Source organism: Platalea leucorodia (genome assembly GCF_965183815.1).
Source record: "Platalea leucorodia genome assembly, chromosome: 3".
NCBI lineage: Eukaryota > Metazoa > Chordata > Aves > Pelecaniformes > Threskiornithidae > Platalea > Platalea leucorodia.
Genome location: NC_138825.1, coordinates 124435438 through 124506951, shown reverse-complemented (window position 1 = coordinate 124506951; position 71514 = coordinate 124435438). Strand labels below are relative to the sequence as shown.

The 71514-nt window shown below is 48.6% G+C and overlaps 1 protein-coding gene across 2 annotated transcripts; it reads left to right on the top strand.

The window, feature by feature from the left end:
• Positions 1–39757: 39757 nt before the first annotated feature.
• Positions 39758–66088, top strand: GATA4 (GATA binding protein 4; the record flags this gene model as incomplete). 2 transcript variants are annotated; one of them, XM_082306289.1, is made up of 6 exons in its annotated part: positions 39758–40283; positions 59251–59417; positions 62108–62233; positions 63430–63517; positions 63786–63928; positions 65906–66088. In XM_082306289.1, 6 exons carry the CDS (start codon positions 39758–39760, stop codon positions 66086–66088), a joined length of 1233 nt encoding a protein of 410 aa, XP_082162415.1. The 2 variants fall into 2 exon arrangements, with proteins under 2 accessions (XP_082162415.1, XP_082162414.1); XM_082306288.1 differs by having other exon boundaries at positions 59248–59417.
• Positions 66089–71514: the final 5426 nt, after the last annotated feature.

Genomic DNA, 71514 nt, shown 5'->3' with positions numbered 1-71514 from the left:
CCAACAAGTAGGTGCCAGGTCTCCCTCAGCAGTCCTTCCAGGTTTGCCGAAGCAAACCCAGCTGGAATCTCCATCCATCAGCTGGGTAACAAAAAAAAAAAAAAAATCTGCCCACATCCTTTTCCTAAATCCCCCTTCACTTTTCATGAATCATGGCATTCAAGGCCCCCGTGGTCTCACCTCCCATATAGCTCAACCCATTATATTTCAGCACTGTAAGTATGATATTTAGATGTAGCTCCCGCCCTTAACTCAACAGCTTGCACTTGGCTAAAGCATTGCTTCCAGAAAAGCATCTGCTCTTAATTTAAAGGTATCCAGGGATGAAGAACCTGGGTAGCCTATTGACTAATTACCCTCAGCGGTAACCACAAGCCTGGGTGGTTTGGCTCTGCTTTGCAGCCATGGGAAGGTCTTTTTTTGCTAGATTAAAGAGACCTTTTGCATCAGGCATTTTTCTCCCCAAGCAATTCTTCTCCAGTCACCTCTCCATCTCCTTTTCTGATAAGCTGACCAGAACAAGCTTTCTGAGCCTGTCATGCTAAGGCTTTCTCTTCACTCTTCAGATAATTTCTGTAGCCCTTTTTTCCATGCCCTTTCTCATTTTTCAGTATCTTCTATAAAGCAACGTGGCTTTCCCATTGTCTAGCAACAGCCTATCTCTGCATTCACAGAGGGAAGACCTCTCTGATTTAAGCTTTATGGCCTGGTTAGAAATGACAGGAAAAGAGCTAGGAGGTTTTATAAAGGTAAAGAAATTAGGATGTTTTCTTCTTTCCTTTTTGATATCCTCATTTGTTCCTTCCTGTTTACAGTGAAAAATCATAATAAAAATTTGACTACAGAATTTGTATTTGGGGAAACTCGTATGTCTGGGGGGGTGTTGCTTTTCGCCTTCATTTTCTGAGAAGACTGGGAAATTTTCGGAAATGGGAACATTTACTCCAGGTTTTTTTCTTTCCACCTAGCTATACCAGTCAAGAAAACAGGGCCAGGAACACCCATTGGCACTGGCCCACAGTCACTCACACCATTGTTAGCATAGTCTTTGCCATGGCCTTTGCCCTTGACCAACCAACAGCTGAGCTTCTCAACAAGCAGTTGAGCTTCCCAAGACCTAAGTCCTACCTGGAAGGAATGATCTGCATGAGCAGGGATTGCCTGCCCTCACCAGCATTGACCCTGGACTGCAGTGACCTCCAGCCCTTCCTCTGCCTCTGGCCCCCAAGAGAAGTTGGCTAATTAACAGCAAAGCCAAAGTGCAGTATTGCTGGGTAGTGGAGGGACGTGAAGGGGAGGGAGATGTTGCTCAGATAGGGACTGGTGGATGTATTAGGTGAGCCACAATGCCTCACAAGTGTGGCTTTCTTTTCAGGTCCTCAAGACAGCTACACCGACCAAGTCCAAGACAGACCAGGGCCACCCTCTGGCTTTAATGCACACCCCACAGAATATTGGAAGTCGGACTCGACATTGTTTTGGGACACAGCAAACATGAAAGGTCACCGCAGGCCAAGGAGTGCTGGGTTTCACGGGCAGAGCTTTATACCATCCTGTTCTGCAGCCAAAACTAAACCCATGGAGTGCATAGAAGTGGGTGTCCCGCCTCTTCTCCAGCAATGCCAATGAAATAAAACAAAACCAGGACAAGGACAGAGCAATGCTTCCCCAACACCCTCTTCCAGCCTCTAGCAAGTTACTACCATGTGACATCCTGAGCTGGATGAAGCTAATTTCATGTTTAAGGCCCTGGATAGACTTTTTTTCCTCCACCCAGCTGTCCAGTTGCTTTTCTGAACCCACATGAACCTCTGCTGGGCTGGAGTTCAGCTTGCTGGGTTTGATCCCGCGCCCTGGTGTCATGAGGCCAAGCTTCTTGCAGACGTTAGGTTTGAGGAGGCGGTGGGGGCCAGAGGAGCCCTATCAGCCTTACCCGCCGCTGAACTCCCGCTGACACCGAAAGGAGCCAGCCAGACTCCCCGGGATGCTGAGCGCAGGGGAACTGCGCAGGCCATGTCCCAAACAAACAGGAGGGAAAAGGCAGAAATTGGTCCCTGTAAAAAATGAGAGGGGGAAGTAAGGGGCAAAGTGAGAAGGGAAATGTCTGATTCATTATGCGCTTGTTTTGCTTTTGTCTTCTCCAAGGAGGAAGAGGATGGAGCGCCGTCGAAGACAGAGACAGAAGGATGTTTCCTGGCCTGGCCTGGGAGAGGATCAGATAATGGGCAGATAACAATAGAAATGATGACTGAGACGAAACCGCAGCCACTTGCCCAGCAAAGAGAACAGCCGGCCCTGCCGTGAGCAGCCAGAGGCTGAAGAGGAAGAGGCGAGAGCACAAACAGCTTTGCTGGCTGGTCCAGGTAGGAATTCTGCAAGCCGAGACCCTCCAGGGCTGCTGCACCCCATTGCATGAGCACTTCCACATTTTTATTTGGGGTCTGAGGACACAACAGCAGATTCAAATCATAGATGTGGCTGGGGATGGGCAGTAACCATTTACCATGACTCTTTCTGCACACCATAGTTCATGTTTGTACTCTTGCTTTCCCTTCATCAGCAGCTTGGACACTGCCACCTAAGCACTCTGTTTGAACCCAAGTCTGTCGAGTCCCCATCACAGCGGGACTTCCACTAATCTGATGGGTGCCATCCTGTACAAAGGAGCAATAAATCAAACTAACTCTGAAGGTCTTCTCAGAAAGAGCTGTTTTGGTTTCTCCAAGTAAAACATGGTGTGGTCTTCACACATCTCCAGGGGTCAACATGCAAATGTAGTCATCCGGGGTATGCAAACACAGATGCAAAAGTACGGGTAGGCAAATGCAAAAGTCCCAGGCTAAAGCCTGTTCTGTGTAGATGAAAAGTGCTGTTGTTCATGTCTGAATTAGTGGTAGATGGGACACACTACCATGTACGAGGTCATTTCCAACACCAGACCTCAATGGAAACTTCTGCAAGATGAGTATGCACGTACCACTCACCTTCTCCTCCGGGGAAAGCACGTTGTGTGTGAGTATTCTTGCAGCTGGAGAGCCATGTCCATCCCTAGACATGGCCCAGAGGATGATGCTCACAGGTGTGCAGAGAGTTTGCCTGGGGTTAGCTTTTGCAGTTCACGTAAGTTCCTGTTGTCTCAAGGATAAATTCCGAAGGGATGCAAATGGCTCCTGAGTAGCTTTTTGGAGCTCCACAGACTCTTCCTATGTATCACAGAAAAGCCTTGAGTCTGACCCTAGTTATTAAATGGGAGTTTAGGGGTCCGTAGCAAGACACATGATTGCTTATCCTTCCACATCAAAGAAGCCTGCTGAGCTGACACCAGAGCTGCTGAGCTGCTGGGGTGATGGATGTGCAACAGACACCTATCTAGAGCCACACAATACAGCCCTTTGCCTCGGGTGAGTCACCCAGTAGTTGAACCCAAAGTCCAAAATCAATGTTGCCCTCTGCTTGGTCACATTGTGAACCAGGTACTAGTGACACAGCCAAAGTATGAGTCATACCAGGTTCTTATTAATAATACATTAATTTTTGGACAGCTTTAACAAGTGGCTATACATACTTTATGAGGACCTATCCCAGCTGCAGCTTCTTTACCAGCCTACTGGGCTTGAGCAAAGCAAAATAGGAAATGAGCAAGTTCATTATAAGGAGTGGCAACCCAGGCTGGCACATGGATCTGCGAACATCTTCTGATCCTACCTCCATGCACAGAGCCAGGCAGAAAGGATAAGCATGAAATCCCATCAAGGAGGGAGCAGAGAGGACCTGATGTGGTCCACCCCCCTCACACCGGAGACTGCTCCAAGAAGGAATTACAGCGGGCTTGGAAATGCTGGTGCTGCTGACTTTGGCCAAAGGACGGTCGCACAGCAGGGCTGCCACGTGGGCTGGGGTAGCTGAGGGAAATCAGGCCATAGTACTCAGCAATGATGTTCAGGTATGGCTCCAGATGGCCTGTGCCCTGCGTTGATAACCTCATTGCTGCTCTTACCACTGCTGGATAGGTTAAATCTAACACGCTTAATCCTACCTGGCCATATACCTCATGTTGCTGCATTAACATAAATTCAATGTTCTTCTCTCTTCCCATGTACCAGTGGAAGTGACTCTGCTCCTGTTGCTGTAATGGAGATGGGTCCTGAGGGTTTAAACCTCAGGAAGCAAAGCCTATGAGGCCACCTTGTCATGTTATTACTTTGTGCAGGTAGCTTCATTTGTCCTTCCCATCCAACCCCAGAATTATTTTAAGCCATTGGCCACTTAAGGATGCTAAGCTGCTGGCTGTTTTTTGAAAATAAATGTCTAGAGATGTGAAAGAAAATGGGGGAAAAGCCACAGTGGGAACTCAACTAGTGTATCAGCCAGTGAAAAGCTGCCCAGGAAAGTGCTGTTAGGGATGACCCGCATGGCAGGACAAGTCTGGGCTCACCCTGCAATAGCAGCCGGGTGAGTCCAGCTGCAGAAAGCCAGGTCTGCACCTTCTGGGACTTGCAGAACGAACCAGAGGAGATATTTATCCTGACAAGCGAGCACATCAGTTAAAAATACTGTCCAAAGGTGGGGGGAGCAGAAATTATGTTCATTAAATTGCTGGCTGCAAATAGTCTGCTCAGCTCGGGCTGGTAGCCCCCCTCCACCACCCAGCCAGCCCTTCCTCCCCATTCCCTGCCGGAGAAGGGCTCCTATCTCCTGAGAATCCCGATAAACCCTCCTCTCGCGCCCTCCCCTTCCCCCCCCGAAATAAAAGTGAGCTGTCTTAGTGCTAGGATGCAGAAACCACTTCCAAGCCAGCATTACATCAACATTGCAGCTGATAAAGGGATGCACAATGGAGTGTTAGACTAATAGAAAAACACAGCTCAGATAAGGCAGGCTCCTGATAGCCTGGGCTGATGTAAAATGCCATTGTCTCCCTTTCTGTCAGCTGAGTCACAGAGCGATAGGGAATTCCAGTGGCAGCGGGCAAGTCAGGGGTCAGAAACCACAAACCCTGGGCAATGCAAATCCCCCCAGCCTGGGCACCGGTGGGTGGATGGAGCTGGGGTGGGAGGACGTGGTTGAGGGTGCAGGTGGAGGCAAATGCCCCATGGCTGCAGGGATGGGAAGCAAGGACAAAGGATGGCAAGGGTCCAGGATGCAAGACTGCACCGGGCTCTGTGTGCAAGGATATACCCAGCACAGGTCCCTCAGCACCACCAGTCCTGACGTGGATTTAATGGTTGGACTTGATGATCTTAAAGGTCTTTTCCAACCTGAACAATTCTAAGATTCTAAGATTCGATGGGACCCATCGATTTTAGCAGCTTTTCCCTGCTGCTTCACCTCCCTCCCACTATCTATCTCACTCATCTCCTGGTGATGATGGCACTGCCCTGGGTAACTGCAGTCTCCCAAGTCATCAAGATCATTTCTTCCATGGGGCTTGAACAGCAGCAGGCACAAGAGGGGACGGTTCTCATCTCAAGCTCCCATCTCGCACTAGTCTGAATGATAAGGTGGGAGAGGCATGGAGAAAGATGCCATGCCCACACCCAGCTGGATGCCCGGAGCCAGAGGAGGATGTCTGTCTCCATCCCTCCTGTGAACGGGAACTCCCAAAGCCCATTGAGGGCTGCGATTAGTCCCCTCCACCAGCGAGTGAGGGTGTTTTTCCCTCTGTGGGCTCCACTCTCATTTTCCTGTGCTGCCCTTTGATCTCCCCTCACACAGCCCCAGCCCATGAGGCTGCCCCAAAGGAGGAACTCCAGATTACGTGACAGGGTTATGTCATTTTTCCAGCGGACGTGCTGGCCTGGCTTTAAGTTGAGAGGACTTTTTTTAAGTGCCGGCGCTGCAATCATTGGCCAGACAGGTTCCAGAGAAACCCTGCGGTGAGGGTGCTACAAAGACCTTGTGCCGCAGTGAAAATCTGGGGCAGCCAGATGAGATCCAGGACAGGCTCAGGAACCAGCCCTGGTCCTTATGCTCATGTTTGCTCACACCTCCATGGCAATACAAGGGGTTCAGAGCCTGCCACAACCCAGCTGGTGCAAGACCAGCCTTGGCCAAAGCGCCAGTGTAAGGGCAGACCATGAGTTTTACACTGTGAAATGGATGCTACCTCCCATCCAAGTACTTGGAGGTGGAGCAGGGCTACAAAGATGTTGCACATTAATGGGGTAGAAAACATGGAACTCCAGTGATGGAGAATCAGATCTGGCTGAAAATCTTCATAGATTGCCCTTCCGTTTCACCAAAAGTGGAGACTTTCAGTGAAAAGTAAATAAAAAAAGAATTATATTTGTTTTCAACAAAGCTTTCTTGCATATTTTTCTTCTGAAAAAAAATTTGATTAAAATCTGTCTCTTCTCCCCAAACTAATGGGCATTCTTACAAGTCTGCACACTTGGGGACCACTTCCTCATTATCCAAAGGTAGAATCACAACCCAAAAGGTTGAAGAGTAAAAAAAAAGGAGGAGGGAGGCCCATCATCTATGTGATTGTGAAGAAGCCAAGATGGCCAGGGAAAGCTGCTGAAGGTGGAAGGTTGTGGAGGAGACCCTGTCACCTAAGGAGCTCTGACTCTTGTGTCTTGATCCTACCTATTCTCTCTTTGTTTCAATAAACTGACTCCGACCAGCTGAAGGAGCCCCCCCCATGTCAGTCCCACTGCGAGCTCTTGTGAGTGTGGAAAGACCCAGCCTGAACCTGGCTTCTGATACCAGCTAGATGGATGGAGGGTACTTTCTTGTCATAGTGCTTGGCTTTAGTACAAGGAAGGAGAGAAGGTCCTCTCCATTTGGAAGAAGAGAGGGATGGAGGCTCAAGCCTCCCTTGAACATCAGGACTGCTGGGGGGACAGTTTGTGCCCTGGTTGCATTAGTTTGTAGAGGTGTGCTTGTGAAGGATGAAGGTAATTTTCAAGAAAGTGCTCCCAAAGTGCTAAAGGCTTCTTCTGAGTCAATCAAGATGAAGTGGTATTTCAGAGGTTGACCCATGCTCCCTCAAAATTCAATGTCCTCCTGGAGCTTCCCCATCCCCTGGACGTTCCTACCTCTTGTCTATCATTGACTGAGGCAAACATGAGCCACAGTTTGCATGCATGGGCATGGATCAGGGCTTGTGGTCTGCCAGCACTGATGACCTCCAGGACAGAGCAGGAGAAGAGGTCTGGCTTTGTATGGAAACTCTAGGGAGAGGTTCACATGAGGAATTCATTATCTGCTCTGGAAAACCACCAGAGCAATGGACTAACAGCACCTCTGTTCCCATGGGGAAAGCTTTAATGACCACAGATTTTACAGGAAATTTTCCATGAAGAAAGGACCATTCCACACAATTAAAAGCATCACCCCCATCTGGAAAGAAAGGGTCCCTGGAACAGCCACTCTCTTCCAGAAGAAACCATGCTACCTTTGACTCAAGACTACTTGAAGAAGAGGGGCTCTGCAGTGCCGAACTGCAGCCCAGAAGAGGAAGGTGTTCCCTGCGACACTTTTGTGCGTTGAAACGATCAAAGCTGCCTGAGGTCTCAAACTACAGTTGAAATGACCTCAGTGCTGTGCTGTTTCCCTCCCCTGACCTCATCGGTTCTTAGATCTGGCTTTGAAAGGTAGAAGCTGTGTTGTGTTAGCTGCAGATGTGGTTGAGGCCTGGGGAACAGGTTTCAGAGATGCAAGGACAGGGGATGAGGGGTAGATTCTGGATTTCAGGAAACAGAACAGCCTGGGTCTGGTCTCAAATTCTTGCAGATGTTGAGGGCTGTGTTTTGGAAATGCTTCAGTAGGAGTAGTTACAAAACACAGGAGTCTCCAGACCAGATCCTCAAAGAACTTTTGAAGTCAATGGACTTTCCTTATCGATATGACTGTGGGGGTACTGTGCTCTCATGAAAAACCCTTTACCTTCCACAGCACAAAACCCATAAAGATATTCTTTATCTGCAGGGGAATACACAGTGTTCGTCCTCCTACAAAGCTCATGGATGGGATTCAACTGAAAGATTCAGAAACCTAAATTTAGGGCTTAAGATGGTTGTCCTCACGTAAGATGCACTAGAGCAACCAAGATGCCCACATGGGGCTGAAAGGCAAAGTAAATACAGGTAACTCATGCCCTTCTGCCCAGCAACTGAGGGTTAAGTGGGGATATCCAAAGGTTGACCTAAACCTGGTGCCTAGGGTGAGTTGATCTGCTCCTCTGCATGCATGGACTGGGTCTCCAGTGACTATTATGGGACCTCAGGCAACTGGAGCCTATGGAGTCCCCTCCAATGTATGTACCCCATGCAGGTGTCTGACCCTGCAAGCTGAATCTCTCCCTCCATCCCCTTCCACCAGCACAGGGAGGCCTCAAACTAAGCAGAAAGCAAGGTTGCTCTCGCCCATTTTAAGCATAGTATTGTTATCATGGATCTTCAATCAGCAATGGCTTGGCTTTTTCCCTTTCCTCTCATCCCTCCAGTTATACTTGAGAATAGCTGTCTCCACATCAGATCAAGGCTTGCAAGCCACCAAAGAGCTCAGAGCATCACCTACAGTGGTGACCTACTGGTCACCTACTCCCACTGCAGATCTGTTTACATGGAAAAAAAACCCACCGCTGGGTCTTGTTTTGAAGCCAGCTCCAAAACCATTTAAATCGTGCATGTGTTGGGAGAGGAGCTATGAGGATAAACCCCAGAGAGTGCAGCTGGGCCGTTGCAGATGGTTTAGATCCTGAGAGCCAGGATCCCAGCCATCAGCTCACCCTTTTTCAAGAGAGACAGAGACTGCTGAGTTTCTGCCGGGGAAGAAAAATACAGTCTGGCACTCAACCCTTGAAAGGTTTCCGGCCCCTGGATTAGATGACCTCAGTATGCCTTTTTCATATCTGCTACCACAGATATAGGCCTAACTTGAGCCCACTGGGAATTTTTGGACAAAACTACACTTTTTTTTTTAATGCAGAAGGCCAGTTTATTTAGCTGCTTTATTATTATTATTATTATCATTATTATTATTATTATTCCACTTTTCTACGGAAATGTACTTGTTTCAGTGAATGCTATAAAAATTCTCAGTGTTGGACAGAATTTCTGGTCAAAATGATCATTTTTCTCATCCTACAAATTTGAAGACCTTTACAGTCCATTTAATTCTCAGTTTCTCAGTACAGGGATCAGCTTTTACTTTTTAGACATCTCATTTTAATGTTTCTCCATGACAATCCAAGGCTAGGCACAAGGGAATATATGGCCAGAGAATGGCTTTCCCACCTGAAAATGGTCTCGGGATTTCAGAGTCCTGCACGAACCTTTTTTTTTTTGCCTGTCCTGAAATAAAATAAAATTAAAAGGAAATGCACACCCTGCCAAAAAGCAGCAGCTTGTATTAGGTCTCATCCCAACGCTCTTGATGATAGTGTTGTTTTCTCATCTTTCTTGCTTTTTTTCAAGTTAGCTGGTGGGGGCAGAAGAATCAACCGACTCCAGTCCTCCACTCGCCAACAAGACAGGTTGTGGCTTGCTGCTTATGACCAAATGTTAAAGCATCTTGGATCCCTCCCCCAAACCCCTCATAGTTCGGTGGTCCTGGCATCCTGTGCAATACCACGTCCTCTGAAGGAGCCATGGAAAGGGAGGACAGCTGTGGCTTGGAGCAAACTGTGGTGTGATCCCAGCTTCTGTCCTCAAGGATTGAAAATGATTCAGACATGAACATTTAAGACACCCTTCAGCTATGCAGTGCTATCCTCAGCTTGGTATAAGTCAGCCTCTTTTCACCTGCATCCTCTTCAGTATTCTCAGACAGCTGGTCCAGTCTCTATCAAAGTCAATGGAAAGTCTTCTACAGAGCAAAGGTATTGCAGGTGGTGCCTTTCCATGACCTCTGCCCGCATCTGTGTGAATACAGCATCCATTATGATGCTCTGTAATACTACAAGATTTCCATATTTTTTATTATGAAATCTGGAATTGCCTTCTTTATGAAAAACAGGCTGACTTAAAAAGCTGACTTCATTTTGGAAGTGATCAGCTTGGCATGCTTTAAAAACATCTTGTTGTCATACAGCACCAAATACATTCTCCTGCCCTGAGATGAAATTGTAAAGTGGCTGGAGTCAAATCTCCCCAAAGCCATTATTGAAAGTCTTGGCCCATCTTCTTTTCCTGGAGAAGACACCTTCCAGTCTGAGTACCACCACCACCAGCCTCCTGAGAGCAGCTATGGGGTTAGGAGAGATATCAGCAACCAGAAATCCATTTTTTGCCCTGGTACACCACATCAGGGCTAGCAGAAATCCTCCATGCAGCAATCATTGCTGCTAAAAATACACCCTCTTGAAAGCTGGTTTGCAAGTATGACGATGTCCTATCTGAAGGCAAGCAAGTTGAAAGGTCCAGGTTGTTTTGGTTTGTTTTGCTTTTCAGGGAAGGAATGGAGTTTTGTTTTCAATCAATATCTTTATGTCAAAGTTTGAAGTCGAAAAGACAACTTGTGGTTCGAAACACTTTGAAACTTCCCTGAGGGAAAAGGAAATATTGCAGCCAAAGAAATTTAAAATCAGGTGTGTTTGTTTTATAAATTTATTTTGAAAGAACGCAATGACTCTCAGAGTGTGTCCTTTCATGGGTGCATAAGGGCAGATGCTCTCTTTGGAGATATTGCTGCTGAATTTCCCATTTTTTGGTCTGACACGTTCCTTCCCTACTGCACCAAGACCCATGGGGGTCACGGTGGGATGGGACAGCTACAACATCAGTTTGAGTGCTGGGGGTTGTTCCCATCACCCCAACAGGAATATCATCCTCTCCTTCCCAAGCTGCCAAAGGGAAAGGGTCCCAAAGCTGGATGTCCTGGCACAGAAGGTGGCTGGGGTGAGCATATAAAAGGGAGAAAATTAGGATGGAGAGAGCAAGGGGAGAGGCAAGCTGTATCGATTGGTGTGTGAAAGGCCTCTTGGGAGCCCCGTTGCTGAGAGACAGCCCTGGGAGATGCAAGGCTGGAATTAATAACTGCTCCATTGGGGCCCTGTTTGTTCTCCTTGCCCAGAGCCAGAGGACTTTGGTCCCAGCTTATCACCCAGCCGAAAGCCCCAGGAATGCAGTCACAGGCAAATGTGCATGTTCACACGACATCTATTAATCAAATGGCTCCCCCACCCTTTAACCCTTTGCAGGTCAGGGAGGGAGGAGGAGGTGAGCATAGCTCTGCTTTGTCTAAAATCAGGGTCCTGGGAGTCTCTTTAGAGCAATCGGAGATAGGGGTAAAAGTCTCTTATGAACTTCAGTTAAGATACCATCCCCCTGCTCTGCATCCAGGGCTTTTCTAAAATTATATCCCCCACCCCCTTCAAAATGCTTAGAGAATTGATTCTGGTACCTGGCATCTGAAGACATCCCTTTTCAGTGGGAGCTAAGCATCTAACCGCCTTAAAACACCTTGAAAATCCCAGTCATTGGCCCTAAAAAATTATCACAAACTTTTCTTCTTCACACTATTTCAAATTTCAGGCGCTGTTTGCACTCACACCATGATGGTTGTTCTACAGCTTCCCCAAGAAGCCTGTGGCTACAGTTCCTCTGTTGCTGTACACATCCATAATGGGATGATTTCCACTCTGAACAGCACAGAGCTAATCAGACACACTCTTTCTCCCCAGTTCTCACCTGGGGACACAAAACATCACAGGTAAATGGCTCTGCTGCAGCCTAGAGCAGGCAGGATTTTCCCTAACTTGGTGTCTCCATGGCAAGACCAGCCACCCTCTTGCAGTACTGTTGAGTGTTTTAGTCTCAGCAGTGTGCAGCAGAGTGTGTTCCTGCCTTGACACATGAGGCTGAGGAAGGTTTTCAGGCTCTTGACTTGTTAGCAGTTATTTAACCCACTAAAAGACAGTCTCTGTAGGCTCTCCATGGTGAAGGAAGAGGCAGTGGCACCTCCCGAGGGCAATTTAGCACACCAAAGTTAGGCTTCTGCTCTGTATCATCCCCTGGAAGACCCTGATGACAGAGACCCCAGGAAAACGTCACCTGCTGAACTAAATGTTGCAAGCTGGCCAGGATGGATATTGCTTCATTGGTTACACTGAGATGTCACCTTATCCTTGCCAACACCCTGAAATCCACAGGTTGGATCAACAAGTCGATTAAACATAGACAGACACCAAATAGACCCTTCAGGAAGGCACCAGTGCTGCAAGGTACCCATAAGCCCAGGAAATGTCAGCTGGGCATTAGAAGATGGCTCCTACAGAGGAGTGAGGCTCTGGGATGGCCTCCCAGGAGGAGCAGATGGGACAAGAAGCCCACGCAACCTCCAGATGGACTCATACCAGCTTCTGGTGTGGTGACCTATAGCGGAGGCTGATGCTGCTCCTCCCTGTCCTCTGTCCCCTGTTCCTGGATAAACAGTGCCCAGTGATAAGGTGCCCATTTGTAAAAGGGGTGGGGACTGAGCAGTCTCAAGAAGTGTGGTCACTTCCCCATCACCTGAAGTTTTCCACCTGGATTGGCATCTCCTCCCCCAATGCCACCACCAGCAGTCATGGGTTTATGTTAGGTGACAGGGTGAGGCTGTGGCTTTTGCCACAGGCCAGATCAGACCGGGTGACGGGGTGGATGACTTTTAGCCTTCCTGCACCAGGAAGGAAGAAGGACAGATTTTTCTGGGTCATATCTTGAGAAGTCTTCAGCCCTGGATCCTGTCCTGTTTACCTCATGTGAAGGGGAGGAGCATGAGCTGAAGAAGGGGCTTGAACGAAGACAGAAGGCATCACCCCAGAAGTAGGATTTGGTGTATTTTTACCTGCATTTGAGTTTCTAGCCTAATTCATGAAATCTCCCATGCTTGGCTCCCAGGCTCTCACAAGCCAAAGGTGCCAGGACAACAGCCCACTTCTCATCAGAGCAGGTTTCACCTGTTAAGGACAGTGATGGAGACAAAGGACATTGTTATTAGCTGGCATTTTTAGGCATGCAAAATTTTGGGTTCTTCTAGCTGTCAAAGATTCAAGGACATCTTTTGGGGTTGAATCAGTTAATTTCTGAAGCATCACCACAGTCTGAACTCTGTTTTGAGCCCTGAAAAATTCCCCCTCAGATCAAACTGTGCCTAAAATCCTGGATTCCTTTTGAATGAAACTAACCCCAAAAATGCACTACAGCTGCTAATGCGTCTTTTTGTCTATGGGACCAGAGCAGGGCTGGGCCAGAGTAAACCACTGCTGAAATGTGTGAAGTGTGGACATCACTGTGTGCAAGACCAACCATTTGGCTACGTTGACCTACTCCTACATGGCCAGCCCACTGGCTGATGTATTGTTTCTTCTTGCTTTTCCACAACCTATTGCGTAGGACTTGACACGTGTCTGTGCAGCACCCAAAGCAAAGGGACCCAATAGGGCCCGAGCATGAAAGACAAGAACTAATAAGGACTAACCATATTACAGGATCCTGTTCCTTATTCCTGATGAATTAATGCACAGAGAGAAAGAGATATGAACAGAAAAAATGCATTATTAATGCTGCAGTCCAGCGACCTGCCAGCAAACCAGGTATTAAGAAAGGGAAGAGGAAAAAAAAACCATCAAACAATTTGACACTTCTACCTGTAAATAATTATTCATCCAAACCCTAGTGATAAGCACATGACACTGTCCATGCAGATTAGGACCCCATCAGAGAAGAAAACCCTCCTTGATTTCCCTCTTCCCATCAAAGGCCGTATTGTTCCCAAAGAGTTAACAGCAAAGCAGGTCTGCAATTACCCGGGAATAATGGGGTGTGATTGGGGCACTAAAGAGCTGGAATTGATTTTTTTTCAGGCTTTCAGCCCTAGAAGCCCCTCCCTGACTTCCTGGTAACTCATGACCAGCAGGGTCAATAGAGCAGAAATCCTTCTAAAGGGCCAATCTGTATTTGAATTATTTAAACAATGTAGTGCAGCCAAGTTAAATGGGGCTTATCAAACATTACACCTCTTAAAGCACAATTGGAGACAGAAGGATATTAACTGCTGAATGCTCCACCGCTGGCCAGAGAGAGGGGAGGCGAGGAAAAAGGGGGGCAAAAGAAGAAAAAAAAAAGGGGGGGCCGAGGCAGGCTGGTTTGTACAAGGGGAGGAGCAGGTGTCTGCTGTGTGGTCTGGCCAGAGATGGTCTCCTCCTTTTGGAGATCCTCCATGCTTATCCAAACCAGTGTTGGCTTTACCATCTTGACCCAAGGGAATTAAAAACCCAGACCTGGGGTATTTGAGTGCTTAATCTGCATCATCTCCCCCCGCCAGGATGAGAGCAGCTGGGGATACGGCGCTAGAGGATACGGGTCTTTTCTTCACCTTTCCCGAAGGAAATGCAGGCAGAGGTTGTTTCCATCTTACGACAGGCTGCGGGTTATTATCCCCATGCACAGGTCGGGATGTGCACTTTGCCCAGAAAGGGCTGAGACACGGAGCCGTCAGCAGGGCGCAGTGGGAAAAGGAACAGGAAGCTAAAAACCAAAATAACAGCAGGATTTTCCTCCAAATTTGGGAGCCAAACAAAAAACTCACTTATACTGAGAGGGGCTAAGGACAACTAGGGAAAGTCCAGCTTGCGAAGCAGCCCCGAAAGTTGGCTGTGAGTATTTTTTTCCTATAAGAGCAATGAGCTTACTCAGGTTTAGGAGCTGGGAATTTATCCAGGAAAATAGCTCTTGATTTTCTTACACAGGTGAATGCAAACAAGAATCCACCCGGACGTTTTTCTGGCCATTTATCCTGCATTACCCCAACCCTTTCACGGTGTTTCAGGTGACCGGCCGTGCATCGGGAAGCTCAGAGGGTCCCTGGTGGGATGCAGGGGGTAAATAGTTCACAGGTAATTCATGCACTGACATTTTCACATGACTTATTTGACCCGGAGAGAAAACAAATATGTTTGCAAGTAAGAAAGCATGATCTGCCAACAAACTGCAAACAGGCCCCAAAAGAGTCTGAACTCACTAGATGATGTATGTATGGGTGAGAAATAATTCAGCCACATAACCATGCAGTAAGGATATAGGGGAAAGGATATAGGGGGAAAGAGTCTGTAAATTATTCACGGACCAAAAATGTATAAATATTGGTTAACTGACCTGCAAAGGTTTTACCAGAAAGCCTTGAGTCTAAAGCCAAGAAGAAAAGAGGGAAAAATGCAAATAACAATGCTGTCTTAATGACCCATGTTCCTTCATTAATACAGCTACTGTGCTGCCTCTGAGCTAATTAAACCTGCTAATTAATGGGAATTCAAACTGTCTTCTCTATGCTATGCACACGGAGGTACCTGCTCCCCGAAAGCTGATTTTGGGGAGGGGTCTTTGCCCACCCCTGTAGCTGAGCTGCCATTCTCAGGCTGAACCCCCAGCCTGACGGCGACACGTCGGGGACGTGCAGCCAGCCAGAGCTGGCCAGGAAAACCCGGAGGGAAACATTTCCTGCTGCAAAAGGCTCTCCCATCCAAACTGGAACATTTCAGGAGACGTTGCTGATTTCACAGAGGTTGTGTATTTTTTTTAAAAAAAAAAAAAAAAGAAAAATAATGAGGGGAAGGAGAGGAAAGTTTTCCTGACTCTGTTCCATCCTTTTTATCAGAAGTTAGGAATATAAGAAGGTGCCTCACGGCTCAAATCCAGCCCAGTGCTATCTCAGTATTTGACATTATTTGTCATTTGGGGAAGAATTTCAAAATGTTTAGATTTCGTTACGGTTCAAAATGAAGCCCCAAACTCAACCCTTCCTCCCCCTCCTCACCAAGCGTTGTTGCCATCCTTGCCCAACCACGCTTTTAGGACCATCATTTGCTGCAAAACCAAACGCGTTTTTGGGCCAATGTCTGTAATCTCCAGCTCAAACAAAACCGGGAGCTGGGTTTGCTCACTCAGCCGTGACAGATCCAGCTCCAGGCACCCTCTGCCTCCCTGTACACCGGGGGGTCCTGTCCCCACCAGCTCTGAACGTCACATCTCCAGTGGGTTCTTCCACCTTGAATGCTGGACGTCTCAGCGAAGGTCACCACCACCAGCAGCCCCTGCTTTCGCATGCTGCTTTCCCACCCTGCGGCACCAGTCGACGTTGGAAGAGGACGGGATGATCACAATATTGAGAAAGCTCAACCCAAGCAAATGGAGGATTTATAAACTCCTGGCCTAGCCCGCAGGCTGCAAGGTCACCCCTTATCTGAGTTTGCAGAGGGTTTGCAAAGTGCTGGCAGCCCTCCAAATATGTTTGGGAGTTTTTACTCTAACCTAAGGCTGCCGGACTCCCACATTTGACATTTTCCAAGTGCTGTTAAATGACGAGGCAGCGACCAGGAACAATGTGTGATTATAACAGCCGGCTGGGATAGGGAAAGCCACTAGCTGAAGCTTTCCAAGAGCTGTAGCAAGTGTGAAGGCTCAGCAGCCTGGCTGCTTGTCCCGCAGGAGCCGTCTTCATCAAGGATGCTGCAGGGTGGAAGGGGAGTGACAGGCAAAGCCAGCACTCACCCCTTGAAAGCCTTTTAATCGTGACCCAAAGGTGGAATAATGAAGTTTTGCAAAGGGAAAAAGTTGGGGTACCTTTATCAGAGCTGCTCCGGGAGCATCCCTGCCTGGTTGCCTCTGCTTTGCCTGCAAATACCCTGTAGGCTGCACCGTCACGGTGCAAGACCCTGCAAGGGATCCCCAGCACTGCTCTTTCTTTACCAAAGCCATGGGGTCTGGGCTGCCACCCCCATTTCACAAAGAAACGAGACAAAAAGGAGCAATACAGATGATTCAGAGTCAGTAAAGGAGCTTGCGGGCTCGAACCCGGGTTTCTCAAGGTCTGAATTAACCCCCGCATAGACTATTCTTCCCCTTCGTGCCTTAATTAATCTATCAGTAACAAGGGCTAACCACCGTTAGCGAGCTTCATTCATTAACGGATGTGCTTGTAATTTAAATGAGCTGAGGTGCCCTAATTCTCAGCTGGGAATATTTCTGAGTTTTGGTGGAAAAAAGGGTAAGAGAGGAAACCCACGCTGAAGACAGACAAAAATATAAACAATTCACTCGTTTTATTTCCCCTTTTTCTTCCTTTTATCTGGCTGGAAAACTGACTGTGCAGGACAAGGAGTAAAAGAAAACAAAAGAAAGAGGAAGGAAAAACAAAAACCAAAAGTGCTGTTTTTCCTTCTTTCTTTCTTTCTCAAGAAAACAAGTCCAGAAAATTTCTTCCAAAATACAGTTTTTCACCCAACAGCTGCCCCCACTTAAAAAATATATTTTTGAGAAGGCAAATGATGAAAAGAGAGCAATGGCTGAGGAGAAGTGGGATGTTCTTGAATACAAATTGGACTGGAAGGGCAAAGGGGGTTGTTAGTCAGATAGGGAGGATTATTTTACATCTCGACCACCTATACAACACGCGTGCGACCGCCTAAATGAAATGTTGGCTTAATCATCCTGGTCAAAGTCCTCTGGCTACAAGCAAGGCTTGTTGTACTGTGGATTAACAGGGGGGAAAAAAATAAGGGATTCTATATACACAGTTTTTCTGGCTTTGGTTGGAAACCCCAGGGTCAGAGCAAAGCTCTGATTTCAAACAACTGTATTTTGAGTGATCCTGTTTATTCCAAGTGTCTACTGAGGCTTTGACTCTGAGCTATTAATACAAAATAAATAATTTTCACATGACCTATTTTTGCCTCCGTTGCCAGAAAAATAAAACAAGACGGCCACAGAAGCGACACGTGCGAACAGCAGAGAGCGAGCGAGAGGGGACCGTGGGCTGCTGTGATTTTCTCAGCTGCTGAATGACACATGGAGCGCCGCTGGCAAAGGATGCAGAGCAAAACCGCCTCAGCCAGCACGATGAAGGATGCTTTTGCGACACATACGGGGTGGTGGGAGACTCCCAGGGTGTGTTAGACCATGGGTTTTATGGCATCTAAATCCACTGTTGTTTCAGAGGGTGTGTGACCTGCAATAAAGGCAGCTTAGCCCCTGGGAGCGGTAGCTTCGAAAGCTGCCTGTCGCAGATCCCGCTGGGCAGATGTGAGACCAGATGATGCAGATGTGCTGGCATAAGATGCTGCAGTGGGTGCAGGCACAACCAAAGGACTGCACTTCTGTGGGGCTGGAAGTAAATATGTTTTTTGGGAAGCAGCATCCCACCACAGTGCTCCCAAGTAGGGATCCAAGGGATCCCTCGAGGAATCTCATTCCTTGTGGTGTGGGATCCATCCAGGCTGGATGGGAATGCAGTTGGTCCCACATCATTTGGATCCCCAGGGCAAGGGAGCAAGAGGTCAAGAGATAAAGGCAGCAGGTCCCTGCTCAGCTGTGTTCCCAGCAGATGCCAGGGACGAGCTGTATTTGCACACCTGCAGCCAAGCCCCCTCCCACGCCGGTCGTTGTACACTCACAGCCCACTCACCTTCTCCACCAGCTGCTTTCCTCGTCCCCTTTTTGCAGGTTGATGTCTTGAGCTCACCAAGTCTCTGCATGTGGGAACCGGATTTCACATCTAGTGATGGAGTGAAATGGGAGGGAGGTTCAAATGGTAGCATGCACACCAGCAAATGAGGGCCTCAGTGATGGGAAATAATTCTGGAAAGCCTTTGCAGATGCCACCTGGCCTCTTTCTCTGGGGTACCTGAAGGACAGCCCTGCTATTTGTCTCCAAGAACCACTTTAAAATCTCCATTTGCTTGTTTTGCGCCCTGTAATAAAGGAGCTTCACTGGGGTCCAGAAATGATGGCAGCCTCGGAGGGCATCAGCAAGCCAAGGAGAAGGCAGCTAGTGAAAGTGCAAAGTGATTGCCCCGCAAAAATCACAGCCCTTAATCTATATCCATGTCAGGCACTCAAGGCTGCTTGGGGAAACAGAGGTCTGTGCTCTCTGCTAACACCACGGCCCCTACGTCGAAATAAGCACCAGCTGGACCAGGAAAGGCTCTCCCACCTCATGCCTCTGCTGGATACGAATCATGGGGTGATGCAGCCTGACCCTGAGGTGTTTTGCATGCTCAGACTCACACAGGCACAAGGAAGGACCTTCAAAGTTGCTGGACAAAGGATCTGGTGTTGGAGGCAGCGGGGGAATTGATTGCTGCGGAAATGTGGGAGGCATTCGCTGGAGTCTGCGAGTCTCCAGGGAGAGCACACGGCTGGAAAACTCTACCTACCGTTCACATCTGGGTCCTGCAGATTTGGTGCTGGATTTGAAGGATCTATTAATCTATGTATTGATCGATCTAGCTAGCTAGCTTAACTTACCAGGTTATAAAAAGACATACATTCATTTAAGCTGTAAGGTCTCCAAGATGGGACTGTGTCCTACAGAAGGCGAGTATTGCAGTGAGGTGTAACATCCCTGTTAAACTACTGCGATGTAAAAGAAGCAGATAAGGCTTTAGATACACAGGCATTTCTTGGAGACAAAAAAATCAGATGAGGATATAAACACAATTATATCAATTTTGGTTCTGGACATCCATCACCTGCAATTTTCTAGAGGCAGAGGGACAATACCAGGAGAAAATCACTACAAGCTCACCTTGTTCTCATCTTTTTTCCACAGATATCTCCTAACAGCCACTATTTTCAAGTTAGAGGAAGGAGGTATAAACACAGTCCATCACTGTGACAAATTATACATTTTAGTTTTCCATGTTTGGGAAAATCGGGGCTCATATGCCCCTAGTGCAAAACACCAGCTTGATTTTACCATCCCACTTAGAGACCCCAGGTGGCATGTTAATAAGGTCTTGATCTCAAATAGATCACTTGTACACCCCATAATATGGCTAAATACCAATAAAATCGTATGTGTCCTGCTCATCGTTCCCAATAGGGCTCATCAAAATCTAACCCAAATCTGAGGTCCTGCCGGGACGGAGGCAGGAGAGCAGAGGGGGCCAGCTGGCTTTCCCGAGCTGTAGGCATCTATTAACAATTAGCTTTTTGGCTGCACTAAGTGCACTCAGTCTGACTTGGTTTTATTAGCATCACCCATCTCCCAGTAAAGGTGATAAGAGAGTCTGATTAGCCGTGGCATTCAGACCGGGCTCTGAGCTAGTCTCCGGCACGGCTGTCTGAAGGCTACTTACCACATGTGCTTTCCACGCCACGCTTCCAGGCCCAGAAGGGTCTAATGAAGATTGTCCCTGGACCTCATTGTTTACTTTTAGGCAAGCATCAGAATTAAGACCAATTTAGCTGCCCCTTCTTTTCCTTTTCTTTTTTTTCACCGGGCTCAGTCTAAACATGCATCTCAAGAAAGAGACTTTTTTATTGCCAAGACAACGCGTGATAAGGAAAGATCATCTGTCTGAGAGAAAATTGCTTCTGTGGGGTTCAGAAAGTGGTCCCAAGGGTCTGATTCCAGCACAGGCACAGCCCCTGGAGAACATTAAAGAATTATAACCCCCATGATAAGGCACTTTCTTTTACAGTTTTTTATTTCATAGCAATAGTCACAGCTTAAAGATAAGAACAACATACATTTTGTTTAACTAGGCTCTTGTTCCTTGGTGTGGGGCTCACTGTGAACTGGCATCCATCAAAATCTTTTGTGATTTATATGAATACCTGATTCTTCTGATAAGGGAAAGTGTAAGTCAACACAGTCCTGTTGTAATTGGGTGTTACCTGTTTAGATACTGAACTGCTATCTCAGCATCAGTTCACAGGCAAGCTCGACTTTACCTTTTCTTGCTAGGTGCAGAGAGAATGTCTCTTGGGTTTGCATTGGCCCCCAGGTGTTGCAACAAGCTGCTTGGAAGCATCTTTTCTCTTCAGTCTAGTGGAGGACATTGCAGATGCTGAAAGTCAATGTGCATTCAAACAATAATGGCAAAAAATTACCGAAGAAAAATCCCCAGTTAAACGCAAAGTCCCCGCTTCAGGTTTAGTATAATCCTTGGCCGCAGACTGGTGGAGACTGCGTGGTCTAGCAAAGAGGTATTACCATATCCTTATTTTGCTGATATAATTGCTTATCTTAGTGAGCATCATTTCATGCTTATAGTATAAAAAAATATTACTGATGTGTGTATGATAGCAGCAATCTCTGGCCCTCAGCATACCAAGACTTCTTTGCACTAGATGATAGAGGTACTAAGACAATTCAAAGGCTGATAAGTTTGCAACCTAAAAACAAACCAGAAAAGGAGCCCAGTAAAGGATTTGATGGCTGCCATGAAGGTCTTTTATTAGGCCAAATTTTCCTCTTGTTGTGAACCCACATGATTTCAGTGAAGATGCAGCCATGCTTGCCATGAAAGGGCTGTTCATGGCAGATCTCCCCAAACCACAGTGATATCCCACGTGCTAATTCTACGCCACTGCCCAGATGGGAGGAACATTGCTTCCTGCCAGCAAACAGGTCTCAATAAATAAGAGGAGTAGCAGGGTAGATACGGCCTTCTTCCCAGAAGTGGGATCCAAGACTTCAAAAAGCCAACACTTGGGCTCCAGGGTGCAGCAGGTCATGCACCACCTGAAACATCAACTTGAGCATGCTTGGCCAAGGGCCTTCTCTGTGGAGCTAGCTGTGGGTTGGGTGGGCACCTCTTGGCAAGCGGAGATCGTGGCTCTGTTGGCCTCAGGTGTCCTCACAGGCTAGGAATATTTGATATTGGGAGAGACCTGAAAAAAACACTCCAGCCTATGTAGTTGAAAAGGCAGTGTTGTATTGGCTTGTTTTTATGAGTTTAAAAGAATTTCTTGGCCACCACACTGTTAGAAGACGGGGATTTTATGGTGGTATAGAGAAAGAGAGATTATATAGATAGGTATATATATAAAAGGCTAAATATACTTTTAGCATGGGAGAGCTGAGGTTTAAGAGGCTATTTCCTGGCTTAGTCTAATTCTCTCACTAGACTTTTTCCTTCACACTAAGTGAAATTCTGGCTGAATTAAAGAACCTCTTTTCCTCTTATCTGCTGTTCCTGTTATCTAACTCCAAGGCAAAGGCTGGGAGCTGAGAGACAGACAGGGCATACCGTTTTACAGCTCGCCTTCCCACCGTTCCCCCGGGCTTGCATGGAAATGCCAGGAAGATTTGTTAAAAAACAGCCTGTCACTCTCAACTCAACCATACAGGGGGAACAGCAACAGGAAAGCCACAAAATAGGTTGCTTTGCTGGATATCTTGATTTTTTTTTCGGGTGGAGGCTCCCAAAATCTCCTACAGACCCCAGTGAAGTGGTTGCACTATGACTTCTGTGGAGCAGAGACCATCCTTTCCATTAAAAGGTCCAGGTCCATTCACATGTGCAAGCCTCCAAAGGCATCATGAAAAGGGAAGCAATAAAAAGCACCGATGCCATTCCTTATTTACTGTCACTACTTGTTTCTGGCTCCTGAGCCAGGTTGATGCAACCAGCAAGAGCCAAGAGACCTCAGCTCCCTCCCTGACTCCACCACTGACTTACTGCTTAGTCCTGGGCAAGTCCCTCTGTGTATTTGCACGTCTTTCTCCCCTGTCATCACAGTCTCTAACTTGTTTATAGAAGTTGCCAGTTTTGGGGGAGCAGGATGTGTTTGTCCAGCACCAAACACAACCGAGGCTCCTACTTCAAACTGGTCCTCTTCATGCCTTGGTGAGAACAATACTCATGCCTAATTAGGGTAGCCCTTAACTAAGAAACCTCTTTTATCCTTGGATTTTTCATTAGTGTCTTGTCCCAGAGTTATTCACATACCTTTCTCCAGGTTCCCTCCAAGTCCTCCCTTGTCTCAAGGTATCATCAGCCTCTTCCACACTTCGTGTTTGTGTGTCCCAGACTTCACAACTGAGTTAGCTGTGCCAAGAGCTGCACTTCTCACTCAAGCCAGGTTTATTAGGTTTGCGTTGTCACTGTCTTATGTGTCTGTTCCCTAAATTAAGAACACAGGCACAGAGGTGTTTAGAGCCCTTGAAACCAAATTAGCTACCATGCTTTTTGCTCACATGCAGGTTCTTTGGCTATAGGCTTAATTCAGGCTACTTGCAACCCACCCCCTTGCAGCATCCTCCTGTCTCTGGCAACATCAAGCAAAAAAAAAACCCAACACAGACAAGGTCCTTCCTTGCAGGACCCAGACATCCTTCCAAGAAGGTCCCTGCTCCACAGTCAGCTGGGAATTGCAGCAGTCTCAGTTTCAAAGGCAGTATGGATGTTCAACACTGAGTCTCAGGTTATTTCCAATGTTTTCCAGAAACGGACAGGGCAGCATATGTTCAGGCCTATGGTAGACTGCATGAGCTGCAGATAGGCCACTGTGAAGTTCTGCTTATAAAGTGTCAAAATAGGTATTGCCATACGTGAAACATGGTTGTGGTTGGACATCCACTGGGGGACAGCTGTGGGGGGCTGAGGTGGTGCTGAGTGCCCAGGTGTTTGTTGCTACTCCTTCCTCCTTTTCTCACCATCCTCTTGTACAGCCAACGTTCACCTGTAGACCAGGAGGCCAATAAATCTCAGGAAGTGAAAATTGGCAGATCCATCTCTGAGGGAGCCAAGAGGTCTTGTTTTGAAGCTTTATCTCATGCCCAGAGCAACGAAGAGGCACAGAGTCCTGCTTGTCCTCCCAGCTCTCTCCCTCGCCTGCTGGGGAACTTTAGGGAAGTCTCCTGCTTTGATTTCCCCTCCTGTAAACCAGGAGTGAAATCTGCTTCCTCTGACACTGGCTAGCGAAAAGGGATGTAGAGCATCATAAAATGATGGTGATTAGAATGACATGCCTCTTCCCATTTGAAACAGATACAGATACAGATCTGGCCCAAAAATCTCGGTCTGAATATCTTTAATACACTGATCTGATTCAAAAAGAAACAGAAACCTGGAGTTAAAAAGCAGGTGGGTTTTATCACCTCTTTTATTATTTAGCTTGGTTGGAATGTCTTTCCTTTAAGATGAATGAACCTTCTGCTGACAGCAACTCCCTTACTTTTTGCTTTCAAACCAAAATTGACGGGATTTTAGGGGATTTTCTGTTAAAAAAACCCCACCTTCCTCACAGTAGAAAGAGTGTTTGGCTGCTGTCATGAAAAACTCTGGCTAAAACCACAATATCTTTCTGGGGAAGTCACACCACGCAGAACAGTTGCAGCCCAGAACATTTCTGGTCTCTCCTGCTCCAACAGATTTGGATGCTCAGCCCTTTAGACATCCATAAAAATTTGGGCTATGGTAAGGACTACTTTAGGGTGCCTGTGACCAGGTCAGCATCCCTACACCTACTTGCCACAATGCACTAATCAGGAACTGAAGGCTTGGACCTTTTTAAAGTTATGGTGAATCAGATGCTGTGCACCTTGGCCAGTGCCACCCAAGTGTGGTTTGCCACCCAAGCTCCAGGAAACTCTGCCTCTAAGACAAACAAAACTTGGTACAAGAAACCTTGCCGTGGTATATATCTTCCTAAGACTGAGCACTTGCTCGCACACTACCAGAAGACGAGTATATAACTGGTGATGCCTCCCAAACAACAGGCTCAGCCCCATCAACCTTCACTCTCTCAAGTCCTCCCATGTGAATCTGTGGGGCTACTCGCTTGGATAAGACAAGTTAGCTGTAAATTCAGCTCAAAGCTGACCCTCACGGAGGTGTGTGCAGTATGGCCCTCACAGATACGTAGCACAGAGCTCATGTTATTGCTGTCCACCTTCCAAAGAGTTTACATAGCCAGGAAAACATCAGGGCTTACTTGGTTTAGATGAAGACATAAATAAATGACCATTGGCAAAAAATTACCTCAGCGACAGCTCAGCAGGGCTAAATGTGTGGATGCCCAGTATTTGCTAGTAAAATTCTTTCTAAGCAGGAAGGGTATGGCTTTACCTCCAGACAAATACCCTCCCGAGCGTCAGTGTGAGAGCTGAAAGCCCTGCATCTAGCAGAGCACAAGCTGGAGACCTCTGAAACCTTCCTGAGCAACCTTAGGTCATCCTGTAAAAAAAATGATACAGTCACTTCTCCATATTTCTTCTAACTCTGCATGAGCTTGTCCAACTGGCCCTTGTCAATGCCTTTATCTCTCTCCTCTTGCCCTTGGGGGATGCCACTGCTTGGCCCAGCAGAGAAGGACCTTAACTGACCCAGGAATCCTCTAAAACAGAGCAGCAACCTGCCAACCTGAACAGAAAATAGAGCAAGCAGCTAAATATTTTCTTTAGACAAGGCATATCAGGGATACTTGGAGCACGCACTTTGCTTCACTTTGTGTGGATTATGAAGGTGTTTTCTTGCTGCAGCAATAGCCCGTGCTCACTAGAAGTAACCTCTGCATCTTTATGTGCATAATTCGTGGGCTCTGCCAAGTGGACAGGAAATTAATGAAGTTTAAATGAAGAGCTGCTCCCTTTTCTAGCTGTCTGATTATTTCTTCTGATTTAGTATAATCCTGGCAGCGTGCTCCTGATGTAATCACAGGAGCTTGCACTTCGTGATCCAATTACTGCCAAGTTTCTGGACGTTCATTTTGCTTTGATGGGAACATTTAAATGTGTGAACTTCGCAGGGGCTGGCTGATAGCTCTCAGCTCTTGGATCTCATTTTAATTATAGGCCCAGTGGAAACTGGTGTGAATTGGTTGTCTTAAAACACCACTTTGAGAAAGCAGGTTTCTTTTCATGGGAAAGCTAGAATCCTTTCATTTGAGAGGAAAAAAAAGAAACAATGTGATTTTCCACAGACCAGAACATCTACTTCACCTTTAGCCAGTCTTGCAGCCTGTCCGACATGCAAACTGCTCCTGGCTCAGCATTGCTTCTAGCCAGAGTCTATGGCTCCTGATACCCGCTACCTATTCCTACTCTTACCTACACGTATCCACTCCTCTGACAAATCTGGCTTGAGCTAATCAGTAAATTTAAATGCTATCTGGACAAACGTGCAGCCAGCACACTCACATGGCTTCATTTTTAAAAAGGAAGCTACACACATGGAGATAACACCGAGCCTGTTTTCCAACGGCCTTCCCCAGTCCAAAGTTGCAAAAAGTTGGGCTGAGAACTGATGATTTCAGTGCACTTGGTGAGACAGTCCAAGACATCTGCTTTGCACACTGATTTTCCAACGCTGTCGCCCAAACACCATCACATTGTACCCTCAGTCTTTCGTGATTTAAGGTTGCCGCCGTTGCCAATCCCCTCCCAACACCGCCTGGCAGAGAAAGCAGCTCCCGGGGTCTGCCTTGCAAGATAGCATCACCCCGCCGGCTCCCAAAGCCTTCCTTGTGATGCCGCTGCCCAGTGTTTGCTCATGTCCTCGCATTGTCCCCAACACTGATAACTCCTCTGGTCAACGTTATCGTCTTATCGCCACAGCGGCACTGCCGAGCCATCAGCTCTCCACGTTTCGCAGGGAGGGCACCAAGCTCTAGTCACTGATAGACCTATCTATAAGCCCATTCAGGATTGTTTTGATCAATGGCTTAATCTCTGTTTGTATGGTCAAATCCCTCCCTCCCTTGTCTGCAAGCTGGATGTTGGGATGAACGTCCCCTCGACTCGTGCCATCTCAGAGCCCGGCTACGTGGAGAGCACGTCGCAGTCAAAGATTCACCGCTTGCACCCCATGGGGCTTTATTACCCCTATTTTAGCAGAGGGGCAACTCAGGTCCCAAGAGAGGTGTGGTGGCCTCTCCAAGGTCTCAGGACGATTGAGAATTGAGCTAGGGTTTCCCAAGCCTTAAGGACATCTTTCTCCTCCAACAGTGCTGTAAAGGACCGGACAAGTCAGGGGATTATTGTGCTGACAGGCGAACACAGGAACCACAGCCAGAGACACCTTTCCAGCTAAAGTCCTGATATCTTTTGAAGACGTGACCATTTGCTTAGCTTTATTTACCTAGCAACCCTCTTCCAGTCAATGGAGCAGAGATAAGCATGATCTTGATGACATCAGGATTCATCTGACAGGATGAGAATAGGGTGGTGGAGAAGAAAGACAAAAAGTAAAAGTAAAAGCTCATTGATGATCCAGGCGCCAAAACAGGCCAAATCTGAAGAGCAGAGTTCTCCCTCAAATACTTCTCCTTTTTTATTCAAAAATAGCAATGCAAGGCATTTGGCCTCCAGCATTGAACCAGCAGCAGAGAGAAAAAAATGAGAGCAGGGGAAAGAGAAACCAGGAAAAATGGATAAAAATGGGGAAAAGCTCTATATATTTTCACCTCCTTTTTTTTTTTTTCTCCAAACGTGAAAAATGTGAAATTGGCCAAGACTTCTGAAAAAACAAAAATCCATCACCAACAGAAGATGTCCTCACCCTCTGCCATGTGTTTAACATTGGTGGCCAACTTTATACAAGGGAAGGAAACAAAGCCCGTTTCACAGGAGGACCTGGCCTGGAGGCTCAGCTGGACCCTCTTCAGATGCTTCCCAGTGGTGTCTAAATGATTGTCAGTAACCAATGGAGAGGGACAGTTCCTCCACCTGAGAAGCACCCACCTCTCTGGAATGACTGCAGAGGGACACTGAGCCTACACAATTTTCCCAGAGGCTCCCGGGCAGCTTGCAGCAGAGCTAAGGGAATTGGCCACAACATCCTCAGCTCCATCAAGTAAATTATAAGAGAGCCAGGCTTTTTGACCAGGTGACCACATCCATCCTATTAAACTCCATCTCTCAACTCAGAGTGGCAACAGCCAAGCCACCTCGTGGGACTGGTCCTGGCACGTTCCCACAAAGAGTTTGGGATACGTCTGTTTGGTTGTCCCTGTGGCTGATCTCCATCCCGCTTGCTCCAGTGTGGCCAAATCTACTAGGAGACATCCTGCCTCAGAATCTGGCAGGAGACCCTTAGCAGAAAGATTTTCCTCCTGGTGAACAGCAGAGCAAAGTGGACGCGCTGCTACTAGCTGCCACCATCTCCTGATCTCCACATTTGATGGGACTCCATTGGCTTCCATCTATGGGCCCCTGGAGAAAAGGAAGGGGCCAACCCTGGAATATAAGGGGTCTGACTCTGGCCTTGTTTTCACCACCTGCACCTCAGCCATGGTCCATGCCTGCAGTAGATGTGGTATGTGCGTGGCTTGATTTAATCCTGTTCAGCTGAGGACAAAAGTGGGACATCCATTTTGCAATTCACAGGAGGTATCTGGACAGCAGAGGAAAGGAGCAGATCAGAGAGATTTCCGTGATTACAAATAACCCCTGAATTTTGCCCACAGTCTTGAACGTCTGAAGAAAGTAGATATGGTGGGAGCAATTCTCCAGGCATCTCCTCTGTAGCCACAGCGCCCAGGCTCCCTCAGACGTGAACAGCTCTGCATCGCATATTAATTCGTATCACCTCTGATTTGGGGCTGAAATCCCAAGGACAGACAAAAGGAAGAAAACAAGACAGCTGCAGCTAAGGCTCAAAGATGCTCTTCATGCAACCCATCACTGGAAAATGAAAGATTTTAGGGTGCCCTCAAAAAAAACCTGTGATTTGTTCCAAATGGGATATGAAGATGTGCAGAACAAAGAGCAAAACCTCTGTTCCTAAGTGTGTCTCACCTAAAACCTCGAGGCCACGGCTGATGTGACCCAGCTACGATGCTGAGATTTGCTCAAAGAGCAGGTGAGTACAAGAAACATCTGCAAGGGGTGATGATAGAAATGTGCGTCCTATGCCAACAAGTCAGGAAAAAAACATTGGAAACGTCTCTATTATCCTGGTGTTTGTGGCGGAGAGCTGTGGCTCTCTTATATTTTTAATAACATTTTCCATGGAAGCTGAAAAGCCAGGAAATAAATAGTTAAACAAGGACCCTGTTGGGTTTTTTTGTTTGTGTGTTTGTTTTTTGCCTGCAACAACACAAAATGTAACATCTTTTGCTCATTCGGTGTTTTTCCCACTGCATGCTGTTAACAGCCAAGGCTTTTGCAGGCATACAATAAGAAGACAGAATTTTTAAAATGTTTATTCTCCATATGAACCCCCAAAAAAGACTCTTGAAGAAGGAATACATTTTTATTACAAGCTAAGGAAAATATTTCAAATTTTTTTCAGCTAAAATTAGTAAAGCCCATCTGAATTCATGCTCCCGTTATATTGTCCTTTCAAGAACAAAAACCTCAACCCTAAATGTTACTGAAAATCATTAAAAATGTTTAAACTTCTTGCTTATAGCAGTTCAAGCCTAGCTTTTCTTTTTGTTGAGTTTAAACAGCAATTCATCCAGAAATGTCTTCAAATCTTCTTAAAACAAGCAAACCAACCAAAACCAAACCAAAAACCCAAATGTGAAAGTGAAATTCCATTAAATTTAAAAAAAAAAAAAAATTAACTAAACTATTACACTTTGGAGCTTTGTTCAGCCAGAAACAAAAAACATTGAACCTTCCAGTTTGCTGATGTTGTATTCCTGCCTCTTCCAGACGAAACACAAAGGACATTTGTCTGGATTTTGGGAGGATTTTCCACTGAACCAAGAAATGCATTTCCTAATCAGTTCTCCTTCTGATACGTGTGTTTCTCTGGAGCGAACATTAGATGTAGAGCTCTACCGCAGTCTGTATGGAAAGGTGCTAAAAATTGTCCTTTTTGCATGTCAGAAGAAGATAGTAAATCACAAGTATATATTTTGCAGAGGAGCCCTCCGTGGGTGCACGCAGCCATTTCTCCATGATGGTTTGCGTATCTTTGGGTGTTAACAACTGGAATATGCTCCGATGCCTCCGATCTTCCACTGGCATTACAGTGAGACTTCGCAGCTGTTCTGCCAAAAAGACATAATCCTGCGTTAAGGCACGGGACTAAGTGCTCTGTGAGCGACGGGTCCTGTCCCGGACCTGCTATCCCCAAGCCTTTTAATCATCCTTTCCCTTGTCTTCCTAGATAATAAGATCTACCTACCCCGCAGTGTTGTTGTGAGGCTTAACTTGGTAATCTTTATAAAGTGCCCGGGGAGGCTTTGTAGAAGAGAAAAGAAAAAGAAAAAAGACAAATATATGACCCAGCCTGATTTTGCTCTCTTATAGCCAAGGAGCGACTCCCAGGGAGCTACAGCTGGTCGACAGAAGCAAGCCCAAGATCAACTGTCTCTCTTGGAAGTATCATTGCAGAACACCAGACCCATCCTTCATTTAACCTCTTGGGTACCAGCAAGGGTGACACCGCAGTGACACACGTTCTTCCAGCCCGTCTGAAGACCGGTGCTTTTGCGATGTCTTTGCCGTTACGTACTAAACCGAGATCTGCTTTGCCCCCCTTGCTTGAAATGCTGGCAGCACATCTTCTCCCCAGCTCAATATTCGCATTGCCTAACAGATAGTACTGTTTATTAATAATATCAACACTGTATTAATGATCTAAGAATGAGGGCTAGTTAGATATAGATTTGCCAACATACCTGACTATTCTTTCCACAGTGTGCTGCACTGGAGTTTTGCCTAACGATAACAATATCATTTCGTGATAAAATGAACTTTCCCGTTACGGTACCTTTTATGATTACAGTGTGCTGTGGATTTTCTTGCTTTTCCCCACCGTTGACAAAATGCCACCTTCACCCAAGATTTTCCATCCTGGACAGCACTCCTAGGGGGGTGTGAAGCTGCATGCTGGGTCTGAAAGCCAAAGCCAGGCTGGGTTTCAGCAGATTCAAGGGGTCATCAGCTCTGCTGCTCTCCAGCGCATCAGCAATATTAACACCAGTGATACTTTTCTTTACAGTACAAACCCAAAAGAGGAGAAGCAGGAGAGCGAGGAGGCTCTTCCCAATGGTAAAGGGATGTTGGAAGCTTTATTTGTGCAGCCATCGGAATCTCAGCGGCATAGTCGGAATTCCTGCTGCCGGGAGAAAAGCTGGGGAAGGTTGCAATGTTGGCTTGGCCAGAGAATAGCAGCACAAGGGGTGCTCTGATTGTTTTTTTGGTGGGATATTTCTGGAAAGTTGGATGGACTCGTAATTAGGAAAGAAGAAAATACCCGTGATGTCACCTCAACTCCAGAAATTGTTGTGTAGATCACATGGAAATTAGATATAAACCAAAGGAGCTCTGGCAGCACTTGGAGATTAATGACGAACTATTTATTAGCACCAGCTCTGCTTATCCAGCCTCTGATCCTAAACATCCCCAGCTCTGAAGGAGCTGAGTCCTTCCCACGTCCAGTTACCCTAACACCTCTGAGGACGTCTGAGGCTTTTATGTCCCCAATCCCTGCAGGAATTTGGAGTTTGGGTCCTCCTTTCCCTGCAAAGCTGAGGTCGGGGGATTTGGGGGAAGCTGTCTGAGCATCTGCTGGATCCCAGCCCAGTGTCCCAAGCTCAGGGAATTCGTCTGTGACAGATCCAGGTGAAGAGAGGAAGATTCCCAGAAAGTTCCCAGCTGCCTCCAGTGTCCCTTGCTGGAGGAGGCTGCCAACCTCAGATCACACACACCCTGCACCAGGGTTTTGTTTCCTTGTTGAAAAAGACTGGACATTTTCATGCCTTTTTTTCAAGTTTCCCATTTTTTAAATTGTCAATATTTTGTGTTTTTTGCCTGGAAATCTAGTCCAAGGTCAAACCAAGCCCCTGCATTACCGCTCAGCCCTGCCAGCACTTGCCTGCACGTGAAACCCTGCTTGTCCTTTGCTGGTCTGAGCATTTCACCTGGATTTGGCACTTGGAGGTTCAGTGCTTGCAGCACTGAGCATCAGTATGAAAAACTACTGTTTGGCTTTGTGGTTTCACTTTTGTTTCTCTTTTTTTTTTTTTTCCCTCTCCGGAATAGGTGGATTAATTCAAACCCATGCAACGCCCTGCATCAGTGCAGAGAGAGAAATGTTTTTTTCAGACCAGAAGGAAACCGGTGATGAAGCCACCATCCTGACACCACATCTGCCATCCAGGGCTGGAGGATTTGGGTCAGGATTGGTCCTTTCTCATCATAACCAACCCCAGCTCCCCACCGCTGCAGTTCCCACAGCCCAGTGCCCGGTGCGTGATGCTCGGAGGAGGAGCAGGGGCATCCCCTCTGGGTCCAGCCCTTCCCTTCCCGGCGGCGGCGGGGCTGGCCGGGGCGCTGACCCCAGCGCCGGGGAGTCTGGAGCGGAGCTGGCGGCCGCCGCTCCCCGCCGTCAGCCCACACCTCATCAATAGGGGTTGACAGCCGAGGCCTCGCCGCCCCGACGGCACCGCTGACGGCACGGCACGGTCAAGAGCCGGGGATGCGAGCGGGCAGCTCCCCAAGTCAGGGTTGCAGGCAGACCTGAGGGTCCAAGGTGCAGGCAGCCTCATCAGTAGGGAGACCAATGGTTTTGGGATACAGGCAGCTACATGGGGTGGAGCGCAGGCAGGGCTGGGGGTCTGGGTGCAGGCAGCGCCGTGGGTCTGGGGTGCAGGCAGCACCGTGGAGCCAGGTGGAGGCAGTCCCAGTGGGTCCGGGGTACAGGCAGCCCTGTGAGTCAGGGTGCAGGCAGCCTTGTGGGTCAGGTTGCAGGCAGCCCCATTGATCTGGGGTGCGGGCAGCCCCGTGGGTCAGGGGTGCAGGGACCCCCACGGGCCTGGGGGCACAGACAGCCCCGTAGTTGAGGGGGTACCGACAGCCCTGTGGGGCAGGGCTCAAGGGACAGAGCCATAACAGGCATCCACAGGCAGGGGCACACCCGGGCAGCTGCACACCAAGACACAGTGACAGGTAAGGACATAGAGTTACTGGGTACAGGCAGACAGACACATAAGCGAGAGAGACATGGACACGCGGATAGATACGTAGAGATAAATAAACAGGTGTTTTGGCAAGTAGATAGGCACAAATAGGCAAGTAGACATAGTAATAACGAAGTTTCATAGTTATATGGATATATGTCTAGATGAATAGATGGGTATATGGAATGGATATAAGGATATATAGATATACGGATAAACGGGTAGATTGATATATGGATAAATGGATAAATGGGTAGATGGATAGATGGGTAGATAGATGGATATATGGATAAATGGGTAGATGGATAGATGGATAGATGGACAAATGGGTAGCTAGGTGGATAGGAAGATAGATGGATATATGGATATATGGATATATGGATAAATGGATAAATGGGTAGATGGATAGATGGGTAGATGGATAGATGGATAGATGGGTAGATGGATAGATGGATAGATGGGTAGACGGATAGATGGATAGATGGATAAATGGATAGATGGATAAATGGGTAGATGGGTGGTGATACTGACTGAGGCTCCGCTCTGCCAGGGCTCCAGTCCACACATTTCCAGGCAGTTCAGCCTTCTGCCTGATGCAGGAGGCTTTTCCAGCCTCTCCAACATGGGAAGGGGCTTTCCATCACCACTGCCATTGCTGCCGGCCATGAGTGGCTGCACCCAGGCCTGAGCCACCAGCCGGCACCCAAGAAGACGATTTCACAGCAGTGTGGTGACAGCATACTGCAAGCGCCCTCCACACACTGCAGTGCTTTGACGTAATGACAATAAAACCACGTGTGTGGATAGCGGTACAAGTGGGCGACGGGAACCCCGGCGTGCCCCCGTTCACCCCCGGCGGGCTTCCCCTGTCCCTGGAGGCGATGCTCACCCATTCATCCCCGCACCGGCGGCCCCGGGGGATCCCCCCACCCACCAGTGACGTGCGCCGCAGGTTCCCACGCACCCATTCATTCATCACCCCGTGGGTGACAGCGGCGCAGCCCCTTTCCCACAGGGAAAGCCCCCCTCTGTGTCAGTTGTGAGGGTCCTGGGTTAGGAAATGTGGATTTTAGGCTCAATTCACGTGATTTTGGCAGTAAAGCTGAGCAGAAGCATAGCACGCCAATCTGTACTGTATTTTCAGTGCCCTCCCGGGGACACCTCTGTCCCCTGCAGCAGGCATCCACCACGCACACGTGGTGGCACAGACACGCGTGGCATCACGCAAAGCGTGATCCAAGCACACACGTTCACATCCTGCGGCCCCCCTTTCCCTAAAGATCCCAGTTCCAGGTGGGTTTCGGATCCTGACTCTCCCCAAATCACCCCGGCACTGCCGCTCGCTGCTCAGCCACTCTCCTCTCAGGCTGCATCGCTGCATCCCATGGCTTTGTCCTTGAGGAAGTCATTTGTGTTTATTTCCATTAGGGGGGAAAAAAAAAGGAGAAAACAAGGAAAAAAAAGAAAAAAGAAGAAATAAAACAAAGAAAAAAGAAAAAAAGAAAAAAGAAAGAAGAAACAAGGAAAAAGAAAAAAGGAAAAAGAAAAAAGAAAAAAGAAAAAAGAAAAAAGAAAAAAGAAAAAAGAAAAAAGGAAAAATAAAAAAAAGAAAAAAGAAAAAAGAAAAAAAAAGAAAAAAGGAAAAAGAAAAAGCAGTAACATAACATTTGGGGGCGGAGAAGGCAGTCACAAAGGGTTTTAAAATGCCCCTGGAGCATCGCTGAGCCATGGTGCTCTTTGGACCCCCTTCTCCCCGGCGGTACCTGGCCGTGGGGTGGGGGGGTGGAGGGGGTGGTGGCATTTTAGGACCGCTGTCACCCTGTAAATAGATGTGACGTTTGTTTAGGAAAGTGCCCCTGACGGTGCGACAAGAGGCTTTGATAAGTCTGGGGGGGTGGCAGCCAAAACCAGAGCCCTCTCCAGCTCGGACGCCTTCCTCCCCACACTCCCCCTCGGCTGAGGGTGGGGGTGTCCCGCGGGTCCCCCCCGTCACTCCAGCGGGGTCTGATGCTCGGGGGTCACCCCCTTGCTCCGTGCCCCCCAGGGAGGGCAGGAGCGGGCAGGGAGGGGGGCAGCAGCATCACCCCCCCCTCCATCCCCAAACCCCCCAAAAGGCGGCGGGGGAGGCGGTGCCGCCCCGGGACATCTCCGGGCTCGCAGGGCTCCTCGCCCCCCCCTCCCCGGCCTGATCCTGCCCCTCTGCCCCCCAAAAAACAGCAGGACCCCCCCCCCTCCACCTCCCACATTGCACCGGCTGCTCTCATACAAACCAGCGCCGTGCAAACCCCGCCGGCTGCACCTCCATCCCCCCTGTACCTATAGATACCTACCTACAGACATACCTATAGATACATACCTACAGATATACCTATAGATACCTACCTACAGCTATACCTATAGACACCTACCTACAGATATACCTATAGATACATACCTACAGATATACCTATAGATACATACCGCCCGCAGATGCCACCCAGCCGAGGGCACCGGTGTTTCGGAGCCCGGCTGGCCGGGGGTGGCTCGTCCCCTCCCGCAGCCGGTAGCCCCCCGCAGCCCCTTCCCGGCTGGCAGCCAAGGCACGGAATAATTAAAACGGTTTAAAAAAACCGTTCAAAAATCCCCGTGCAGCCTTGGCACAGCCGCTGCCGGCTGCGCTTATCCCTTTTGCTCTGCTAAAACCACACTTTTTTTACTCCCCCTCACCATTTTTTTTAAAAAAAATCAATTTTCAGCACAGTCCCGCGGAGAAATTTTTAAATCAACTTTTCCCCCTCTTTTCCCCCTCATTCCCAATTCCTAATGCGTTTTTTTTTTTGTTTGGCTTTTAGTTTTTTTTGTTCACTCGCGGGTGCATCTCTCAACACCCGGAGCTTTAACTCTAAAACCGCCGCGGAATTAACTTTGATGCGGGGGAGAGAAAAAAAAAAAAACAAAAACCCAAACGGCATCGTGTCGATTTATTCCCCCCCTGGGGGAGAAGAAGGGGCTGGAAAGGAGAGTGGAAAGTCCGAGATTTGTTCCGCAGGGTTATTTTCAGCCAGATTTCGTTAACTGCACTCTGGAACGGCAGGAAAAAAACCTCCTCCGAGTGCAGAGCAGAGATTTTTTTTCCTTCCCGCTGCACTCCGCTGGATCCCATCCTCTGCTTTTTCGGGATAAAAAAGTATCCGAAAGCCATCCTCACCCTCCCGGCTGTTGGTTTGCCCCAGGCTGGGGTTCGGCTCGGCTCCTCAATACATTGCTTTTTCGGGATGCTCGGCGCTAAGGACCGGTATTTCGCCGCTGAAAGAGGCTGGATCCGGCCACGCACACGCAAAACCGACGGCGGGATTTTTTTTTTTTTGTGTGTGTGTGTGTATGTTTTGGTTTTTTTTTCCCTGGAAGAGGCAAAACCAAGGCAGGTCCTTGAAGTCGTTTCTGCTCCTCGTATTGCTGCTCGGGAGGTTTGTAATCGGTTTTAATTGGATTTTTGCTTGTTTTTTAAAGAAAGCGCTGATATCCAGTAAGAATTCAACGAAGTTTCAGCTGCTTTGATACAGAAAAATCGCCAGAGATTTTGCAAGGCGCGGAGAGGGAGATGCGTGTCCGAAACCCAGCACATCTGGATACGCAGCTGCTTTGGGAGAAGACAAAAAAAAAAGACATCGATATATTTATTTCTCCTTTCTTTCTCTGCATGCCGATAGCCCTGTGTTCATGAGCATATTTTTATATATATACACACGCACGCAGCGTGGTATAAATTACACTGTATCTTTAGGTACGGGAGTATATACATGCTTATATGTAACACACGTTCCTGTGTCTAATACGCATTAAGTCTCATCTAGATGCAATGTTTGTATCGGTATGTATTTAACTACGTACTTATTATTACACACATATTTCCCCCATCGTGTACTTAAAGTACAAATACCTGCAACGCGCACACTGGCACCGTTGCCCAGATTTCTCCTTGCTGTATTTATGCGCCTGTAATTTTATTTCTATACGTGCTTATAACCATCTTCATGCCCGTATTTGTGTATTTGCCCGGATTCAGCTCTAGTTGCATTTTTAACCTCTGCCGGTGCCCACCCGCATCCCCGCTGGGCTGGAGCCCCCTCTTTGGGGTCCCTGTGCCGCCCCCACGGCTGCCCCGGACCCCCAAATTTCCAAGGGGAACCCCAGAGCCGGGCTGTAGGAAATATTATGGGTGTGAGCGTTATTCCCGGGGAGAATATTCCTGTGGGAACCCCCCCGGCGGCTCTCACGGAGGAGAAGCTGGAGCCACACCACGGGGAAATGTTCCCCCAGGAGTGGGGGGGCCGTGGAGGGCTGAGCCCCCCACCCGTGGGCTCGGTGGCCCGTGGGACCCCGCGTCGCAGCGGGGTGCAGCGGCCCTGGGCTCTCCCCGGGCTCCACCATTAACCTTTAGACCCGGCGGCCTCTGCAGCGCGCGGGGAGGCGGGGGGGGGGCAAAGGATGGGTGTTCAGTTTGGGGGGGGGAACCCCAAAACAGGCTGGGGTGAAGGGGAGAGCGCCTGCGACCTCTTCACTCTGCTCGGACGGTGAAGGATTTGGGGGCAGGAGCTTGGAGAAATCCCCCCTGCGCAATATCCCCATGGAAAGGGGTTGCCTCCAAAGGGACTGGGGAGCTGGGGGGGGGAGTCCCCGTCCCCCCAAAATGCCCCTTGTGATTTCTGCGAGCTGGGCACACGTGTCCCTGTGGGTGCGTGGGGAGGTGCGGAGCAGGGCTGCCCGGCTGGACTTTGCCTGCAGCGTGGGGCCGGCCGTGTGGCCATGCCTGGGGTGGTGGTTTGATTTTATTATTTTATTCCTTTTTTTTTTTTTCTTTCCCTTCTCCTTGCACAGCAATGAAACCTGGCGCCCGGCTGATGGTGCAACAGATACCAACCCCCCCCCCCCCCCTTACCCCCCCACCCCCCCACTTCTTTCCTTCCATCGCCGCCCACTTCCACGTGACGTGGGCAAACCAGTCAGCGAGTGGAACTGGGGTGTCTGGCCGTACTGGGGAGCCAACGGAGGCGGGGGGCAGAGAGACCCCCCTGCCCCTAACCCCCCCTGCAAAGCAGGAGCAGGCAGGAGCCAGGCATCTCTTAGCCCTCTGCCTTCCCCACAGCGAAGGGGGGTCCTGCCCCACGACCTCGCCCCCCTCCGCCCCTTGCCCCCCCCAGCACCGAAGGTGGGTAGCGCTTCTCTGTCCCCTCGCTCCTCTTCCTCGCTGTCACACCGGGACCCCGGCGAGCCCCTTCCCATGGGCCTCCCCTGAAACCTTCCTCCTATTGTCTCCTCGGGCTTGAAAATGGACTCGATTTTGCTTTTTTGGGGGCTTGATTTTTATTTTTATTATCATCATTACTATTTTTAAGGCAGAAGGGGAATTCACTTCTTTTTCCCCACCTGTGGATCCTGCTCCTCTTTGGAGAGTCCCATGGAAACGCTCCATCCTAGGCCGGTTACACACACAGGACCCAACCGCTCCTCCGTCCCTGGGGTTTCGGGGGGACACGGAGCTCCCTCAAACCCCCTTCTTCCCGGCTCGCTTCCATCCTTACCCCTTCCCGACGCTGCCTCCGGCTTCTCCCCCTTTCCTCGGCCGCCTGCCGGTCTCCCGCTCTCCTCCCGGGTATCAGTCCTTATCTCCCGGTTATCTCTTCTGCTGCTAAATTCAGCCCAGCGGAGGGGTTCAGCCTGGGGAATCTGCTAGTTAAATCTAAATCAGTCCCAAGAGTTATTTCTCCGGCCATAATTCCCCCCCATCCAGCCATTCTCCGGGTGTGAGATGGTTTTCTAGGATCCCTCCATGATCTGCAGAGAAAATAAGCGTCTCAGATCGTTCCGCCCCGCTCCCGGACCCTCCTTGGGAAGGGTATTTCACCCTGACCCCCCTCCGCAAGTGGTTTTTGGGGGGTCTCTCCATCGCAAGCCACATGCAAGGCCCCGACGGCATCCTACGGCCTGCGCCGTGCCCGAAAACCAGCCCCTTCACCCCAACCCCCCCACCCAAAGGACCCCAAATTGGAAACCAGGTCGACATGGCCAAAAGCACCCGTCGTGCCCACCCTGCCCCGTGGCAGACCCACGGCATCCCCGGTCCCCAGTGGGTCAGCCCTCCGTGCTTCCAGCTTCTCCTAGGGGAGGCGGGGAAGGATTAACAAGCCCCGGGTGGGGGATTTTTGTGGGTCTGCTCCCCCCATGCTGTCACTTGTAGGTGGGGAGCAGCATTGAGAGGGGGGTGCAGGATTTAATGCCCCTCCCTCCCCCTTTTAAGCACCCTTCCACGCGTGGCTGGGCTTTGGGGGGGTGCGGACACGCGTGGGGCGGGCGCGGGGTGGGAGGGTCGAGCCAGCCTTCCTCCTCCTCCTCCTCCTCCTCCTCCTCCTCCTCCCTCCTCCTCCCCCCCTTTTTCCCCACCGTCTGCCTAATTTAATTCCCCCCCCCCAGCCCTCCGCAGCTTCAGCCTCCGGGTCGCCTCCCCGCCGCCAGCCCCACATCAAACGCCGGCCTCGGGGGCCATTAACAACTTAAAGCACCGATCGTACCTGCGGGACAAAGGTTTTTGCTCCAGGTTTTAAGAGAAAGCATCGCTGTCTCTCACCTTCCCGGCTGTGTAACCCCCTCCTCTTTCATCCCCCCCCCCACCCCGGGGCTGCTCTAACCTCCTTATCTCCTCCGCCCCGAGGGGGGGTCCGGTCCCGGCCGCATCCCCCCGCCTCCCCCCGGGGGTGTTGTTGGACGGGGCGGGGGGGGGAGGGGGGGTGGAAAGAAGAAGGAAAAAAAGACGGGGAGGAGACTGACCGAGGGTTTTAAGCAGCCCAGCCCCATCGCGGAGGGGGTGGGGGGGGCGGGAGGTGATGGATGGAGCCCGGTGGGAGAAGCTAAATCCAGGCGGGAGCTAAATCTCCCCTCCGGAGGGACGTGGGCTTCTTGGTTGGGGTCTGGAAGAGGCGGCCGGACCTGTTGAAGGTGGGGAAGGTGGGCGGTGGGGAAGGTGGGGGTGGAGGAGAATTGCATCGCTGGTGGTGTTTTGGTTTTGGCTGGAAGGCTATACCCACGCGAGACCGCTCCAGCCACCGCTCACTGCAGGGGAAAGTGGAACCTGAGGTTTTTCACCCGCTTCCCATCGCTCTGGATTGTGACCGGGGACCTGGCTGGGGTTTGGGGGGGCCCATCGCGAGATGTACCAGAGTTTAGCCATGGCAGCTAACCCCGGCCCTCCGGCGTACGAGGGGGCAGGTGGCTTCATGCACGGCGCAGCCGCAGCATCCCCCGTCTATGTGCCCACCACGAGGGTCACCTCCATGCTCCCCAGCCTGCCGTACCTCCAGAGCAGCGGCTCTTCCCAGCAAGGCAGCCCCGTCTCCAGCCACTCCATCTGGACTCAACCCGGAGCCGAAAGCGCCGCTTACAACCCCGGATCTTCTCACCCTCCCGTGTCACCTCGGTTCTCCTTCTCCACCAGCACCCCCATCCCTGCCACCTCTTCCCGAGAAGCCGCGGCGGCTTACAGCAGCTCCTTGAACCTTTCTGCTAACGGGAGGGAGCAGTACAGCAGGGGTTTCGGCAGCTCCTATTCCAGCCCTTACCCAGCTTATATGAGCCCCGAAATGGCCACCACTTGGACTTCTTCACCCTTCGACAGCCCCATGCTGCACAACCTGCAGAGCCGAGGGACGCCCGCAGCCGCCCGGCACGCCAACATAGGTGAGCACAGCCAGGGCTGGGATGGGAGAGGGAGGGTTTCACCCCACCACCACCCCCAAATTTTTGTGCACGTACCCCTCTCTGGGTAGGGCGAGGAGGCGCGAAGGGCAGGAGGGAGAAATTCGGTGTATTCGGGATGTCGCTGCCGGAGCCGCCTCTCGGGCTGCAAAACATGGGGATCCCCGCAGTGCCGTGGTTGCCCCCCTGCATACGTACTTCTTCTGCAAAACCACCGTTTCAAAATATCCTCAAGGGCCACAATTTCAAAAAAATAAATATAATTTAGGGTAGGCCTGGAGCGGTAAGAAATGATGTGCCGAGCTTCCGTGCAAGGGCCTGCTGGCTGCACAAACAGCTCCGCCGGGATTTAGGGGCTGCGGTGGGGATGACCGCGGCGTGCAGGACCACGATGCTCTGTGGGCGTGCCGGCAGCCCCTTCCCGGGCTTGGTTTAGGTGTAAAATGGGAAAATTTGTTTGGAAACTGAAGAAAATCAAAATTTGACCCATGAATCCCAGATCTTCCCTTTAGGCTGTTTTATGTTACGTCCTTTTTTTAATTTTTGGGAAGGTCGGTTAGGCTAGAAAAAGGGAAAGCAAAGAGAAATTTGGCACCGATGGGGGAGAGACCTAGAAAAGGAGAAAAAGGAATGCATCCACATTTATTATCATGCTTTTTGGGGGGCTCACAGGCACATCTGGACGACTAGCCCTGTATTTCAGCGTCTCCTTGCCCCCAAAAAATCTCAGCCCTGATCTCTTGTGCCGATCCCGATCTCAGAGTCTTTCATTTCATTAAGCGCCCGTGGGTCCTACGACCAGAAATCGGCCCGAAAAACTTAAAATATTGCTTTTAGATTTTGTATGGCAGAAGAGGGAGAAAGGGGGAGAGAAAGGTGGGGCACATCTCTGTATCGCCGTTTCATAAACCCTTTTTTCCTCCCCGCCTTCTCTCCATGAAGGTATTTCTGTCGGCTTCGGGGTTGGGGTTAACAAAGAAGATGACTCAAATTTGTCTGCAGATACGTTTTAAGATTGCGTTCTTTAGCCTAAATTTTGGTGGGTAATTTTTCCATCGTGTTTAGCAAGATTTGCTTTATCTTTAGCATTCTTTGAAGACATTAAAGAAAGGAAAGTTGGGCATCGGTGAGGGCTTGGCCTTGCCAATGCCTTTTGCTTTTCTTTGGCCGTTATGAAATTGCTGAAAATGAGGAACAGATTATCTTTAAGGATAAAGTTTTGGCCAAGCAAGCAATGTTTTTGGGAAGCCCTGAGAAGGTAGAAAGTATAGAAAAAAAGTAGAATGAATCAAATAATCAAATTATAATTGAATATTATCAACAAGGACATATGCGCAATCGTATTTGATGACTGTGCCGTCTCTTCCTTGGGAAAAAAATATCACCTTTTTGCAGTGGTCTCAAAAGGGCTCTTAGTAATAAAAATAACTTAAAACCAAACTAATGCAAATGAAGAATTGCAGTTGCAGAAATACCCGGCAGCTTTTAAGGTGCCAGAGATTGAGCGCAGTGATTTGGGGGTTTCAAGCCCTACGTTAAGCAGCAGTTTGCGTTGCAGATCTCACAGCCTGCATTTTGGTGGCAAAAAGCGTTTTTTATCCGGGATCTTAAATAGCACTGGGAAGATGGGATGCATTGAGCCAGTGCAAAAAACATTAGTGGTCACTAACGAAGGAGGAAGGAGCCGGGACCCCTTTCCATCGCCAGGTCCTGATTCGGGTGCTGGATTCACGGCATCGCCTCCGGCATCGCAGAAGAAACCGGGGGATTTATTAGCGTGGGTCTAATTACGTCCCTGCCTTGAATGTGGAAAAAACACTTGGGTTTTAAACAAAAAGTGGTTGGGTTTTGGTAAAAAAAAAACCAAACAGAAACTTCCTGAAACCTAGTGAGTTTTAAATTGAGGATTAAAATGGATTTTTTGGGCGGCAGCTCCCCCGGCAAGTAGTGTAAGGTCCAGACCTGCCCCTTTCCCTCTTCTCCCCGAGCCAGGATGCGGCCGCTGCCGGGCTGCTGCCAGCCGGGTCCCTTCTCGACGCCGGGGCGATGCTTTGCAGAGGCTGCGGGTATCGAGGGGCTTGTGCGAAGCTTGTAAAGGCTGGCTGGTGGTTTCTGAGAAGGGAGAAAGGCTGTTTTGTTTTTTTTTTAATGAGCAAGGCTGAAAAGCCCTGATGGGCTCAAAAATTGAAGGCACTGAAAGATTTAATGGGAGGGAAACACCATCATGGATTGCACCCATCACAGACCCACTTTAATAACACATCCGAGCCTGGCTCAGCATCTGAGCAGTCCCTGGCACGGTGGAGCCCAGACTCCTTCCTTTGCCTTTCCTTAGGACTAAAGATATTTTTATTCTCTGTGCAATGAGGAATCTCAGGGTGGAAGCAAAATCCTTCATGCAAGGCTGTATTAAATCAAGTGATTTTTGCAGCGCTCTCATTTCTCTCCAGTGATTTTGCTTCCTGGAAAACCATCACCTTTGGATAGCACTAATTGCAGAGCACCCCTGGGATCATTAGAATATTAATTATTATAATTTTTTAATAATGAAGATCAAGTCTGTGCAGGTGCAGCTGGACACGCAGACATAGATATGCAGACTATGCAATTGGGCATGGCATTTTTTCCCGGCTGTAAAGCAATGCACTGGGGAAAGAAGTTCAGTGAAAATGTATTCAAATAAAATGATATTGAAAGAAATAAAGATCATCTTGTTTTTCCCTGATAAGAGGAATTTTGGCCTGGGTTAAAACGTGCCAATGCAGCTCTGTGGTATAAAGTGCTGGGAAGGATGGGTGCATAAATCACACGGGCCTATTTGAAAAACTTTCCCCGGTGTGAGTTCAAAATGCCAAATTTGGGCTTTTCAGGCAAATGATTTCATTACCCTGAAGGGCAGGATCAGACCCTGCGGCCGAGGCCGTGAACTTGCTCCAGGCATTGCCTGGGATGGGGTTACAGTGAATTCCCGACTTAATGAGGCATGAAAAGGATCCGCTGCAAAATCCCCTTTCAGGAGACTTCCCTGCCAGAGCCAAAAACCACTTGAAGTCTGTCCCAAAATTAGCAGTTTGTCCCTTCCCCCTTCGCCAGGCAGAGGGGAGCGGGGATCGAGGGCAGCACGGGAGCCCCAGCGCATCCAGCCCGCTGCCGCTTGCTCCCTCCTGGGTGTTTCCAGGCTGGGGATGGACGGCCAGATCCTGGTTTGCCATCCTCACCCCCTGCAATTTTGCTTTTCGCAAAAACGCTAGCGGGGTTTTTCTTTTTGCTGTGGCGTCGAGGAGGTTGATGTGGTTGGGAGTAAATCAGGCGAGGGGCTGCGGGCATTTCTGGTGGGTGCTTTGCATTTTGTTTGGACTAAGTCGAAACCAGGGTTCCTCAGACAGGCACCGTTTTGAACCCAGCAGCAGCATCTGGGAAGATCAAAGCCTAGAGCAGACGCTGGGGTTGGAAAATGTCTTCTCTACTGCTGGTGGGGGAGAGATTGTGAACCAGATCTTAAGCTTTCCCATAGGGATGCTAAGAGATTTGCCCTGTAGCATCCCTGGGCCGGCATTTCCAGTGACTCATCGGCATTTGTTACAATCCTCTACCCTACAAGCAGCCCCTGACCTTCCCTGCGCACCTAAGGACAAGGTGGCTGCTCCCCATGGGGCAGAGGGCGATGGGGGGAACCCAGCATCTCTGCTGTCCCTGCCCTGGACGGGGACGTAGGACGGATGGATGGGACTGTAGGACGGACAGATGGGACTGTAGGACAGAGGGATGGGCCATAGGACGTGTCTGCATTTTGCACGAGACCCTACATCCCCCGTTTTGCAAGCGGTTGCATTTCTCACCTCGGCTCCGCCGGCGGGGAAGGTTGGCCCAGGGCTTTGTTCCCCCCCGCCGTGGGTTTCAAGCCGCTTTCTGCTCTCCCGCCTAATTTAATTGACACCAGTCAGTCTGGGATTTGGGATGAAACCCACAGAATTTGGGAATACAAGCTTGAGCTCAAACACACAACTGTTTTTTACCCCTCAAGTCCCCAGACAGTATATTTTAAATTGTAAATAAAGCCAAAATAATAATAAAAATATCACCATCACAGGCATTATATCACCCTTATTAATAATACCGTTCCTTCATTGAAAACTGCACTTTATTACCCAATACAAATGCGTATGTTGCATAGAAGAGCCATGGTGTAGTATATAATACATTATAAATGCTTGCAAATTTTTGTAAAGCAGTAAAACTTAAGGCAGTGGACAGTGGCCCTGAATCTAAGACTTTATTAAGCCAGGACTAATTATTTTTCTCCTCCACACATGCACTCCCGTGCGCGTCTTTGTCCCTGTAACAATAACAGCAATTTTTTTTTTTAAGACCCAGCCTATATTTTGCTCTTTCTTTATTTCCATCAGTTTGGGGGAAAAGAGGTGAAATCCTTGGAAACAGATGAGGGTTTATCTGGTGTTTCCCAAAGGAAATTGGACCCGATCCTGCTGCCTCCCTGCTCCTCTGATGATGGAGAAACCTTGGCTCGGCAGGCAGAGAGGGGCTCCCCAAAGCTGGTTATCCCAAACACAGCTGGGTATTTTGAATGGGCAAACCATCTTGCTCCTGGATAGCTGTAAAATTAAGGATGCCTCAAAAAAAAACCCAACAAACCCACCAACAAAGCACCAACCAGCAAATGAAATCCCAAACTGGGTGAAAAAGCAGCAGCGCAGCGAGATGAGCAAGTTTTTGCGCCCGAAGGTCAGCAGCCTGTTGCTGCTGGGGAGGGTGCGTGTGCAGGGGCTGTTAAAATAACGGTGGAGAAATGCAATATTAAGGAAAATGCAATTAAAAAAACCCCTCCATAGTGTAGCCCCAAAACCTGCGGAGACCTTGTTTCTCATCGGCACAGGGCTCTGGGCTGAAACTTTTCCTCCTTGAGCCCCGCAGAGCTTTGCACGCATAGGAAAAAGGGGTGCAAATATAATATATCTCCTTTGGGAGGTTTTGTTCCCAAATTCCCTGTCCCGCACGCCAACCTGGTGTGTCCTTTCCTCCCTACAATTTCCTTACTGAAAAGGAGGTGCAGAAATGGGATATTCGGGGATCCCCCCCTGCTCGGCAATGCTCCTGGGGGGCACAAGGCGGAGGAACGTGGGGGGATGCAGCTGAACATCTCGGGTCCTTCAAGGCTTTTGCAACCCTATTATAAAAAGACTTAACGAAGCGTCTGCCTCCCATTTGGGGCTCACCGCTGCCTGCGAAACCAGGCAGGGATCTGTGTCGAGAGCTCAGATCATGGGCTTAAAGCGGCCGGTTTTGCTCATGCTGGGAGGGCAGAGGCAGAAATGCAGATTTTTTGCTGGGACGGCCATGCCGGCCCCATGTTACAGGGACGTGTGATCCCCGAATAATGCCATTATTCTGCCAAACCCCCTCATCGTAATGGGAAGGTTATGGGTACGGCTTGCTTTGGAGGAGGGATGTGTGTAATTATGCCTGGAAGATTGTAGAAAAGGAGATTGGAAATGCAAAATATTCACCTTGTCGGTGGATCCCGAATTCACGCTGCTGTCTGGCAGGAAGGTGTAAATATGCCTTTGGTGGGCGAGTGTGAAACACTGCTTAAATAACCAAGGAAATAAGTGACAACATGCTCTTACCTCCAAAATTAACCCAAATTATACATGCAAATTTCATTATAAGTTTGGATTGAGGGTTTTTTTTATTTTGGGGGGGAAGAAAAAAAACTTGTGGGTCCCCTTTGTGGGGCAAAAACCTTGCACTGGCTATGATAACATCCAGCATTACGGCAAAATATTAAAAACTCTCTGGCCTTTACAAGTCTTCCCCACATCAGCGGTCACGGTGACCAGTCCAAGCTGTAAATACATCTGTAATGACAAATTAAACCCAATTATCTGCCATGCCTGAGCAGTGAGGTCTTTATACACGGGTGCTTACACGTGCGTGACAGCGCTTGAAAATAATTCGATCATCATCGCCTTCGCAGCGGCTGGTACAAGCGGTATTAAAGGCTCTATTGAAAAACCCCCATGCTTCTGCCGCGCCGAGCGATGCCGTTGTAAGGTCTCGCCCGGCAGAAATGTTTTTTATTTTCCCTCGTAGTTTTTCGGAAGATCTCTTGCTGCAGGGTACGCTTGAGTTTGCAGCATTCCCCGTGCTATGGCACCCTTTTAAACACTCGGTGCCGATTTCTTTTTCAGTATGATAAGCTGGAGCTGGATTTTCTCATTCCAAAAAAAGCACGGGCGGGCGGGCGGGTGCTGGGTCTGCTAGGAAAGAAGATTCTGGGCAGAGATTTTCGAAGCTGGACATAGATCTGACCCCACCATCAGCGCTGAAACATTTCAGCTTTTGGGTTGTGGCAAGGGCTGGATTTTAAAGCCAAGTTTGGGGCAGAGTCAACTGGAAGCGAAAATAATTGTTTTCTTTTCCAAGAAGTGCCTGGTGATTATTTTTTTTTTCTCAGTTATTTGCTGGTACAGAGGTTTTTTGCTTAATTAGGTGGACACCTAAATGTAGGATGCGCCCTTTGCCTGGGCGTTGGGTCTTTCCCGTGTCTTTCTGCTGTTTTCCCTGCCTTTCTGAGGCCAATCCTGCTGTTTCGCCCAGGCGAGGCTTGCAGGATCAGGCCCTCCCCATACACCAGACTGAGTATGGGCTGTGAAAAAAAAAAAAAACAACCAAAGAAAAAACCCACCTTGCCTGCGCAGAGCTGAAACCATCCCTATTTTAAAGCAAAGGGAGGTTTGCCAGGAGCCAGTGCAGGATCAGGCCCATGCAAGAAGCTTCCATAGGGAAGAAACGCGGCCCCCTGCCAACTATTTGGAGACCTACAGGTTTTCTTGGGGAGGTAAAGCCCATCGCACAGGAAAGCTCCCCAAAAGCCAGTGGGACCTTTCTTTTTTCTTTCTAGAAGGTGGCCGCTTGGTTTCTATGTTGCAGCACGAAGGAATTTGTGCTTTTTTAAAAATTATTTTTAGTGACCTGTGAAGCTGGTGAGCCTTTTATCGGAGCCAGCTGGGCTCGAACAGCTCACGCCAGCCTTGGGAGAGACTCGGAAATTCATTTTATTTGTGAAAGAGGAAAAAAATAATTCATAGAAAGTCAAGGAAAAGTAAGTTTCCCACCAGAGGTGGGGTGAGCGCAGCTGGATGAGCGATGCAGCGGGGCTGATCTCCCGTCTCCACCGGGGGCTGGTACTGGATGCTTCTGAATCTGGGATAACAAAATCGCTGCCTGGAAATGTTTCCTCCTAATCCCTGGTAATTAGGTCGGTGTCTGCCGGGGAAGCATTTCAGGAGAGGTCCCGCGGTGGGACGCCGCTGCCTGCTCTGGTTCCTCTTTCCAAAGCTCAGCCGTTTTCCTCCGGTCGATGCTTCCAGCTGCAGCGCGGTGTATTTATGGGGTGCCAGGATAGGACTGGGTGCCTGTTGCCTTCAGGCTCTCCTAAAATGTTAAAACCCGAGCCTAAGGAGAGCTTGGGGGCAGACATGGAGCAGGGGGGGAGAAGGAGACTATGCTGCTCCCTCAGAGCAAGATTTTGCCAATTCTTGCTTTTTTTTTTCACAGCTCCTGCTTGCACGGTGCTCTCTGGCTGTGTCTATAATATTTAAGCAAGTTCCAGGTTGTCCTCTGGCCTCGAAGGCCGGGGGAGTGGGCTGTCTCCTTTGGCTTTGCAAACATCTCCGAACAGTCTGGGAGACATCTCCCTCTTGTCTGCTTCCCAGCTGCCTGCCTGCTTGTTGCCAGCCGTTGTGCCTCTGTGCACCTCGGTTTTCCTTCAAGCTCCAGCTTCTGGAGTCATGTTATCATATGTCAGGCTCTGGTTTTGCAGGAAGGGAAGGAGCAGGTTTTCTGGATAAGAGAAAAGCTGGGAAACCCTGATTCCTTCATGCTGAATCTCTAGAAGAGACAAAAAAATAACCTAATATTTATTATTTAAACTCCTATGAGTTTCCAAGCCAGGCTCTTGGGCTTGCAAGCCAGGGAGCCACCATTATTTAATATTCAGGGCTTGCAGCGCTGGAGCTGTAAAAACTCAGTGAGGGGGTGAGCCCCAGACATCAGGACTCCTCCAAATGACATGTTTGGCCCCAGATGCCTGAGATTATTTTGGGAAGGGAGTGCTGGCCCCAGGGGCTGGCTGCTCGGGGGACTGGCTGCCGGGAAGGACGCTGAGTTGGGACATGCCTTGGTGATGTGGAGCATAAGAGAGGCAGCTGGCTTGCGGGGTTTCTCCTCCTCACGCTCCCCTGGGCTGGGAGGATGCCCTGGATCCTGGGTACGACCGAGATTTTTCTCCAGGGGCTTCCCGCCTTCGGTCCTTTATTGTTTCAACGGGGCAGATCATCGATGTTGTGATTTACCCTGATCTGGCCTCAAGGGTTTTCCCAGATCCCAGCATAAGCAGGACAACAAGCAGGAGGGTGAGATCCCCCTTGTACCCCCTTCCCTTTGCCCCCAGCCGGGGACGGGTCTCACCCCGGCAGGGCTACCTGCCTGCCCCACTGCCTGCCCCACTGCCTGCCCTCCCCAGCCATTTCTATTCCTAAACCAACATCCCAGTCAGACTCTGTCACCTCCCTTTGTGCAAAATCAATAACAACGGGTGAGCAGGTTAATTATAATCACAGAATAAACGCCGCGGTCTCAAAGTTCACTCAACTTCAGCAGCGTTTCAAAACGAGCGGACGACGCCAAGAAACTTTCATTGATTCCTCCGGAGCAGGTGTGGGAGTTTGAACCTGTCCCCAAGCTGATCTTGATTCAAGACCTACTCGATTTTCTTCCTTATCTCGACTTTCGCCTATCTTATAATGCCTGTTATTTTAGATAAAAAGTCCAATCAATTGAGTTAGAAAAACTGCAAGTTATATGTTGCCTTGATAAGTTTGGTACCTGGCATTTTATTGGCCTGGGCTGCAGTTTCTGTGCGAACTGACCTTTGCAGATGTTTTATCGGCGGCTGGGAGAATCGCTCCATCCTCCCGCCCTGCTCGGGGGCTGAGTTGACTTAACGTTCAGAATAACTAATAAAAGAGGAAAAGAGAAGGGCTAGGGGTTAGACAAACTGACTGTCCCCTGTAACGTGATGAACCATAGTAAACACCTTTTTGTTTGTCCCTGGCTGGTGTCCCGCAGGGAGGCCAGGATCTGGCCTAACTTATTTTGGTGTAACTCCTCTGAGTGGTTTTTATCAGTGTCACAGCTCCGAACTGGAGTCAGAGCCTATGTCCAAATTAGTGAGCTAAAGAAAACTGGGGTGGGGGGTTGGATACGCACACGATTCTGTGATTTTATGATTCTGTGATTGTCAATATTGGTTAGTGCTGTCACGCTCAGAGAGGGCTTAGACATGTGGAGCAGTATATACCCTACATATTTCATATATTCCTACACGTAGAATCATAGAATCATTTCGTTTGGAAAAGCCCTTTAAGATCATCGAGTCCAATTGTAAACCTAACACTGCCAAGTCCACCACTAAACCATGTCCCTAAGGGCCACATCTACACGTATACATGGCATACATATGTTTTATATATATAAAGTGTGTGGGCTTTTCATATACGTGTGTGTGTGTCTGTGTTATATTTGTGTATGTATATATAAAATTATATATATGTACATGGTTCTATACAGTTATGTTCTATATAGCCATAGAATAATAATTCTAATAGCAAAAGCAAAGAGAGTGGATTAGAGACAACTCCTAGCTTGCTAAAACGGAATTCTTAAGGACGTGGTATATGTGTATATATACAAATACATACATTTACATGTATGTACATATATACATACACATGTGTAATACACATACACATATGATAACAATAATACAATTAATTGTGTTCCTACAAGCAGGATTTTGCCCATTTGACTTGGATAAATCTCTTTCCTTCTGATCTGCACCAGTCTGGGGAAAAAAGAAACCAAAACCTGTGAGTTTCTGGAGTTGCAGGATTGCAGAAATGCAGCCTCCTGCTTGTAGCAGGACAACCACCAGCAGCGGCTGAGGTCAGCTGTGGCTTTACCTGGATGAGGCTTGGAAATGCCCAGGGATGGAAATTCCCCCACCTCCTAATGCAAAGGCTGTTCCTAATGCCCAGCCTGTGGTTCGTGCTGTGTCCCCTTGTGCCTTCTCCCACTCTTGAGAAGAGTTTGGCTCTGTTGTCTGCATACATCTGGCTAGCTGATGTCCTTGTAATGATCCCAAACAGCACCGATTTCCCCGGCCCAGAGCCGGCCCTGGCTTTGGTCCACCTGGGTGCTGGTAGTCACCTCTACAGACAGACAGAGGGTCACCATCAGACAGACAGATGCTGCACTAGGATGTACGACCACAAACCATTGGGTTCTCGTGGTTTAAGGAGCTTCAGCTCATCAGCCGCTCTGTAGGAGTCCAAACGGGCACGTGAAGGCTGTGTCATGCTTGATGATGAACTCGTGCCAGATGCCAGCCATGGGAACCCAACCGACCATGCTCTTCAATCGTCAGCATGGCCCCTGGCATGGCCCAAGCACAGACCATCTCAGCCTGACCTCATCTCCTGGTGCAGGTCCTGGGAAGCAGTTTGGATGTAACCACTGTAGACTGGGGTCTGAGAGGATCTGAACATGGCCAGACTCTGCTAGCTGGGCTTAGGGTCAGGGTTCACCAGTTACCCAGTAGCCATAAGGCCAGTTCCCATGGCTCTGCTGTGGAGCAGCAGCTTGGCATGCCTCCACAGCACACCTGCTTGTGGTCCCCTGTGAGTACATCAGACACGGCTGCGCATGTCGGAGGTGATCCATTGCCTGTGCCCAACTCAGAAAGAGCTGCCCAGGTGGGATCATGGCATTGCAAATCCCAGGCCTTCCTAATCCTCTACATTTTTTCCCCCACTGTGGACTAGGTGATCTGGGGGTTGGACTAGATGATCTTCAAAGGTCCCTACCTACCCAAACCATTCTGTGATTCTGTGAGCCTTCCCTTGCAGTCATTAAAGATGAGCCTCTACTAGGGCACATCCATTTGGAGATGGGACATATTTCAAGGAGGATAACGCCGTAGCTGTTTTTCCTTTGTCGAAAGAGAGAAAGACCATTTCCAGGTGCCTCCTGCCAAGCAGACCCCAGGCTATGGATGGCCCCATCCTGGCCATTCCCGGGGCTCTCCATGCTAATCTAAGATTTGTTAAAAAATATTTGGACAGTCGATAAGCAGAGGAATCTTCTGTTTATCAAAAGAGCCTCAGATATTTACAAGTGTGAGAATTGTAAGTAGGAGCAAGAAAGGGGAGGTCACCTTGGTGGGTGGGATCAGGCGTGCATCCCAGCAAAAGAAAGCAGACCTTGGAGTTCAGCCACGCACAACTTGACAGTCAGCAGAAGTTGCTGCAGGACACCAGCTTGCTATCAAAGGGGTGGCCAGCAAGTGCTCTGACCAAAAGCACCCCTATGTCTTAGGGACATGGTTTAGTGGTGAACTCGGCAGTGCTACGTTAACAGTTCGACTTGATCTTAAAGGTCTTTTCCGACCTTGACAATTCTATGATTCTACATCCTCAGGGGTGTTTGCATGCCTGTCTCCTGTATAGCAGACTGCGTACCTTTTGGATGTGGGACACAGTACTTCAGTGTGTGGGTCAACAGACTCTCCACTCAGTTCTGGTACAACCATTGGGCTTCATGGTTTGGGGTCTGGTGGTTCTGGTGTGCTGGAGAGCTGTCAATGCTTTCGCAAGCAACCAGGTTGGCCAGTCCTCCAGGACCATCTCCTGCCCCTTCCCAAACCAGGCAGTTTGAATTTGCTTTAGAGTAATCCAGCCCATTTCCACCCACCCTTCTTCCATCCACTGCTTGTCTCCACATCAATGACTGTGGCCTTTGAAAGTTGTCCTGTTGTCCCGCTCCAGTGAGGCAGGGAAGAGGCTTTGCTCCTTCTCATGGGGGAAGAACAGTGTTGCAAGGAGATGAAAAGCCTAGCTCAAGGGAAGCCTACTGCAGAGCCAAGACTGAACTCAAATCCAGGCCCAAGATTTGACCAACCTTCCCGTCGTGTCCCTCTTTCACATGATCTCAGCTGGTCCCTTGGCTGCTTCTACATCCACTGTCCTTCAAACCGGGGAAAACATACCCATGAAGGAAAGGAGTATTCTTGGCTGTTGGCAATGGTGTGTGCCATAGACCTTGGCTTGCCGCAGGCAGAGGAGGGAGCTTTGCAGGGGAGGGACACAATGTTCCCTTTGCCTTGACGTGAAACATTTGGCCTGGGAAGGGTTGCACAGGAACAGCCTCGCTGTGGTGTTTCCCAAAGCAAGGAAAAAACAGATTTCTTTGCCTTTTTCAAAGCAGCATGTGGCTCAGCCAGTGTTTCCTAAGCAATACGTAGGGTCTTTAGGTTTGCAGGGGGAAAGCTGTTTGGTCTAGGCAGCCAACTGAGTAACGAACCATTTTCTCCACCATAGACATGTCAGATAAACCCCAAAACATTCTGGGACAGTATCAAGCCATTTCTGTGAAGCTGCACAATGATGCATTTTGCTTGAAACTGTGTTTCTGGCTAAGTGTAGGGAATTTACCTGCTTCTCCATTTCCTGCAGATCAGCAGTCACCCAGGTGATGTCTTCTGTTAATCCAGATCAGAAGAGAGTAGGGAGCCACATTCCCACCAGCAACCAACACAGTGATGGGCACTAATCCAACTGTCCTGCTCTCCCCACGTCTAGGTCCCATCAGTGTCTAAAATAGTGGGGCCCTGGATGAATTTCCCCCAAATTCTGTCAGAGGGGAAACAAGCAGAGAAGAGGGAGGGGGAAAAAAGCCAATGGGCAGAACCCATTTTTACAGAAGCATCCTCAGCTCCTTTAGCTGAAGGGTAGGGTAATTACATGGGCTTTCTGATCCCAGTCTGTGTCAAGCTGATGATGTCTCCATCAAAAAAGGAAAGGCTCACTGACAGCTTTCTTTTGGGTACAGATGTCTTCTGTGCATAAATTTGGGCTCTTTTATTTACAGCCGCTCCCTGCCCCTTCTACTTTTGTCTCTCCTTGGGTTTTGCTGCTGTCTTCCTTTCCAGTTCAGCCCTGCTCTGCCATAGTACTGGACCAACCAGCATTTTTAACTGCTGTGATCTGACCAGAAACCTTTTGGTGGGTTTTTCCCCTTGAAACTTCAGCTTCTAGAGTCATGCAATTCATGGGAGCATCTCAACCCGTTCAAAAGAAATAGAAGATGTGACTTTCAGCTCCAGTAGCTGCAGCAAAACGCTTATTAAAAGGTCCCCTAAAGGCTTGAACTGGAGGAATAATTTCCACACTGTCACTTTTTAATGGAAACAATCTTGGGATTTGGGACAAACCATCCTGAGCAGCTGGGAATGGCAAATCCTGTGTCCCCCTGCCATGCTGTCATGGCTATCCCTTGAAGCAGAAGGTGAGGGTGTCTTGGGTGGGATCCTAGGGTGTCCATGTGTCCGAGTGGCCAATGTCCTTTGCCTCAGCTGCAAGTGCCCCTGAGAGTCCATTTGGGATTCGTGTATATAGAGGAACATGGCTTTAACCTCTTATCATAACAAATTGTTTCAGGAAACTGTGGGGAAAACTGCTCTCAGGGTCTGTTTAGAGCCTGTAAGTGCCTGGCTGTGTTTGAAGGACTGTTTCTCCTTTGCTGAGTTGCTTCATTGGGTGGAGAAGACACTTCTGCATGGGGAAATGTTGATATTAAATATCCCTCCAGCTGTAAACAAAACTCCAGTGCTATATTAATGGAAGTCTCTTTCCATTTCTCTTCACCCAGAGGAGGTGAAGGCAGGAGAGGACTGGAGGGCAGAGGAAGGTAGACAACCTCGTTGCTGTTTCTCATGCAGCAACAACAGGGACTGACTCAATCCAGTGGGTTTGTCCCCTTCTAGAGGCTGGTTTGGGAACAGAAACTTATAAACTGGTTGTTGGCTCTGAACTGAAGGATTCGAAATCTCTCTGTCGGAGGTGCTTTTACTGTTATTATTCTTTCGGGTCCTGATCCATCAGGTTTATGTGTTCAAGATGATCTCTCCAAGGTGAACATATTGAGGGTTGCTAAAGAAAAGCCCAAACAAACCCAAAAGGTCTCGACCTAGGAATGGGCATGCTGTCAGGCTGGAAGAGTTGGGGTTTGCAGAGATGGTGGAAAGACTCAGAGAAGGCAGTCCACTCTTCAGACTCAAGCCCTGGGCAACCTCCCTCTGATCTCCAGCTGACTTGGTTGCGAGAGGGTATCTGATTCTCCTGGTTGGGAAGGCAAAAGTACTCCGACTTTGGGTGGGCCATGGCCTTGGTCAGAGATGCTGTCATGTCCTAGCCATCCTGGAAAAAGTGCCTGTAGGTGTTGGCTGGCTGGTGGTGCTCAGATCTGCTTTCTTGTTGAGCCCTGCATTGTCCATACCAGTTGATCTCTGTGGACCTGGCGGTCAATGTGAAGGACCACTCCCAATGACTAAGAGCCATGAAGGGCCATATCCAAGAATGTTTTTTTCCTACCAGACCCCAGTGCCCCACTTAGGAGTTGCTCCTGGCTCCCTGGGGACTGAATGTCCCATTGTGGAAAGTATTTCTGACATTAGCATGCTCAAGGCCTCACCCAAGATTAGGAGACGGTTGTGCAACACACAAGTGACATTTCCTGCCCTGGGGACCTTGCAGTCCTCATAAACTATAGGTGTGAGGGGAACAAGATCTCCTTTTACATGGCAAACTGATGACCAGGACCGGGACAAGACCCAGTCCATCCTCTCCGCTGGCTGGGTCACTCAGCAAGATTTCATGATCTGCTTTCATGACTGATCCCAAGACTGATATTATCCAAGATAAGGGCTGGGCAAAGGCACTTGGGGGAGCTGTATGTTCAAAGAGGAAGATGAGGCCATTCAGCCCACATGAGGCTACTCCAGTCATGGGCCGGTGTCCTCAGCCTGACCATGCAAACATTACCCTTGCCTCAACCCTGTCCCAGTGCTGGCCATACCTGGCTTTGGGAGAGGGAGTAAATCTTTCCAGCAGAAAGGCTATTACAGAGGTCACCGGACGGACTCATAAATCTCCATTATCAGGCAGCGGCTCCTGTGCCACAAAACGGAAATTATTACCCTGAGTGCGACTGGGGGAGCCTTTCCTTCCCCCCGCATTGTTCAGGGCCCTCCGGGAGCCGCTCGGGCAATTTGCTGTCTGAATAAACGTTTCCTTTCCCGGCTGCTAAGTACAAGGAATAAGTGTCAAGGGATCTCATAATGCCAGGATTTAGATCTCCAGCCCTGAGACGGAAGCCAAGAAAACACTTTGCTGCTTTTTCCTGGGGAACCTCCTTAATCCCCATTATTAATAACAATGGCAAATTAAACAATCAGTGCACTTGAAGCCCAGTGACCTCCATGCCCAATATAGCTCAGTCTGCTGGTGGATCACAGTTCCTGTGGGCTCTGAGCCCTGGGAACATTTGGGTTTCCTAGGTCTTGGACACCCACCCACGTCAGACTGCATGGGTTGCAGCTCTTCAGGTGATACTTTCTCATTTTTTTGTAGACCCTCAGGTTTTCAAGAACAGCTGGGATGTCTCAGCTGTGTGGCCAGGTCAGCTCAGAAGGCTCCCCTTGGTAACTTCATCCCTGAGTTTAGTGATGCTGTGAAATCATAGCACCTCTTTTAGAAAGAAATCCAGTCCCTTGTCTTCCACTTCTCCATTGGGGCCCAAATGCCCTTCGTTCGCTAAAGAGCATGCACTAAGCCTATGTCTTCTTCTCTGAGCCAGTATCCAGTAGTTTCCAAGACACATCCTTTGCCATCATCAAGCATATTTTGAAGCATGAGAGGATATTTCTCCTCCAGGTGAGATCTCTTGAGGTCAAGGAGCTCCCTCTGCTCTGACTGGGCTCCAGGAATGGTTTTAATGAGGTTGCACTCTGCAGATGTCATCTTCTGACTCAGCACTGGGTGGTGCACGCAAGGGACGCACCCATCTGATATTGCCCCATGAGGGCTACAATTAGGGAGAGTCACCCATTGCGTGGAGCCTTAATGTGCCCTGGGAACAAAGTCTGTTCCTTCCCCGTCTCAAACACCAGCGATTCCTGTTTATTAACGTTCACAAGGATCACCTTTGTCTGCAGCTGAGAGGGGAAAATCACATAAATGCAATTACTATGGAAGCTGAAGAGGACTTTTGGAAACTTAAACCAGTGAAAGTTCCTCAAGAGAGAAGCTCCAGTCCAAATCCCATGGAAACCGAAAAAAAAAACAAACCACCAAACAAGTAGTGAAGAATATAGCTCAGACAAATACGGATGAAAAAGGAGAGCAGGTCTCAAGACTGCTTTGTACTGGTGTTTTGGATGTCTGATTACAAATCAAGAATGAAAATAATGTGGACAGCGGAGCTGGATGTCACACAAATGCTTAGGAAGTAACACTCAATATTCAGTACCAAATTTGATTATTGTCAGAAAATAAGAGACTGACTGACACTTCTCCTGGTTTCAAATCCACATCCTCTGTTTTTTTCTAAAAACAGAAGTATACCCGTACTTGACATTTCTTCTTATCATACCCATTTTGAGGGACCTTCTTATTCAACTCCATCTAGTACAACTCTTAACATTTCTGAGGGACTGTTAGGAATTTTATCCTTTTTCTTTGATTAAAAACTTTCAGATTTGGGTTTTCTGGTGGAAATATCTCCAGGAAAGATGATATTTTGTAATTAGTCACAGACACAACTCAAATCAGCCAAGAGTTTTAACTGTTACCTTTGGACTACCTCTGCTCTGCTAAATTCTCCCTGGATTACGTTAACAACTTTGTACTGAATTATTTTTAAAGAAGAAGGGATTTTCTCACAGGACAAAAATTACTGTGATATTAATTTGGCTTTTTCTTTGGAAAATGATAATCAAAAACCTCAACAACTTCTAAGATGAAAAAAATAGTGAAATGTTTTCCTTTCTTGAGATTTTTCAAGGAAATTAGTTCTTTCCTGACCAGCTGCTCCAATCCCTTCTCCTTTCAAGGAAGTTTATTTGATCTAGATTTTGGCTGTGATTCAATGTTGATTTTAAAGGGGAAAGTAGGGCATTATGGTTACAGTATCACTGAATCCACGTGTACAAAAATCACCTGGAGGGATTCCCATTTTTCCTAAACCACTAGAATTGCTCAAAGGTAATGAGATTTTCCTAGGCTGCTGAGAAGATACTGGATTCCTTCTTTTCTGGCTCCAGAGCCCCTTGCGTACACTCATTTACTGTTTTCTAGTATTTCCCCACGGCCACACAGTGTAATCTCTTGCCATTTTTAGCCTGGTTTTCTAGGGAGAATTAGGCTCACGTGAATCTTTTTCTGTGTCTCTGTTTGCTGGCGCCACTTTAGTAATTTTTTAATCCTTTGGCTGTTTCATGGTTATGTAGTTTCCTCCAGATTTTCCAAAAATAGTCCGAAGAAAAGAGAAAATAAGGATGATGTTTGAATGTAACCCTTATTAGATCTCGGATAATGCACATGGGATTGAGACACAGATCGGCGAGAAGCCAAATTTTGTTGGTTTGCTGTTTGGGGAGCTGTTATCTTCCAGCAGAAAGCTGAGATACTCGTATAACAAGCAGGTGGACAAGCACAAGATATAGCAAGATGCACAATAACATTTTAAGGGTTAATGTTATGCTGGTCTATAATGGCTGAAGGTCCTGATGCAAAGCTCTTGCCGTCCTCCAAACGTCTCCTGTGCACTGCAGTTTGTCGGGAATTATTTCAGCAGCCTGGTTTATTCCCAGCCTATGCTAAGTAATGGAGCCCTTTGCTGTCGTTTGTAGTTTTCTTCTTTTTCCCAATTATTTTACCATCTAGTGTTCCCTTTCTGGTGCCCACAACAGAACGTGTTATGTGAAGGTTTTGTAGCAGAAGAAATACGTCCCCAAGTTCTTGGCTTCTCGAGGGCATTGTATCCAAGGGTGAGCTGACCTGTGTCTTTCCAAATGATGATGCAGTCGAGGTGCGTTGTGCTGACCTCTGCACCGCCTTGCAGATGATATGGATCTGCCATAGCCAGAGGGATTGGACTGGCCCAGCCCAGGGCAGTTGTCCTCACATCACAGCTGCAGCTGGGTCCTGGTGGAGGGTGAAGCAGGAACATGGTGGGTGAATGTGCCAGGCCCTGGAGGGTGACATCAAGCAGGATGGAGATATGCATCACAAGCTGAGTCTCTGACACCTGTGAATGCCCAATGATGTCTGTTAGCTGACAGCCTGAGATGGGGTTGTACATGTGGATTGTTGCAGTTCAGGAGATGCTTCTCGTGCAAAGAATAGGGCGAAGGCACGTGAACGTCTCTCCCTCTTGGCACTCTGCAGCCATTCCCCTCTGCAGAGGGGCTGGGTGGGAGCTGGCAGGGGCTGGGTGAGGAGCAGTCCTGTGGGGCAGCAGGGTGCATGGCATGGCTTTCCCTCCCAACACTTGCTTGAGCCCCGTTGAGAGATGCTTGGGGAGCTGTCTGATCTCTGGGCAGTTCTGCTTCGTGGGTCCAGGCTTGTGTTTGTCCGTGGTTGCAGGCAATTTGTCTTGATTGTAAACACGGCTGATCGCCTGTCCCAATCTGTTTGCCCTGGCTATGTCCAATCTTGAAAATTGGATAACGTCAGAGCAGAAGGGAAGGTTTCTATTTCTGTCTCCTTGTATCTGTGTCCCAGCACATCCCTGCTGCCACAGAAGTCCTGCAGCCAACACTCTATGGCAGGGAAAGGGGTTTCTTTTCCCAATAATCCCAGGGCCTTCCTTGAGAAAGGAAGAGCTGTTTCTTGCACCCTATAAAATCAGAATGTTTGTGATTTCTTGAAATGTCACTTCTGGGCTCAAATATTGAGAACCAGACCAGAAATTAAATGTACGGCCACCTAATTAACCAAGTCTTTTCCCTTCTCTCCCATCATGGCAGCAGAATTTTTTGATGATTATTCAGAGGGGCGAGAATGTGTCAACTGCGGGGCCATGTCCACCCCGCTCTGGAGGAGAGACGGCACGGGGCACTACCTCTGCAACGCCTGCGGGCTCTACCACAAGATGAACGGCATCAACCGGCCCTTGTTCAAACCTCAGAGGAGGCTGGTAAGTCAAGATCACACAACGCATGTGGGGCAAGGCTGCGTGCAAGGATAAGGCAAAAAGACCTCGGCTAGGTGGAGATGCCAGGGGTGTTTCAGTTCCTTGGGTCCCCATATGCCCAACCTAGGTGGTTTTGATCCAGATTTCCAATATAAGCCAGATATTACCTTGTGCTTGGCATGCTCCCAGACCTTGTACTGTTCAGACCAGTTCTGCAAAGACACCCAGGCCAGGCAGTGGAAGGGGCTGCAGGACACAGGGGCAGTACCATGGTGTTGGTTTAGCAAAAGCCAGTCTTTGCTTTAGTACCCCCGCAGGCACATTAGGACAAATGGAAACCCTTTCCAGCGCCGCCATACCACCAGTCCATCTTCTTTTACCTTCAGGGTCCTTATTCCCCAGTCACTTCATGGTGACCAGCCACCTTTTCTGGATACCCTACTCCCTGCTCCCTTGGGTGAGCTGAAGCAGAGCTTGTGGGGCAGATCAGGGCATCCCAAAACCTGTGGGGACAGGACGGGCTATGCATAGGGAACCTGGAGGAAGGAAACATCTTGGTGTTGATATCCTGCCTGTTTCAGCCTGTTTTGTGAGGGGTTCGGGGAAGGTCTCTGTAGTCTGTGCCCCAGGGACACGGCTCCATCATGATGCCAGGCAGCAAGGAGCCAGCAAGCCATCCCTCAGGGTGATATTTCTCCACTCCTTGTCCTCCATGAGGCTCCATCGCCAACCTGCCCTGCCCTTCGCATCGCCCAGACCTGTCTGTGCTCAAACCCAGCCGTCCCCTACAAATGTCAAAAACGACACTGGCAGCCTGAGTGCTGCTACCAGCCACAGCCACCCAGCGCCCTCTTGCGAAAAGCCTTTCTTAGACATTGCTCTGACTGAGCCAGGCAGTTTCTGCACCCTGGCACCCAGGCCCTTGTCCTGTTTCATTTACCGGTCTACATGTTATCCTCGGCCACATCTGCGTAGTCAGGAATGGCCCGTTGGGTACCAGGCTTGGTCCTTTGGAGCAAGCAGCAATGCATGCTTTTGACTCTGCATTGCCTTGGGGTAAGGCTTGGAAAAAAACATGAGAAATACAAATGCATGAGCAGTGCAGGTCTGTACATGTGTTCCTGCGACTTGGTTGGGCAGATAGCAATCTGGAAATCTTACAAAAATGGCCAAATTCCTGCTTTTTCTTCTGGAAGAGAATTTCCATGAAGAAAAGGAGGATACCTCTAGGGATGCAATGTAGAGGTGTGGTTAAAGTAACAACAATTGGTCTACCCGAATAAATATATTCAGTATAAGTGATGGGATTTAACCTGTCACCATGTAATGCCTTTTTTTGGAGACTGAGATATGCCAGAGAGCCCTGCAAGGGAGATCTTTGCCTCTGCTGCAAGATCTGTTTTAAGTTCTCAGTCCACTTATAAAGGCCGATGACGGAAGGTAATGCACGTTGAGGTTACAACTAAAGCAGTGTTTGGTTTCTCTGCACCAAAGGTGTTTCCAGCTTTCAAAGTCTTAAGAATACTTGAATTTCACTTTTTATTGTCCTGCTGCTGCAGATTAACTGATGCTGTTTTATAATGAGGGAGAAGACACAGAGAGAAAGCTGTGGCAAAGATCACAGAGGAAATCCCTCGTAGCTTCCAGGTCCTCATCTCCCAGGCTTTCACCCCATTACACAGCTGCCAGCTATGCTGTTCAGGTCTGCAGAGCCGGGTAAATGTCCAAGACCACCAGATTTCCTCCCTATAGGCTCCTCGTCAGGCACAGCGAGAACAGGCGTCTTCACACAGCTCTAGCACTTCGTTCAGTCCCCAGTTTATCAGCAAGCAAAGAGGGAATTTGACCCCAGCCCATCCAGACTTTATCCTCAGCCTCTTAAGACCTGAGCTTTGAAGGATGCTGGGAAGAGTCAGGCAGGTGTGGAGGATGTGGCTTTTTCTTCCCCAACTTCCCACTCTGCTTCCAAGCTCAAAACTGGTATTTTATATGGTTTCAAGTCCATTGTATTCCTCCTGTGGCCTTTTGCGCCTGGCTAAACCAGTTGACCCAGAAAGGGAACCTCAAAAGGCCTGTTCCCTGTACTGCTTCATTAGTGTGGTTTCCTATTAATTATCCCTCTTTATCTTTAGGAAGACGATGCTGCTGGAAGCACTCTTTTTCTTATCTCCCCCTCAAGCCACATGAGCAACATCACGCAAAGCCAGCAAGGAGTATGTAACATTCATGGCATTAATAATGTCTTCTTGGGATATGCCATGATGCTTGGAAGGTGAAGGGCTTGGGAGCCTGAAAGGGCAGGACGGTCTGAGATCCAGACACCTTACCGTAGGCGTGTGCACGTGCGGTGGGTCTCTGAGCTGCTACTAGAGCCGCTGGAGATCTGGGGCTCTGCTCAGGTGATGTCTCTGGCACCACCTAAGATGCCCCAGGACAGCTGAGACGTCTGCGCAGCGCTGGCAGGCAGGAGGCAGTGAAAAGGCAGTGGAGGAGAAGCTGAAAGGCAAGAGGGGAAGAAAAAGGCAACCGTGTTATCCACTGCACCGAGGTGAGAAGAGAAAAAGGCAGAGAAATGAGTGGCAAGAGGCGAGGAAAAGCTGAGGCGTGCTGGAGCGAGCTTGTTGGGATCCAAGATGCTGCCAGTGGCAGCGGTGGAGAGCTGATGTGTTTTCTCCCTCTGCATTTTCTTGCAGTCGGCTTCCCGCCGCGTCGGCCTCTCTTGTGCCAACTGCCACACGACGACAACCACGCTCTGGCGCAGAAATGCCGAGGGAGAGCCCGTCTGTAACGCCTGCGGACTCTACATGAAGCTCCATGGGGTAACGCCTTCATTGATCTTTGCTCTTTATGGGGAGGGTATCGATAGCACCAAGCTGGGGATTGGGTTCATTGCACAACTCGGTGCTCTCCTGGAGCTGTTTTTCTTGCTGTCCCTCGGGGCTTTCATCCTCCTCAACATTACATCGTGTTTGTACTGGCAAGGGGTGATGCGTGCAGGGCATTTCTCACATACTAATTAGCTACCCTTTGCATCCAAGTCTTAAAACCCAATAAAAGTAGGCGCAGATTCTTCCCACCTAAATTCATGCACTTTAGTGAAAAATCTGAGTCAGAAGCACAAAGAAGGGCTTTCCCCTGACACACGGGGTGTCAGGTCCCAGCTAAGACTTGGTTGTAGATTTGTCATGGGAGCGATCGATGCCTTTTCTTGCACGGGTGTCCAGATAGTCTCTTCTTGTCAGTGGGGGCTTCATATACATGTGTTATGTCTGATATATCTAGAAGAGTCCCATTGGAGTCCAAGGCATAGCAGGACTTTAAGATGCAAATCTCCAGTCCTTCTCCTACCAGTCAGTGGCAACAGGGCCACCCCTCATGGCAAAGACAGAGGCCTTCACCACCCTGGCGATTGCTTAGTAGCAAATCCCCATTCTGCTTCTCATCATTGCTACTCCTAGGTTTTTTTACACACATCCATGCTCTCAAGGATTTCCAGTACTTCAGGGCAGATGGAAGAGCGTTCATGAGAGACAGGTCAAAGCTGGAGGACGAGGTGGATGAGGGGAAGCCTTACCTAACCTAAGAAATTATTCCTAGAAATCTCAGCATGTTTCTGACCATGAGGGTGACTACCTCAGTGGGATCAGTTCCTAAGGGAAGGCTCCCCACACAGGCTTGGTACCTTTCCAGAAAGCAGGCATTAGCCAGAAAGACCTTTTCTGCTCTGAGTTAAACAGGAAAGTAAATCAGATGAGCTGTTGTTCCCTTCAAGCCTTAAAACCCTCTATATCTATGGTGTGAAAACCCTATCTATTCCCATTTGGATGCACAACTTGTAGCTTTGGCATATCTCTTCACACAGCAGTGCTCACCAGTGAATTTGGGTTCCATCTTGTTGCTTTCAATTAAATCAGCTGGTTTTCATGAAGGCTACGAGGTAGAGCTGGAATCATGTTCTCCTAAATGAGCTTATGGACATACAGAAACCAATGGGCTTTTATATTTGGGTCCGTAGGTTCCAAGGCCTTTAGCAATGAGAAAAGAGGGCATTCAGACGAGGAAGCGCAAGCCAAAGAACCTTAACAAAACAAAGACATCAGCAGGTAACAGTTGAACGCGGGAGTTTATGGTATGTGTATACGTGTGTGCACTTGTGTTTCTGACCATCGTGTCCTGTGAGTCAGACACCCAACCACAAAATGGGCTGATTCTTCAAAAATGGGGGATGTCTGAATGCCTTTCAGAAGTAACAAAGCCCTTCCGACTATTTATTTTTTTTATTTTTACCTACACTAACTTTGTGTGGGTGGGTCCAGCTCTGTACTGAAAGGTCTTTGAGAAGAGCCTGGTTTACCGTCTGCTTTTTCACAGGTCCATCCAGCAGCGAGAGTCTTACCCCGACCACCAGCTCCACCAGCAGCAGCAGCAGCGCCACGACCACTGAAGAAATGCGCCCCATAAAAACAGAACCTGGGCTCTCATCTCATTACGGGCACCCCAGCCCAATTTCTCAGGTACAGAGGGGAGATGCTGGCAGTGGGACAAAGATGGGAACTAGGATGGTAGACATGGTGAGAAGAACATCCTCAAAACCTCTGTGGAAAAAGGCTGCCTCTTTTCAACCCAGGGGTCTAGGAGTTCGCAGTAAGAGATCTATCCTCTGGGATGGGGCAAAACCCCACATTCTTGTCACCATGTCTACAGCAAATATAGCTTTTTAAGGATGTGTGGCAGTTCTGAATGGACAACAAGAAGTAGCAGCTTTGTTGAAAACATGACATTCCTTCTAGCTGGGCAGCTATATGGGTCCCATAGCAAGAAAATCCCTGTTCCCTTTGTATGATTTGATTTGTCTTGAGCAAGGAAGAACTTGGAAACATTACCCTACTTCCTCTGCACTGGCTGGCTGTGTGTTGGGTGATATGAAAAATGCAGTGTGAAGAGAATAAACTCACACTGCCCAAATCTAACGGAGTTGAGTCCCTGCAGAGGTAAAGCAAGCCAGCGTGATGGCAGACAGCTGCAGGGTGAAGTGGTGTGCTCTGTATCATATCCACCACTAGATGTCTTGGGACCAGCATTGCATCCATGCAAGGTGCTTATCCTGCTGAGCAACACACAGATCTGGAAGCTGATCTGCGCGAATGTCTGCAGGTTCAAAAACTGTACCTTGGTTAAGGATCATAGAATCATAGAATCACAGAATGGTTTGGGTTGGAAGGGACCTTTAAAGGCCATCTAGTCCATCCCCCCTGCAATGGGCAGGGACATCTTCAACCAGATCAGGTTGCTCAGAGCCCCGTCCAGCCTGGCCTTGAATGTTTCCAGGGATGGGGCATCTCCCACCTCTCTGGGCAACCCCTTCCAGTGTTTCACCACCCTCATTGTAAAAAATTTTTTCCTTGTGTTCAGTCTAAATCTCCCCTCTTTTAGTTTAAAACCATTCCCCCTTGTCTTATCGCTACAGGCCCTGCTAAAAAGTCTGTCCCCATCTTTCTTATAAGCCCCCTTTAAGCACTGAAAGGCTGCAATCGGGTCTCCCCGCAGCCTCCTCTTCTCCAGGCTGAGCACCCCCAGCTCTCAGCCTTTCTCCACAGCAGAGCTGCTCCAGCCTCTGACCATTTTGGTGGCCTCCCCTGGCCCCGCTCCCACAGCTCCATGTCCTTCCCGTGCTGAGGACCCCCGAGCTGGACGCAGGGCTCCAGGGGGTCTCCCCAGAGCGGGGCAGAGGGGCAGAATCCCCTCCCTCGCCCCGCTGCCCACGCTGCGGGGGATGCAGCCCGGGAGACGCTGGGCTTTCTGGGCTGCAAGAGCACGTTGCCGGCTCATGTCCAGCTTTTCATCCCCCAGCACCCCCAAGTCCTTCTCCTCAGGGCTGCTCTCAACCCCTTCATCCCCCAGCCTGTACTGATACTGGGGGTTGCCCCGACCCAGGTGCAGGACCTTGCACTTGTCCTTGTTGAACCTCATGAGGTTCACACAGGCCCATTTCTCCAGCTTAAAATCCCCACAGCACAGCACGATTCAGAGGGAGAGGTATACGATAGTTGCTCTCCTTTTGGGTTCATACAGGGAACTCCAGTGTTTTAACAAAATGATCCCTGAAGAAAAAAAATATGTGGCTGAGTGTTGTGCTGGACTGATCCTGTACCTGCAGCACTTTGCAGCACTGTTGCGTGTCCTGCAGTCCACAGGAGGCTATTTGTAAGCTAGGAGAGCCCAAGGCCAATGAAATCTCAAGCCTTGGGAGGTAAAATGATCTTTTCTGACATTTAGAAGAGAATAAGATGCCCCGTATGCAGTAATAGGAAAGAACAGGGTCTGGAACAAGAAGTAAAGAGCCTGTCCAAAGTAGCATGCATAAGCTGCCATCTGCAGCCCTACAGCAAATCCACAGACATGCTATTACAATAGCACCAGCCCCCATAAAGGGATTCGTAGGGTCCTCTATGGTTTGAAGCTTTGTTCACAGGGTTTTCCTTTTTCCATAGGCATTCTCAGTCTCTGCCATGTCTGGACATGGATCATCTATCCACCCTGCGATCTCAGCTCTGAAGCATTCCCCGCAGGCTTATCAGTCAGCTATCAGCCAGTCTCCACAAACCAGCTCCAAACAGGACTCCTGGAACAGCCTGGTGTTAGCTGAAAACCATGGGGACATCATAACTGCATAAGCTGGTCTTCCACCCACGGACTTCAGGCTCATCCGCTGGAGAGATGAAGAAGATGCCACGTAATCATCAAGTCAATGTTGTTTCCCACCTCCCCTGCTCTCCTGCCTTCTCTCCTCTTGTGAGATGTTCCAGCAAAGAGGTAAAGAGGACTTTTCTGAGGTGTAGGAGAGCTCTTACACAACGAACAGAGAAGACTCAAATCTCAAATTAACTAATGGATTTGAAGCCTTTTTTCCCACTTTAAATGAGCCTCTCTATTTGATTGTCACCACCTCCTATGAAACAGCCAGAAGCACAAAGATGGACACAGTTCTTGAGTTTTGTTTATTTAAAAATATCTGGCATTTAAGACTTGGACAATGGTGGAGCAGAGACACTTTTTTTCTTCTGTCACCATCCGTTCTTTTCCTGACCAGAAGAAAATGCCACCATCTTCTCATTACCCAAATTCAGTGATCTTCCACCAAATGGAGCCAGTTCCAGAACAGTTTGTTGAACAGACTTCACTAGACACGCTGCGGTGGCTTCAGTGCATTTGATGTGATCTAGGGCAGAGAAAAAAGAGACCCTCTCCTACCCACACCCTCAGCTCACACATCCAGAGCATTGTCTTCATTTTCCTAGATGGTCTGAAAAGCTAATGAATGTCCATATTTAATAGTAACTCCTTTCCTATTTATCATTACGAAATCATGGGACTGTGTTTCCGAAAGGTTGTTAGCTGAGCCTGGAGAAGGTCTGTCCAAAGTCAAAGGGGGATTTTAGAAGGAGGAACCTTCTGGAAGCAGGCAGAGGAGACCCACATTGGTCATCAAATCCTGGAGGAAATTGCTGGGCTCTTCCCTTATGGATAGCTACAAGCCAGGCTTAGAGATTATTCAAGAGCACAGCAAATGAAAGATGCTGTTCTAACGCTGATGTGCCGTTGCTTTTGAGACCGTTAATTTAATTATTTTGCATACTTTTATGTTGGTTTTGATGTCATTGATGAAATCTGATTGTCATTTATTTTTGGCTGTACTGTGAGTGCCCACTTTCCCCCTGGCTCATGACCATTTCACACATCTAACCCTTTAGGATTTCTCCTTTTGCAACAAGTAAAGGCTTCAGCCTCTAATGGAGGTAGTCAGGGGCTGTTTTCTTTACCAAGCATGTGCATAGACTTGCTTGCCTGCGAGAGAAGCATAACTCCATTCACGCATGAGTATTAAACAAGACTCGTGTTTTTTCTTGCCCATCAGGCTCTCGGCAACCAGGCAATCCTAGCAAATGGTGCTGGAAGAGATGCTGAGAGCTCACTGACTCATTCCCTTTTCCCAAAGGGATCAATTCTAACTAATCTAGCCCTGACTGCTCTTTCTCTAGCATGTGCTTAACAAACTCCAGCATCGCAGATGCCACAGCTCCCCTGTGCAGTCTAAGTGCTTCACCAGATGCTTGCCATGACGTTTTCACCAACGTTTCTGAGGAGGGACCTGTCCCTCAGGCAGGGAATTTCTGGGAGACCTCATCCTACAAGATTCTCCACTCTTGTTTCTGTCCACTCCCAAACTCTGATACTCTTCTTGCCTTCCCAGCTCCTCTCTTTCCTGCCTGCATCCAGAACTCGAGTACAGAACTACCAAGTGAAAATCTAGAAGAGGGATTGTGCATCCCTCCCAAATGTGCCATCCTCTGTCTCCCACTGTTTAACATTCCCACAAAGAGTGTTTCCACCCAAACACCAACATACATGGCTTGGAGAAGAGGAAAGCCACATACACGTTTGAAGCAAAAGAACGGCATTCTATCGTCTTTGTTTGAACTCCCCATTTTCCTCCTGATGGTAGAAAAGCTTCTTTAAGGAGAAGGATTCAACTGGACTGGTCATGATAAAGACTGGGACTGGAGTCACAGTAGAGACCTGGACCCTTCCACGTTCCCTGTGCTCTACGTAACTCAGATCTGCAGGGTTTTGGAGGGGTGGCAGAGCCTCTGCACTCCCCAGAGAAAAATACCATGGCAGTGATGCCATGGGAATGGCTGGATGGTGCTGGCACCAGAGCTTCCACTCTGTCTTGCTGAGGTAATGCAGGGTCTAGCCTCATTAATGTTAATTACAGACAAGGAGAAGACATTCATGAAACATGAATAAAAATAAATGAAATTCTGTGATTTTGCTCAGGCCCGGTAGGCTGCAGAGAAGAGGCCAGAAATAGCACCTGAAAGTATGAATTTGGGGTGAAAACATAAAGGCATTTCTGCCCGGGCATGCAAGTCTTTAGCCAGCCTCCTCCTTGAACAATATTCCTTTGCAAATGGCAACTGAGCTCTCTTGGGATCTGGCTGTGAACTCCTGTCCGTAACAGAGAAGCATGCACCACAAAGATGCCACTTGGCTAACGCACACATTTGAGATACCTAGAACTACCCTGGACAACCTGAAAGGGAGGGGAGCAGGTGGCCTCCTCGAGAGGAGCCGAACTCCAGATCAACCACACGCCCCATTTCTCTTTCCATACGGATGCTCCCAGAAGCTCTGTCCACCTTGCCTTATTACTGCGCTCCTCCTACTGCCCTCAGAGCTAAACTCCCTGGCTGAATTTTTCTCCTGCCCTTAAAACACACTCTGAGATGCCACCAAGGAGTCTGATTGCAATGCAAGATGGGAAAACCCCTGCAGGACACGAGCCTGCTTTATGCTCCCTCAAGTTATCTAAATGACCATGGTAGAAATTTGTTAACTGGTTCTCAGCTTTCCTCAAAGCCTTAAAAATAATTCTTGAAACACAGTGAGGAGCATTTCCGAGGACCCTGATAACAGAACAAGACGTCTGCTTTCAAAAGGTGAGGCTCTGGGGGCTGTGAGGACAACTTGGCTCTCTTCTGTGGTAGAAATTAGTTCTTTTGTCCCCTCTTTTCCACTACAAGCAGTAGCAGTCCAGATATGCCTGGTTCTGCTGTTCTTTTCAATCACCCAAAACTGTTGTAGAACTATTGTTGGTCCAGGAGCATTTGCCATATTCTGGCCAACACTGATATGAAGATGATGAGAGGCTGACCTCAGATGGAACACCATCACGCTAGGTGTTGTACAAACACACTGTAATAGATGGGTCCTGTTCTACGGAGCTTGTAACAATAGAATTACAGAGTAATTTAAATCTAGATCAGGTTTCTCAGGGCCCTGTTCAGCCAAGCGTTGAATATCTCCAAAGATGGAAATCCTACAGCCTCTCTGGGCTCCTGTTCCACTGTTTGACCACCCTCATGCTGGAAGCGTTTTTCCAAATAAACTTTAGATTCTAATGAGAGGCAAAATCATTGGTAAATTAATTGCTCAGACTTGAGGACTCCCAAGCCATGAGTCACTGCAGGAAACTGGACTTTGTCTCCGAGCCCAGAAGTCACACAGAGCCCCTTCTTGTAGGTAGGAGCTGGGATGGTCAACGCACGATGGCCAACACCAGAAGTGACGGATGAAGGGATACTCACAGGTCGAGAGGATAAAAGTGCCAGCAGTTTCAGGAGACTCAGCTCATTCTAGCAAGAGGGACAACTTACAAAATTCTGGGTTCCATCTGAACTCTGCCTTCAAAGATGGCATTTACAGCCTGCTTTGCTAATGAAATTAGACATGATTATTAGAGACTCATAAAGCCAAGATAATTATTGCTATTACTGCAATAATTTATTTCATTGCAGCATGGCTGGAGAACCTACTGAGGACCATAGCAGGCCAGGTCCTACACAAATGCAGGACCAAGAACTATCCCTGCCCTGAGGAGTGAGAGGGAAGGGCCCAGTCCTGCAAAACATTTAAGCACATATATAAATGCGTTTGTGGGACTTGTTCCCTTAGAGATCACCATTAATCAGACATGCGAATTCTGATGTCGAAGGGTTTGCAGCACAAGGTTTGGTTGTGCCAAACCAGACCTTTGCAATGGCTCAGTGGTCACCAGAGTGAGATGGGCAGATGAGAACCAGGACAGGGAGCCAGAGGGGTAGAAAGGTCATTTAACAATTTCTAAATGTCTTTCCTCTCTGTGGAAATGCAATATCTTGAATCACTTCAATTATTCCTTTGTAAATTGATCAGAAGAGATCCATGTTTCACTTGCAATCTTATGAGTTGGCTGGAGAGGGGGCAATCAGGAGGAGCTCAGGAATATTGTAAAGGAGCTTTAAAACCAATCAACAACTCTTAATAGAACGTTGAAGCTGTGACTATGTCAGGGGTGGTGTTTTGTTTTGCTTTTTTTCTCCCCATGTATAAAGTTTGAAGCTTCCCAGGTCACCTGGGAAGGTCCCATGGGAACAGACACACACTTGCGGGGGGGGGAGAGGGAAACCAACCAACTGAACAAGCTGTAATTATTTAAAGATGTAAAAAAATATATATTATGAAGTAGTATGGCTACCAATCCACGTAACTTCTACACCTTTAGAACTAATGGAAATAAAAGAATGATAATAAAACCAGAAGGCTGCTGCTTGACTCTGACTGCCCTCGTGGGCTTCTTGGAGAGGGCTGGGGATAAATGATCGCATATGAAGTGCACCTGGAGAAGCAATGGTGCAACGGGTCCTGTCCTGGGGAGCTCGTAATGAGAGAATTACAGAGTAATTTAAATCAGAAGGGACTGGATCAGGTTTCTCAGGGCCCTGTTCAGCCAAGCATTGAATATCTCCAAGGATGGAAATCCTACAGACTCTCTGGGTTCCTGTTCCACTGCTTGACCACCCTCATGCTGGAAGCGTTTTTCCAAATAAACTTTAGATTCTAATGAGAGGCAAAATCATTGGTAAATTAATTGCTCAGACTTGGGGACTCCGAAGCCATAAGTCATTGCAGGAGACTGGACATTGTCTCCAAGCCCAGGAATCACACAGAGCCCCTTCTTGTAGGTAGGAGCTGGGATGGCCAATGCAAGATGACAAACACCAGAAGTGACAGACCCAGCAATGGAGCAACTCAAGGCCAGGCTGGATGAGGCTTTGAGCAGCCTCATCTAGTGGAAAGCGTCCCTGCCAGTGGCAGGGGGGCTGGAACAAGATGATTTTTAATTTCCCTTCCAGCACAAACCATTCTATGATTCTACGATTTTAATACAAAGGGGGAAAAAAGCACGCGATATGTGTTCCACGCAGCAGGTAACCCCTCTAGCTCAGCAGAGAGGGGAAAAGCTCCTCAGGGCACTTTAATCCAATCGTGACTGATCTTTTTGGTCTGCTCACTACCATGGTTTTGTGTAGCAGGCTGCCATTCAGCCTAATTGCTTCCAGCTGAACTCAGAGACACCGCCCTTAAGCCAAATTCACGTTTCCAGCACGGGCTGTGCTCAGCCATGGCTGCCCCCAACCTTCCTCCCAGGGTGCGCAGCTTCCTTCCCAGTCCAACCAGTCCCTACACAATGATGCAACTGGTGAGGTGAGTGTGGCCA